Here is a 72,089-nt window from a genome sequence, read left to right on the forward strand (position 1 = left end):
TTATCCTTACTTTGAAGGAAGATACATTCCATATTTACAGCTTAACTGACTTTAAATTTTCTGTTCATATCTAGGAATGACAGTAATTTATCTTTATCTACTTCTGAGAATTTATCACAAAGACGTATTAAAAAATACTAGGCATTTCTGGTCAGCCAAGATGGGGGTATTAAGATGCTCTAGGGTGTCATTTCCTCACAAAATCTTTGAACAAGTGGCAAATACTGGCAAAGTGTCACCTTCCTCAAAACTCTTGAAAACAGTTAAAGGGTTGTAGCAACTAGGCAAGTGCCTTATGAAGAAAATTCACCTTTAAAAATGGTAGAAGAAGGTCATGGTACTCTTGCTAGCACCTCCTCCAACTTCTACCTGGTGCAGTAAGGAGACAGCCTGTGTTCCCATTATGAATTTCAGCCCCTGTTCTGGACGGAACAGAATAACCTCTATGTGTATAATGGTGTGCCACTATGTTGGTTCCAATCTATCTTGGGAAAGCCTGAATAATTGAGTTAGGAAACTCACCTTTTTCTTGTCTTTCCAGAATTTTCCCAGCATGTAGAAAAGCAAGCTGCAGACATCTAAACCAGTGTAGGAACAGTTAAGTCAAAATGGCCTGAGGTAAAGAATTGTATTGCTTTAAGATATACATTAGAGCCCCAGGTAAAGTCTATTTCATAAGGAGTAGGGGGACATTTGGATTCAGAGAATTTCCTAAGGCAACAATTAATCACAATCTCAGGCCAAGAACAAGCCAGAAAAGATAGAAGGAACTCACACTTCACTTTTGTCTCAGGCTGATCTTGATTGGAGGGCTAAACCCTGAAGGAGAGTACCAGACAGCACAGAGTCAGTTTTCAGACTATGAAAGGTGGTGTCCTTTTCTTTCTTTCTTTCTTTCTTTCTTTCTTTCTTTCTTTCTTTCTTTCTTTCTTTCTTTCTTTCTTTCTTTCTTTCTTTCTTTCTTTCTTTCTTTCTTTCTTTCTTTCTTTCTTTCTTTCTTTCTTTCTTTCTTTCTTTCTTTCTTTCTTTCTTTCTTTCTTTTCTTTCTCTCTCTTTTTTCTTTCTCTCTTTCTTTTTCTGTCTTTCTTTTTCTCTGTCTTTCTTTTTCTCTGTCTTTCTTTTTTTCTTCTCTGTCTTCTCTCTCTGTCTCTCTGTCTCTGTCTGTCTCTCTCTTTCGTCTTTCTTTCTTTCTTTCACATTAGCTGTTTTTGCTAGCTCCTGGAACTCAAGGAAATGTTTGTCACATTAAGGATACAAACTAAAGGAGCAGGCAGCTTGGGGTCTAAATCCCAGAATTAATCTTGAATAATATTAAAATTTTACAGTGGACAACACATACAAAAAATCACAAGACAAACCAAAAGACAGAAAATGATGGTACACCCAAAGGGACAGCATAAAAATTAAAACCATCAAAGAAGATGATCTGATTTTGGACATATTGTGCAAAGACTAAAGTATAATCAAGGAGTGAAAGGAAAATAAAGTAAAAGAACTAAAAGATATCAGGGAAACAATGAATGAACAATTTAAGAATCTCAATAAAGAAACTGAAAATTTTAAATGGAACCAAACAGAAATACTGGAGTTGAAGATCACAGAAACTGAAATGAAAAATTTCCTAGAAGGATTCAAAAGCAGATTGGACCTGAGAGAAGAAAGAATAAGTAAACTCAAAGACAAGACAATTGAAGTGAAGAAAGAAAAAGAGAATGATGAAAAGAGTTAACAGAGCCTAAGAGAACTGTGGGACACCATCAAGCATACTAATATATACATTATGGGAGTCATAGAAGGAGAAGAGAGACAGGCACAGAAGAAAGAGTCATAGAATAATGACAAAAAATGTAACAAATTTAAAAAAGGGCATGAATATGCTTATTTTAAAAATCAAATAAATCCCAAACAGGATAAACTTGAAGAGAACCTTTCCAAGACATATAGTAGTTAAAATATTGATGCTAAGAGCAAGGAGAGAGTTCTGAAAGCTGCAAGGGAAAAGCAATGTTTAATGTAAAAAAGAGCACGAAAAGATAAGCACCAATTTCTCATCAGAACCCATGCAGGCAAGAAAGCAGTGATAGGACATATTTAAAGCACAAAAAGAGAAAAACTTTCAGTCAAAAATTATTTATCTGGCAAAAGTTTCCTTCAAAAATGAGAGAGAGTTTAAAATATTCACAGACAAAGAGAAACTGAGAGATTTCATCAACAAGAAGACCTGTCCTACAAGAAATACTAATGTGAATTCTATAGGCTGAAAGGAAAAGACAGGAGATAGAGGCTTGGATTAGAGAATATGAATAAAAATTAGCAGTAAGTGTAACTAAAAGGGTTAAAAGCAAGGCAAAAAAGACATGACATATAAAAACTAAAGGATAAAATAGCTGAATTAAACACTGCCTTTACAGTAAAAATATTGAATGTTAATGACTCAAACTCTCCAATCAAAAGTCACAGATTGGCAGAATGGATAAAAAAAGCACAATCCAATATATGTTTTTTGCAAGTGATACACCTTAGACCCAAAGTCACAAATAGGTTGAAATCAAAAGATTGGAAAAAGATATTTTGTGCAAATTGTAAGGAAAATAGAGCTGGGTTAGTTATACTAATATCCAAGAAAAATAGACTTCAAGTAAAAAACTGTTATAAGAGACAATGAAGGACATCATTTATTAATAAAAGGACACTCCAGCAAGAAGAAATAACAATTATAACTATGCACTTAACAATGGTGACTCAAAATACATGAAGCAAATACTGGCAAAACTGAAGGCAGATTTACACAACTCTACAATAATATTTGGAGTTGTCAATGCACCACTCACATCAATAGATAGGACGTTTAGACAGAGGATCAATAAGGAAACAGAGAACTTGAATAATATGATAACTGAACTAAACCTAACAGACATAAACAGAGCATTGCACTACCAAATAGCAGGATATACATTCTTCTCAGAAAAATACACATGGATCATTTTTCAGGATAGACTATATATTGTGTAATTAAACAAACCTCTATAAATTTAAAAAGAGAAATTATACAGAGTACTTTCTTTGACCATAACGGAGAAAGGCTGGAAATCAATTACAGGCAGAAAACTGGAAAACCCACAAATATATGGAAGGTAAATAACACACTTTTGAACAATCAGAGAGTCAAAGAAAAAATGACAAGGGAAATCAGTAAATATATTGAGATGAACGAAAATGAGAACACAACACATCAAAATTTATGGGGTGCAGTGAAGACATTGCTCAGAGGAAAATTTATAGATATAAATGCATACATTAAAAAAGAAGACAGACCTAAAATTAAAGACCTAACATCACTCCTGGAGGAACTAGAAAGAGAACAGGAAATTAATCCCAAAACAAGCAGGTGGAAAGAAATAACAAAGACTAAGGAAGAAATAAATGAAATTGAGAATAAAAACAGAGTAGAGAGAATTAACAATACCAAAAGTTGGTTATTTGTGAAGATCAATAAAATGGAAAAAACCCGTCCTTAGTTGAGGAAAAAAAAAAAAGAAAGTAGATACAGATAAATAAAATTAGAAATGAGAGGAGATCCATTAATACTGACCCCAAAGAAATAAAAATAATCTTAAGAGGATACTATGGACAATTGTTTGCTTAGAAATTAAACAACCTAAATGAAGTGGAAAAATTCCTAGAAATACATAAACAACCTAAAGTCCCTCTTGAAGAACAGAAGCCTTCAATGGACCAATTACAAGTAAAGAGACTGAACCAGTGATGACCTTTTAACAAAGAAAATCCCAGGACTAGATGGCTTCACAGGTGAGTTACATCTATCATTCCAAGAAGAATTTATACCAATTGTAGTCAAAATCTTCCAAAAAATTGAACATGAGAGAACACTTCCTAACTCGTTCTATAACACCAATATCACCCTATACCAAAGCCTGACAAAGATATTATAAAAAAAGGCTTTTTTCTCTTGTGAGTATAGATGTAAAACTCAACAAATTACTTGGAAATTGAATCAAATGGCACATCAAAATAATTATTCACCACCGTCAAAGTGGGTTTTTATCCTAGGTATGTAAGGATGGATCAACCCAAGAAAATCAATTAATGTAATGCACCACATTAACAAAACAAATGGGAAAAACTATATGATGGTTGATGCAGAGAAGGAATTTGACAAAATCCAGCATCCTTTCTGGAAAAAGTCACTTAGAAAAGTAGGAATAGGAGACTTCCTCAATGTGACAAAAGTCATCTATGAAAAACCCCACAGCTCACATGATACTCAATGGTGAGAGATTGAAAACTTTTCCTCTAAGATCTCGAACTATACAGGATACCCATTGTCATCACTGTTACTCAACACTTTGCATGAATTTCTAGCTAGAGCAGTTAGGGAAGAAGGAGAAATAAAAGGCATCCAAATTGGAAAGGAAGAAGTAAAATTTCCATTGTTTGCTGGAGACTTGATCCTATGCATAGAAAGTCCTGAAAAGTACAATAAATCTACAAGATCTAATAAACGAGTTCAGCAAAGTGTCTGGGTACAAGATCAACATGAAATCAGTAGTATTTATACACAATAGTAATGAGCAATCTGAGGAGCAAAGCAAGACAAAAATTCCTATTGCAATGGCAACTAAAAGAATCAATTATCTAGGAATAAATATAACCAAGGACTGAAAGGATTGCACACAAAAAGTTACAAAACATTGCTAAAAATTCAAAGAAAACCTAGATAAATGGAAAGATATTCCATGTTCATGGATTAAAAGAATAAATCTCATTAAGATGTCAATTCTATCCCCATTGACTTAATGTTAATTTTATTTTTAAATAATTTTTATTTTTATTTTTTTATCTTTTTAAAAAGATACATAGATCACACAGGATGTTATTAAAAAATAAAAGAGGTCCCCATATACCACACTCCCTACACCCCCCACTGCTCCCACATCAACAACGTCTTTCATTAGCGTGGTATATTCATTGCACTTGATGGAGCACTGCTACACAGCATGGATTACAGTTTAAGTTGTAGTTTACACTCTCTTCCAGACCATTCAGTGTGTTATATAATGTCCTGCATCTGTCCTTGCAATATCATTCAGGACAACTCCAAGTCCCCAAAATGCCCCCATATCACACCTGTTTTTCCCTTTCCCTGCCTTCATCAACTCCCATGGCCACTGTTTTCACATCAGTGATATAATTTTTTCCATTGCTAGAGTCACGATAATTCTGTAGTGGAATACCAGCAAGTCCACTCTAATCAATATTTTATTCCTCCATCCTGAGGACCCTGGGATGGTAATGCCCACTCCACCTCTAAATTGAGAGGGGACTTAGATCCCACATGGCTGATGGACAGAATTCTTCTGCTTGCAGTTGTAGACTCTCTCGGTTCCTGGTGTGGTAGTTGACCATCCTTACCTTCTTGTTCGCTTACCTGGGTAAGTTCAACAAACTGGGGAGTAGGTGTTGCAACTCTGCTGATGCTCAGGGCCCAGCTGGCACATGGACAGTCCAGAGATTTAAGTCTTCTGTTTATATACCAACCCCAGTGCAACCACAGGTTCAGTAAGAGTTACAAAAGAGGCATGTGTGGAGAACTCCATACTTTGGAATATGTACTCCTAAGTGTGATGGAGTTGAACTCTGTGTAATTTAATATTTCAATGCAATCCCAGTCAATATCCCAACAGTCTGCTTTGCAGAAACGGGAAATCCAATTACCAAATTTATTGGGAAGTTTAAAGGGTCCCAAAAAGTTCATAACATCTGGAAAAAGAAGAATGAATTTGGAGGACTAACTCTTCCTGACTTTGAACCATTTTACAAAGCTACTGGGGTAAAAAAAAAAAAAATATATATATATATATATATATATATATATATATAATTATTATTATAATATAATAATACAGAAGAATAGATATATTGACCAATGTAACTTGTGAGCTCAGAAATCAACCCTCATATCTATGCCAATTGATTTTTGACAAGGCTGTAAAATCCAATCAACTGGGATAGAATAGTCTCTTCAAAAATTGGTGCTGGGAAAACTGGACATCCATATGCAAAAGAATGAAAGAGGACCCTTATTTCATTGTATATATAAAATTTATCTCAAAAATGGATCACGGACCTACATAAAAGAATTGGGACTATAAAACTCTTAGAAGAAAATAAAGGGAAGCACTTTCAGGATCTTGTGTCAAGCAATGCTTTCTTAGACTTTACATCTAAAGCACAAGCAATGAAAGAAAAATAGATAAATAGGATCTTCTTAATATTAAAAACTTTTATTCATCAAAGGAATGTATCAAGAAAGTGAAAAGAAAAACCTACAGAATGGAAGGAAATACTTGAATACCACGTATCTGATAAGGGTTTAATATTCAGAATATATAAAGAAATCCTACATTCAACAATAAAAAGACAACCCCAAATAAAAAATGGGAAAGAGACTTGAATAGACATTTCTCCAAAGAAGATATACAAATGGTCAATAAACACATGAAAAAAATGCTCATCATCAGCCACTAGGGAAATACAGATCAAAAAATGTAAAAAAATGTAAAAAAAATTATTTTGGGCACCTTTATTTATTAACTATGCAATTAAAACAATTTTATTAGTAAAACAAAACATAACACCACAATAAGATACCATTTTAAACCCAGTTGAATCTCTATTATTAAAGAATAAATGGAAAATAGCAAGCATTGGAGAGGATGTGGAGAAATAAGAGTGCTCATTCATTGTTGGTGGGAATATAAAATGGTGCACCTGCTGTAGAAAACAGTTTGATAATTCCACTTCTAGGTATATACTCCAAAGAATTCAATTCAGGGCCTTGAACAGATATTTGCATGCAGATGTTCATAATGGCATTATTCATAATTGCCAGAAGATGGAAGCACCCCTAATTGTCCAACAACAAATGAATGGAAAAACAAAATACATTATATACATATTATTCATATGTGAAAAAGAAGAAAAAGTGAAGTTCTAATACATGGGATAACATGCATAAACCTTGAAGACAATAGGTTGATTGAAATAAGGAAACACAAAAGGACAAATATTGTATTATCTCACTTATATGAAACAATCAGAATAAGCAAATTGATAAAAGTTTGAAATAGGTTACCAGGGGCTGAGGAGAGTGTAGGGAAGGGAAAGTTAATGCTCAGTTGGTATAGGTTACTATTTGGGATGATGGAAAAGGTTTGATAATGGATGATGGTGAAAGTAGCAGGACATTTTGAAGGTAATTAACACCACTCAATTATGAAACGTAATAGAGTTAAAAGGGTAAACATAAGTTGTATTTATATATATATATATATATATATATATATATATATATATATATATATATAATAAGAATAAAAATTATAAAAAAGGACTGACAGCCCAAATAGTGAACCCTAATGTGTATTATGGGCTATTGTTAATGTTCTAATTATATTAATATTTCATTAATTGTAGCAAAGTTACTACAGTAAGGCAAAGTATTAATATTAGAGAAAGTTATATGTGCAAGTTGGGGTATACAGGAACTCTATTTTCTTCATGATTTTCTGTAAACCTACAACTTGTTTACAAAAATTAAATTCAAAAAAAGTACTTGGAAAACTCTTTCGGAAGACACTCATTATATTGTTTTTAAGAGTGAGGTTATTGTATCAAGCTTTAGCAACTCAGAAGTGTAAGAGGTACTACGTTAAATGTCCTTTTAACATTCACATCCAATAAATCTGAGCTGCTATACTGCTTTCTCTCCCCTGAGTCCCTCTCCCAAGTTCAAGGACTCTGGGGATATTGATCTAGTCCAAAGTATTTGTTGTTATCACTTCACTGTAAAAGACATCTGTAAAATCTATTTAGCTCACTAAAGGAACTTGTTCTCTGTGGCTGTTACTGCTGTCACTGTAATATGCAATACTTCTGAAAATATGATGTCTAAAACCAGGGCCTTGGCCAATTCTGGAATCACCATGGTAAACAACAAACCTAGTGATTGCCAATTAGGCAGATACTCCTTTCCATGGAGACAGAAAACACTTTCCTCTTGCACTTGTATTACAGTAGATATGGGCTCTCAAATGTTATAATTCATCTTATATACCAGGTTAGTTCATGCAGTTCATAGACCCAGCTAATTTTCCCAATGTATATCAGAGAGGCTGTATCAGAATGGATTTCAGCATCTGAGAAAATCTGTATAACCAGGCCTTCCATATAGTATTCTACAGCTGGAGGTTAAGCCTAGGCTTCAGTTCAGAGTATTAAACTTTTTTTCCCTAGTAGTTTTGTCTTAGAGGCACCTGATCTTTTCCTATGATCTGACTTCAGGTAGATTCAGTAACCTTTAATATCATAGGGGAAAGATTCTTATTTTAGAAAGTTCCTATGCTGTATGTACATTTTTAGTATACATGGTTCTATGGGAGAGCAGAATTACCTAACACTAACAGTCTGACTTTTAAATCCCAGAAACTTCTGGGTAGATATTTTTTAATGCTGGACAAGCCTCTCTCATAATGTGCATATTGGTATATGGATTTCTTTTTAATTATTGAACTAAGTTCTTGAGGGGTTATGAAGATATGACTAAAAACTGATGTAGCAGAATTTGAACTATTCATTTAATAAATAGATTTTGAGGACACACTATACTTTAGGATAGGAGTAGGACTAAAGGGAATAGGGATTCAAAAGTGATAAAGATTTCTATACGTAAGCAATGAACACTTGGAAGAAGAAATCAAGAAAAAATTCCATTTACAATAATGAATGAAAAATAAAGTATCTGTGAATAACTTTAACCACGGATGTAAAGGGCATGTACACAGAAAACTACAAAACATTGCTAAAAGAAATTAAAGAAGACCTAAATAAATAGAGAACGCTAATCTGTGATCATGGATTGGAAGACTAAATATTGTTAAGATGTCAATACTATCCAAAGCAATTTTTAGGTTCAATACAATCCCAATCAAAATTCCAACAATCTTTGCAGAAACGGAAAGCCAATGATCAAATTTATATGGAAGGGTAAGGGGTCCCAAATAGCTAAAGCCATCTTTAAAAAAGAATGGAGTTGGAGGACTCATACTTTCTGGTCTTAAAACTTATTACCAATCACAGTAATCAAAACAGCATATTAATGTCACAAAGACAGCATACCAACCAATGGAATAGAATTGAGAGCTCAAAAATCAGCTCTCACGTTTATGGCTAACTGATTTTTGACAAGGTTGCAAAGACTACTCAATTGGGAAAGAATAGTCTCTTTAACAAATAGGGCTGGGAAAACTGGATATCCATCAGTGAAAAAAACCATGACCCCTACCTCACATCACGTATAAAAAACAGTGCAAAATGTATCAAAGACATAAGAGCTAAAACTATCATACACCTAGAAAAAAACATAGGAAGGCATATTTAGGACCTTGTGTTAGTCAATGGTTTCTTTGAATTTACACTGAAAGCTCAAGCAACAAAAGAAAAAATAGACATGGGACCTCATAAAAAAATCTTTTGTTCCTTAAAGGATTTTATCATGAATATAAAAGACAGCCTACAAAATGGATGAAATATTTTGATACCACCTATCTGATAAAGGATTAATATGTAGTATATACACAAAGATATCCTTCAATTAAATAATAAAAAGGCAACCCAATTTTAAAAATGGGCAAAATACTTGAACAGACATCCCTCCAACTAAGATATAAAAATGACCAGAAAGCACATGAAAAGATGCTCAACATCATTAGACATCAGGGAAATGCAAATCAAAACCACATTGAAAGACCATTTCACACCCTTTGGAAAGCCGGTTTTAAAAAAAAAAAAGGAAAATAGCTAGTGTTGGAAAGGTGCGGGGAAATAGGAACACTCATTTATTGTTGGTGGCAATGTAAAATGTTTCAGCCACTGTGGGAGACAGGTGGTTCCTCAGCAAACTAAGTATAGAACTACCATATGACCCAGCAATCCCACTACTATAATCCCCAAAATTGAAAAGAGGGGCTTGAAAAGATACTTACACACCAATGTTAATAGCAGCATTATTTACAATTACCAAAAGATGGAAGTAAACCAAATTACCTTGACCAAAGATTGGATAAATAAAATGTGGTATATACATACAATGGAATATTATTCAACCATAAAAAGGAATGAAAAGTCCTGATATGTATGACAATATGAATGAACCTTGAAGACAGCTTTTTGAGTAAAATAAGCCAAACATAAAAGCACAAATATTGTATATTTTAACTTATTTGAAACAGAATAATCAAACTCATAGAGTCAGAATCTAGATTTAGGTTACCAGGGAATGGTATGGGGATACGGAATGGGAAGTTATGGCTTAGAATCTATAGGGTTCCTATTTGGAATGATGGAAATGTGTTGGTAATGGATGGTGGTGATGGTAGTACAACATTGTGAACACAATTAACAACACTGAAATACATATCTGAATGTGATTAAGGGGAGAAATGTTGGATTGTATATATGATGACAGAATAAAAATGTTAAAAAATAGTGAAGACAACTTTCTCCTCTCACATCCAAAGTGGATTTATTGTGAAGATAATTTGAAGTTTAATCTTTGGGATTCCTCATTTACGTAGGTCTCTCCACAGCCCCCGCTTTAGCAGTGTGTTTGTATGCTCATATATTTTGTAGAATTCGCTATATATATATGTATATATGTACATATATATAATTTTTGCAGCTGTAATTTGTCAGTACACATTTGTCTTTGTACTCCGTCTTCCCTATTGCAGTCTTCTTTCCAAGACAAGTGGCATTTTGAAGATCCAGGTGAGCAAAGCTTGAATTGAGGAGATTAGATAGATAGACAAGCAGATAGGTCAATAGACAGATAGCTATAGAGTGAGTTTGGATTTAGTATGAAATATGTACCTGGCTCATAGGCACTTCTATGCATATTAATAATAGTATAGAAAAACTATTACCCACACTGCCAACTCACTGTGCTCCATGATTAGAGGTACAAGTCTACAAACTGTCAAACTATATAATCTTGTCCTACGGTGCTTGCTGGAATCTGAAAGAATGAAGAGGATGGAGGATAAAGTAGGTGTGAAATGGTCATACTCAGAAGTTTGTCCACAGAAAAGTTTACAGAAACATGTTAGAAAATTAATTAGTAAAACTGTAATTTTATTTTTCTGGGTATGAGCATATTTATAATATTTGTCAAATTTTAAAATTTCTAATTTCGTATGATCCCTTTTTTCACTCTAAATAAACATTTGCATGTATGCCTAATTATACATTTGTAATTTAGAATTATTTTTGTTAAAGAGCTCTCTCCCTCTAAGTTTACATATACTTGAGATTCTACAAAATTAGGATCCACCGTTGATTACACCTTAGAGTTCAATGGGGGAGATAGACCTATAAACATACTATTAATGTATAAGTTTAAAAAGACTTAAAATAAGAGCCATCCAAGTACTACAGGAGTGTACAGGACAGGCACTTAATTCTTACTTGGTAGAAAAGAGCTAGTTTTTTGGAAGAGGTGGTGTCAAGCCTAAGATGTAGGGAATGAGTAGAGTTGACCAAAGATGCGTGCATGTGCATGCATGTGTGTAAAGGCAAAAGGGTGGTTAAGGAGTTTTAACTTTACCTGTAGACAAGTAGCCCTTTAAATTAGAGTTGGTGGGGTAGAGCAGCACAAGATCAAATTTGCCTTTTGTTAAGTTATTCCTGTTTTTCCTGAGTTAGGAAGCGCCAAGACTTTAAGCAGATAGACTGCTGCAGGGCATGTAATGAAGGAGGGGCTCCTTTTGTAGTGAATTCCACTCTAAATACCAATACAATCTAGGCCACTTACCATTGCTTTCACATCCTGTCACTATTGACTTAATCAGTGTTTGGTATACTGAGATAAGTCAAAAACCACAGGCTTATGTGTACATTTCCTACTATTTTATGTGCTCTGTAAGCTCAATTCTCTAAGCCTCAGTTTCCTTACATTTAAAATGGGGGTAAAATAATTCCTTTGAAGATAGTTTCAGAATAAAAGGATCTAACAGATTTTGTAGTGTCCAGCACAAACAGCTGTTCAATAAGTTTCAATTGAATATGCATAAAAATTCTACCATTTGATAATTAGATATTGTCTATAGCTCTTCTCTGATGTTCCTAATCACGTAATCTTTGGAGAATGGCTCTCACATGACTATTCCCCCACCACCCCAATAAATGTAGACTGTCTCCTTGAATTAAGTTGCTTAATAAAAAATTAAATAATTGTAAATAAAGCAAATGTGGTATATTCTTGGGTAGATGCTTGCTGCTTTACATTGTAAACTGAAGAGTCATTCATATTGACCCTCCCCAAATCAAGATCCTTTCTAAAGTAATTTTTATCATAAAATTATAGTCTGCCTCACTGGGCTCACTGTTAACACTAATATAAAAAATGGAAACAATTCAAATGTCCAAAAATAGAATAATGACTAAGTAAATTGGTGCACTTATTCAATTGAATATAAAGTAAACATTAAAAATAATGTTATGATGACTCTAAAATGACCTTAAAAATCATTTAGTTACTAAGTGATAGAAAAAGAGGCAGGTCACAAATTTGTATATATGCCATTTGGTTAAATATAACCAATATATTGGGAAAAAAAAGTCCAACATACATATGTAACCATTTTTCTATGTCCTTAATTTTTGGAAAGGTATACAGTCCATTACTGGAATGTCTTAGATGATCAAATGCCCAAACAATTCCCAGAGGGTTGTGAAATACTTTGCTTTTCCTCCCAAGTCACTATTAGGTCCATTATGAGTCCTTTTGGATGGAGATCAAGGAGTCTTTTCTGTCTGGGCCTGCTCTCTACTTCTCCTCCTTTATTTTTTATTTATTTATTTTTTTTAAAGATTTATTTTTATTTATTTAATTTCCCTCCCCTCCCCCGGTTGTCTGTTTTCTGTGTCTTTTTGCTGCGTCTTGTTTCTCTGTCCGCTTCTGTTGTCATCAGCGGCACTGGAAGTGTGGGCGGCACCATTCCTCGGCAGGCTGCTCCCTTCTTCGCGCTGGGCGGCTCTCCCTATGGGTGCACTCCTTGTGCGTGGGGCTCCCCTACGCGGGGGACACCCCTGTGTAGCAGGGCACTCCTTGCGCGCATCAGCACTGCGCATGGGCCAGCTCCACACGGGTCAAGGAGGCCCGGGGCTTGAACCGCGGACCTCCCATGTGGTAGACAGACGTCCTAACCACTGGGCCATAGTCCGTTTCCCTACTTCTCCTCCTTTAATATCCCTTTGTCTTTACCCTTTGGCTATATCTCTAGGATTCAGCCTCTCTTTCATATTGGTTCTGGTCTTGATCCCATTCAGTTTGTTTCTTAGATTCCTTTTAGTTTGTTTCTCAAAAAACAAAAAACAAAACTGACTTCTGTGTGTGTGTTTGTGTAAATGACATTCCTTAGTCCTGTTTTGTGGACAAGCATCCATAAGACAGACAAACCGTTCAAACACTAAAGAATGTAACTGTGATCTCTGCCTCTTTTCTGGTTCTATTTTGCAATATGGTCCAAGTCCCATAATGATATGGCTATGTGTTTTTCTCCAAAAGTAAGTGAGGAGAGTAGGAAACTCAATCCTATTTTAATTATGCGAGGAAAAGAGAAAGGAATTTTTCAAAAGATTTATAGTGCTTCTATTAGAGCAGTATCTTGATTTCCTGGCTACCAAAGTGAATACTATGCAATGGGTTGGCTTAAACAATGGGAATTTATGGGCTCATCATTTTGAGGTTAGGAGAAGTTCAAAAGCAAGGCATCATCAAGGTGATGCTTTCTCCTGGAAGACTATAGCCTTCTGGGGTTGGCTGCTGGCACTCCTTGGTCTTGGCTCTTCTGTCACATTGCTGCAATGCATATGGTGGTCTCCCTTGACTTTTGCCTTCTCTTCTGGGTTCCACTGATTTTCAGCTTCTGACTGCTCCTGTGACTTTCTACCCCTTTTGTTTGAATTTAATTCTACTTATAAAGGACTCCAGTAATAGCATTAAAACCCATCTTTATTGAGTTATGTTACACCTTAACTGAAGTAGCTGCTTCAGAAGGTCCTATATACAATGTGTTTACACCCATAGCAATGGATTAAGTTTAAGAACATCTTTTTCTGGGGTACATTCTCCAAACCACCACAAGGGGTGAATTGCATTTGATTCTTTCTCTGTTCTTTTCTAATTTCCAAAGTGTATTTTTTAGGTTATATTTCTTTTATTATAAGGAAAAACATCCAATAGGAAATTATGAAAACCTAGAAGATAAAGAAATTTCTCATTTTTTTGATAAGAAAGTTGGATGAGGTGTCCAAGAACAAACAATTAATACCTTATTTTCCCAGGGGAAAATACGCTAGTGGCAGGTATGTATACATTGATGACAAACTTAAATTCTTAAGATGACCCATCATTTTCTCACTATACACAGGCATGTTTTTCCTCTGTCTGAGCCTCAGTTTCCTCATTTATAAAATGGGGATAGCTGGTGGAGTTGTGATTTCCATGTAGTTTACACATGATGGCATATGTAGTATCTACCATAGAGACTTACGTAATTGGTAATCGGAAATGTTCTTTCCTTTCCTTCCCTGTTTTTCTGTATCCTCATTGCAGAGGCTGACCAATATAGAAGCCAGCATCTTCTCTTATTACCATGACATATTTTGTTATCCTTATATGGAATACCTTCCTTCTTTAAAGAGAAGCTGTTTGAGGGGAAATACTGGGCATTGCCCTCCTTTGTATTTATTGCAGATGACCAATAATTTCTTGATGAATGTGATGATTTTTCTCAAGGATAGAAATTATGTTTTATGTTTCTTTTATGTCTCTGATGGAGGCCTGGTTATTGAGGTTACTTGCAAATATAATGTGATAATGAAGATTTTCTCTAATCTTTTTTTTTTCTTTTGCAAATAGTGACTAGAGTTATCCTTTTTATGAAATCATAGTAGTAAATGCAATTAAAGCTGAAAAGATTATTCCTCATTACTGGTTTTAGCTTGTCCAGACATAGGAAAAGAGAATTAAATTTCCAAATGCAATTTTTGAAGTTAAGATTAATGACCAGGAGTGTATGATTCCCTCATATGCTGATAACTTCATGTTGTTTGAGACTATGTGGGGCTTCTCACTATCTTTGTGTAAATGAAAATGATTGAGTTATTTTAAATGGAGTCAGGATATAAGATTAACTTGTCTGCTTTGGAAGTTTGCCTTGTATTTTTCAAAGACTCAAAAACAGGCAATCATAAAAGAGAAAGTCAAAGTGTTCTATTCTGAATATTAAAAATTGTTTTAAAAGTTGTACTTAGTTCTCATTTTCTGGATTATAGGAAATATGGGAGAAAATGAGTTATTTTAATTAATTTATGGATGAGACATGAGATTTAAAAAGTTTGCAGGGTTTTCAATATTTGCAAATCTAAGAGCTCAAAGTAGAATTTAGTGATAAATGAGAAATGCTCTGAGGAGCTAGATGTCAAGTTCATTACTGGAAAAACTGAAGAAAGTATTTAAGAAAGTGGAGTCTACATCTTTTCTAACAGCCACATTCTTTACATATATCTCTGGCACATGTATGTACACATACACACAGAATATTTTTCCAGTGTCTTGTTATTATCATAATACAATTAAACACCCTGGGTCTATAAATAAAGGGTGTTAGAGTAGATGATCTCCAGCATACTTTACAACTTCAATGTTCAATGATTCTGTTGTTTCTGGGCATAGTGAAACATGGGAGTTGAGAGCGAAGTGACCTAGGGAGGCTGTTGCTTTGGAAGTTTGCCTTGTATTCTACTAGCCTCCTAAAGGTAATCTCTATAGAAAGGGCAATGGCTGAATCTTGTGAGCTAAACCACCAAGTCTTATGCTCTAAAATTCAGAGATACTTCTCACTGCTGAATCTCCAGTGCCTGAAACATAGAAGTTATTCAATATATTTGTTGGTAAAGGAATGGATTGATGTTTTCAATGACACTTTGGTGTGAGATATACTCTGTTGTGTAATATGCTAACATTTCTCATTCAAGTACATTTTTTCTATCCCAGTATATTTAATTAAAGAAATATAATCACATGTTGGTGCTAAACTGACCAAAATAATCTCCTGAAATAATAGCAAAATTTTGAAGGCTCTTTTCTTTTTTTTCCCCCTTAATATGTATAGAAAAATGGTAAACTGTCTTTCCCTTTCTTTCTCTTATTTCATTTCCTTTCTTTTTTGTTTTCTTCTGTTTTTTTTAATCACAATATATACTGTCATTTTGGAAAAATTTGTATTGGCTGAATGTAAATCCCAAAGGACAGTGGCACTGCCAGTCTTTTTTATACATCTAGAGTATTGTATAGCAATAATTACAGTCAGTCATATTTGTTAAATGATTGAATGAATGGATACTGAAATTTATAAAAATGGGAAGGTGAAATGATATCTAGATTGCTTAAAATATATTTTTTGTTGAGATGAAGTTCATATAACAAAAAATTAATCATTTTAAACTGAAAAATTCATGCAACCACTGCCTCTACCCGGTTCCAGAAAATGATTTCATCCCTCCAAAGATAACCATTAAGCACTTACTCCTCATATCCTCCCTCTCCCAGTGTTTGGCATGACCCGTCTGTTTTCTATCTCTATGGATTTACTTTTTCTGGATATTTCCTATAAACAGAATCAGAATCATATAATATGTGACCATCTGTGTCTGGTTTCTTTCATTTAGCATTATGTTTTCTAGGTTCACCCACATTGTAGCATGGATCAGTGGATCAGCACTACATTCCTTTTAGTGGCTGATTAGTATTCTGTTATGTGTGTGTGTATGTATGTGTACTTCTTTATCCTTTCACTGGTTTATTCTTTCATTTCAGCCTGAAATATACCCTTTAGCATGTTTGTACAGAAGATATGTCTACTAGAGACAAAGTTCCTCAGCTTTTGTTTCTCTAGAAATATCTTAGTTCCTCCACCATTTTTGAAAGATATTTTTGTTGGGTATAGATCTCTTGGGTTAGAGCTTTCTTTTGGCAGTTTAAATATGTCATCCCAATGCCTTCTGGCCCCCATGGTTTCTAATGAGTACTTAGCTGTTCATCTGATTGAGGATCCCTTGTACATGAGGAGTTACTTTTCTCTTGCTTCTTTAAAGATTCTCTCTTTTTGTTTGGCTTTTAACATTTTGAATATAAGGTGTCTTAGTGTGGATCTCTTTGAGTTTATCCTACTCAGAGATTCTTGGAAGTGTATATTCATGTCTTTCATAAAATTGTGGATGTATTTGGTAATTAAAAAAAAAATTTCTTTAAATATTCTTTAGATAGTCTTTCTTCCACTTTCTATCTCTATTCTTCTGGGACTTTCATAATACCAAAGTTAGTAGGCTTAATGTTTATACTACAAGTTTCTTGGGCTCTGTTCACTTTTCTTCATTCTTTTTCTTTTTTGCTCCTTAGACTGAAAAATTTCAATTTCCCTATCTTCAAGTTTGCTGAATCTTTTTTTCTGCCTGCTCAAATCTGTTATTAAAACCCTTTAGGGAATTTTCTCTTCAGCTATTTTTCCTTTCATCTCCAGAATGGGTTGCTTTTGTTGATTATTGAGGGCTGCAGTCATTGGTTTGATTAGTGACTTTCAGAATTATTATTATTATTTTGCATAGACTGTATTCATTATCATGCATGGTTACTAAGTTCTCTGTTCCATTATCTCAGCCATCAGTCAGAAATCTGATAGAAATTTCCTTAACCCCAAATTTCACAGTCTATTTCTTCTATAAACTCTCCCCTAGTTGTTGTAAAATTTTTATTAGATTCCAGAGTTCCATACAATTGATTCTGTCAGTTTTGATAGATTGATGGTTGCTTCAGTGGAGGGACAGAATCTCGGGGCTCCCTATTTCACCATTTCTTGATAGCACTCATCTTAACTTCCTTTTCATTAGAGATGGATAAAGAAACAAGAGAGTGTGGGCAATATATTTATAATACATTAAGGGGGAATACTGGTACCTTTTGCATTATTAATGAAAAATAAAACCCTGCGTGTTTAATTATAGTTTTGGGGACATGTTCAAGATGGAATGCTTATAAGGAAAAAAGAAAAAATTAATAGTATTTAAATTTATAGTCATTCCTTGAAAAGGCTTATAGGTTTACAAAAAGAGAATAAATTCTCAATATTAGTTATATAGGAATTGAGAATTGAAGGCAACACAATTTTCATGGTTTGCCTGAAACACAAGTTTTCTAGCATGTAGCTAAGCCCTTTGTCTTTAGGCTATTATCACAACAATTATTTGCTTGTCTGAGTTTTGTGCACCCTGTACATGACTTAGAAGCCTAAGGTATCTGTCTCAATAGAGATAAAGGAAAACCAGCTGCCTAATGAAGCTCTTTTCTGCCTCCTGCCATTGTGAAAAATAGCAGCTATGTATTACATTATAGAGCCATGTGCTTTTTTTCTCAGTCTTCCTTGGTCAGGGTAGCAAAGGCCATTTCTATCAGATCTTACTCTTGGAATTCTCATCCTCTCTAATGCATTGAACTATCACCTCTGCATAGATGTCTTCCCAAATCTGTATTTCAAGTCACATTTTCCCTCATTTTTCCCAGAGTCCTTCATATCAAACTAAATAATTTTTGTTTTCAAATTTAGCTGTTTTGGCTTGCTATGTGCATATTTTCATAATCAAAATCACATTCAATATTTCTTGTTTTTATTCAAAAGTTAAATTATTAAACATTATGAATTAGACTTTTCTTCTAAACAGATATGTTTCAGGGGATTTTGGCAATTTTTTAGGCATAAGAAGTGTCAGAGAGTTTGCTGGATTCTTTTTTTTTTCCAGGTACTGGGACCAGGGAACCAACCCAGGATCTCATATGTGGGAGGGTGGTGCTCAATCACTGAGCCATATCAGCTCCCTTGTGCTGGCTCCCTCATCTGTCTGCTCATTGTGCATTTGTTTTTGTTCATTGTCTGCTCATTGTTTTTGCTCATTGTCTGTTTTTCTTTAGGAGGCAACAGGAACCAAACCTAGAACTTCCCATGTGGGAGGAGGACGTTCAACTGCTTGAGTCACATCTGTTCCCTGTTTGTTTTCTTAGCTTGTTGTCTGCTCATTATCTGTTCTTTGTTTTTGCTCATTGTCTGCTCATTGTTTGTTTGTTTTCTTTAGGATACATCAGCAACTGAACTTGGGACCTCCCATGTGGGAGGCAGGTGCCCAAACACTTGAACCACATCTGCTCCAATGCTGGATTCTTTTTTTCCCCTAAATAAAACCACTGAGTAAGAATGGAATGTATGCCATTTTAATGTTGAGACTGCATAGTCAAATTTAAGAGATTTATTATCTCTTGGAATTCGACTCTGAAATTATACATCAGGAACTTTGCATCATCTTGTACTCACATGGTTCCCACAGTTAGATTTAAGACATAGAAGTGGCTGCAATTGAAAGATTGTATTTAAAGTGCAAATGGGTAGCTCTTTTTAAAGATTTTTTAGGGAAACGGACTTTGGCCCAGTGGTTAGGGCGTCTGTCTACCACATGGGAGGTCTGTGGTTCAAGCCCCGGGCCTCATTGACCCGTGTGGAGCTGGCCCATGTGCAGTGCTGATGCGCGCAAGGAGTGCTGTGCCACACAGGGGTGTCCCCTGCGTAGGGGAGCCCCACGCGCAAGGAGTGCACCCATAAGGAGAGCCGCCCAGCTCGAAGGAGGGAGCAGCCTGCCGAGGAATGGCGCTGCCCACACTTCCTGTGCCGCTGATGACAACAGAAGTGGACAAAGAAACAAGACGCAGCAAAAAGACACAGAAAACAGACAACTGGGGGAGGGGAGGGGAATTAAATAAATTAAAAAATAAATCTTTAAAAAAAAAATTAAAGACTTTTTAGTACTACATTTAAAATTTATATCTAAACAGCATTTTCTAAATCAATTTATCTAGGCACTATATATACATCTGTCAGAAATGTTTAACTGTTATAAACTACAACTTAGCTACTTTGGTATTATACTGAAACTTACTGAGATATCCCCCTGCATTATTCAAATCATATTTGAAATAAAGGTGAAATACATATTCTATATAAAAATATTCATATATGATAGATAAAGTCTGAAATATGTATGATCCATGTTTCTGGAACTTTATTTTTGCAGGGGCAATATCCTTCTGGACAGTCATTTCTCATTTGCAAAGTGCTTTTCTCTACCACAGCTATCAATCCTCCGTTACTGTGGTAGTTTTAGACTATAAAACTGGCAAAGACAGGACATGAGTTTGTCTTTCTAGTTTTTGATATTCTAGAAGTACATTTCCTCTACTACAGCCAAGGAAAAGAGATCATCTCTTTCACTAACTTATAGTGTAAACATTCAAAACTAAATTTTTGTATTTTATCTAATTGTATTATTCCTCTCTACTTTACTATGGTTGATTACCTGTTTTATTCCTTTATGAAATGTCACTCTGACATCTCTCCATTGGGCATTTACTTTGCATGTATGGAGAATTAATCCCCATTGCGACATAGCTTGACTCTAGTAACAATAAAAATTTTGTAAAATTTGCCTATTGTTTAGCCAAAATACTTATATATTTTAACCATAAAATACATGGTTTGAAGGTATTACAGTTTGAAATGAAAATGTTTTAAATGTTTTAGAATAATTTTATGGTTTAGCCAAATACTTATGTATTTTAACCATAAAAATACATCTTTTAAAGGTATTATAGTTTGAAATAGACATATTTAAAATGTATTAAAACAGATTTTGGAATAATTTCCAGAGATGTTTGGCAAGAATGTTTGATAATATCCACAGTGTGGAACCAAAGTAAAGAATTCCTCAATATTGATTTCTTTGGAAATTTAGATTTTCTCTCAAGTTATATTTAGATATGTGGCATGTCTAACTTTCTGTTTCTGTACCTCATTATGCTTCTAGTGCTTATTGTAATCCAGTTAAAGTAACAATCCAAAGTGTGAAGAAACCCTAAGTTCTGTCCTGAGTAAACCAACTTATAGCTGAATGATGACCCTTTTTGATCAGTGCCTCTTATTCTATTCTGCTATTCATCCATGACTTCCTGACCTTGTGAATATGAATCGATCAAAAAAATTTTGTTGGTAAAAAGTTCTAAAAACTTTAGGTGTTATATTAATTCAGCAAGATTAAGTAACTAGGATTTTTATGATGTAACCTGATTACTTACCATAACAGCTGCCAATCAAATTTAATAAGTTCAGTTTAGTTTAATTCAAACCAGGTCAATTAAATTCACCTCACCTCAACACATGTCTGTTGGGCATTTATTTGCCCAAACGGATAAGTTAGATTCTAAATATACAGAGATGACTAAAATACACTCAATGTCTACCTTCTAACAATGGGATGAGCAGAAAAAAAGTAAATTAAAACGTAGTTCAATAAATAGAGTAATAGAATTATGTACACAATGTTTAAGTAAACAGCAGGGAAAGTAATTAATTTTGGGGAGAGCTATCATGAATGTGTTCTCAACAAATGCTTCCTGGAAGGAATTATACATGAAGGGCATTTTGAAGAATGTTAACTTTCAGAGTGTGGTCACGTTTAAACAGAGAGAATAACACTTTATACCCTGCTCTAGCAACTATGGTGTTTGATAAGACTCTTACACGTTCAATACTAATAGTTGTTTATTTAAAACATTTTATTTTGAAATAATTTAATACTTATAGGACAGTTGCAAAAATAATATAAACCCATACAGAGAACTACAGTATACTTCAAACCCCCCAGATAATTAGATCTACAAATTATAAAATTTTTCTGCCATTGCCATATCATTTTATCTGTCAATCTATATAATCTCTTATTTGAATATTTGAGAGCATATTGTACACATTCTACTCCTTAAACAGATAATTCTTCCATTTACATTTCCTATGAACAAGGATATTTACTTATGTAATCACCTTAAGTACAGTTATTAAGGTCAAGAAATTTCACATTGATATGACACTCATATTCTATTTTCCAATTTTTCTTGTACCCAAATTATTTTTAGATTAATATTAACATTCATACATTAAAGAATACAGTATAATACATTTTACTCTATAATATATTGTATTTATTTGTCATTATTTCTTTAGTTTCTCTTTCTTTTATTTTTAGTTGTGGAAATATATACAACTTAAATCTTCCCAAGCATACATTCATTAGGAATGATTTACAATATTGCAGTATACTTACCCCTCTCCACTACTATAACTTTCCCTACAGTCTATAACAGAAATCCTACACTCATTTTGCATTAACTCCCCATTGTCCCTGGCCCTTACCCATGGTAACCTGTACTCTACTTTCTATCTCTGTGAGTGTGCATATCCTTTAATATTTTCTCTGTGGTTATCTTGGTGCTTAAATTTAACATCCTCAATTTATAAAAAAATCTCATATGCTTTGAGAAAACTTAATTTCAATATATAAACTATATTCCTATACCTCTATCCCCCTTTCTTTGTTATTCTTATCATAAATTGCATATTTATATATTATGAGTCTGAAGGTGATTTGTCATTACATTTTATGCATTTTCCTTTTAAGTCCTGTAGGAAGGAAAAAGTGGAGTTACATGTTTAAAATACAGAAGTTCAGACATTATATATACCCTTGTCATTTCCCTCACCAGAGGTCTTCATATCTTAATGCATCTTTGATTGATTATCTACTGTCCTTTCCTTTCAACCCACAGAACTCTCTTTAGCATCTCTTGTAGAGTTGGTCTAGGAGTGATGAATTCCCTCAGATCTTTTTTTTTTTTTAATTCTATCTGGGAATGTCTTAATCTCTCCCTCATTTTTGAAAAAGAGTTTTGCTAGAGAAAAAATTATTGGTTAGCAATGTTTTGCTCTTAGCACTTTAAATATGTCTTCCCACTGCCTTCTTGGCTCCATGATTTCTAATGAGAAATCAGCTCTTAATCTTATTGAGCTTTTGGAATTATTCAGCTTTCAGAATTCTCTTTATCTTTGGCATTTGAGATTTAGATGATAATATGCTGCAGTATGGGTATTTTTGTGTTTATCCTGTTTGAAGTTCCTTGAGTGTCTTTCATGTGTATATTCATGTCTTTTGTTAAATTTGAGAGGTTTTCAGCCATTTGTTCTTTGAATATACTCTCTGGGCCTTTCTTTCTTTCTTCTTCTAGGACTCCCTCAATGTGTATTTATTGGTACATATACTTGATAGTGTCCCACAGTTTCCCCAGGATCTGTTCACTTTCATCATTTTTTTTTTTTCATGCTCCTCAGACTGATTGATTTCAATTGCCCTGTCTTTGAATTCTTTGATTCATTCTTCTGCTGGGTACAATCTGCTGTTGAACCCCTCTAGGGAATTTTCATTTCTCTTATGGTGTTCTTCAGCTCTGTTTGTTTCCTTTTTATAATTACCATCTATGTGGTGCTGTTCTCTTTGTGTTCATCTGTCATTTTTCTGATTTCCTTTAGTTCTTTGTCAATATTGTCGTTTAACTCTCAGAACATTTTTTTTCTTAAATATGTATTAATTTTAAAAAAATATATTTTTATTTTTTTAAAAGATACTTAGATTACACAAAATGTTACATGCAAAATAATATAAGGGATTCCCATATGCCCCACTCTCCATACCTTCCACCCTTCCCCACATTAGCAACTTCTTTCATTAGTGTGATACATTCATTGCAATTTATGTATACTTTTGGAGCATTGTCACCAAGCATGGATTATAGTTTATATTGTAGTTTACACTCTCTCCCACTCCCATTCTCTCCCATTCTGTATATATCATGGTCTGTATCTATCATTGCAATGCCATTGAAGACAATTCCAAGTCCCCTAAATGCCCCCACATTATACTGCTTTTCCCCCCTCCCTGCCTTCAGCACCTCCAGTGGCACTGTCTCCACATCAATGATGTAATTTCTTCCATTGCTAGATTATCAGTAGGTCTATAGTGGAATACCAATAAGTATACTCTAGTCCATATTTTATCCCTCAATACTGAGGCTTCTGAATGGTGATGCCCACCCCACCTCTAATCGACAGGGAGCCTCTATCCCATATGGCTGATCGATGGGACTTTCTTGCTTGCAGTTGTAGACTCTCATGGTTCCTTGGTATGGTAGTTGTACATCCTCACTTCCTAGTCACTGACCATGGTCAATGGTTTACATTATGGTCTAGACTCTAGACAATACACTTTTATAAATTTTTGATGAAATTCAGCATGGCCTGTATCCATCATTGCAAGATCATGCAGAACCCTTCCATTGCCCCCTAAATACCCTTCCAGCTACTCTTTTCCTCCCTCTGCCTCCCCTTAGGGTTGATGGTGACCACCAGGCTTCACTCCTTGAAGGACAAGATTCATAGTTCCTTGAAACAACACTGAGGACTTGACACACTGGTCTGTCCTCCCCTATTAGGAACCACCCATGCTCTTAAAGGACAACCATTCTTCCATTTGAGAACACATCTGGCCTCCCCAGGATGGGAATCCAATTCCTTCCCACTCATTATGTGAGTCTCCACCCACAGATACAACACACTATGACAAAATCATCACTCACACATTCTTTAGAAGACTGCCCCAGGTGTGCCCTGTCACGAATGCCCCCCCCATCCAACACACTAAACCAGTAACCCTTCCTTGTCATATTGCCAAAAGAGCCTTCCCAACATTGTAGTTTCAACCACATACCCACCAGTCTGCAGGGTTAACCTGCTCCCTCCCCTAACCCTACCCCAGTTCCATGAAATATCTAAGCCACCCTCCCCACCCTACCTCCCTGTCAAACTTGCACCACCAACCCAGTAGTATCACTACACTGCATCATATCCCTTCACTGCACAACTACTTATTTCCACCTCATAGATTTCGCCCATATGGACATTGGTTCACAACCTTTTCCCTTTCTATTTCCTGTTAACCTATCTTCCAGACTCTAGCTCTCTGAGTCTGCTTGATTTGCTTAATTCATATCAGTGAGGTCACGTGACATTTGTCCTTCAATGCCTCACTCAACATATGGTCCTCAAGATTCATACATGTTATCCCATGTGTTAGTACTCTATTCTTTCTTACAGCTGAGTAATATCCATTGTATGTATATACCACATTTTGTTTGTCCATTCATCTGTTGATGGGCATTTGGGTTGATTCCAATTTTTGGCAATAGTTAATAATGCCACAGTGAACATTAGTGTGTGTATATCTATTTGTGTCCTGCTTTCAATTCTTCAGGGTATATACCTACCAGGAGAATTGCTGGATCATATGCAGATCTATTGTTAGTATTTTGAGGAACTGCTGAACTGTCCTCCACCAATGGCTGAACCATTTTATATCCCTGCCAGCAGTGGATGAGGGTTCCCATTCCCCCACAACCTCTACAATGCATTCAGTCCTCTGTTTTTTTAATGGCTGCTACTCTAATGGGTGTAAAATGTTGTCTCATTGTAGTTTTGATTTGTATTTTCCTAATAGCTATTGATGTTGAGCATCTTTTCATGTGCTTCTAAGACATTTGTATTTCTTTTTGGAGAAGTGTCTGTTCAAATCAATTGCTTATTTTAAAAAAAGGCTTGTTTGTCTTTCTATTTTTGAGATACAGGATTTCTTTATGTATGCTGGATATTAGGCTCCTATCAGATATATGGTTACCAATTATTTTCTCCCATTGAGGAGGCTGTTTTTTCACTTTCTTGACAAACTCCTTTGGGGACAAAGGTTTTAATTTTGAGGAAGTCCTATTTCTCTACTTTTTCTTTCACTTCTCATGTTTTGGGCATGAATTTCACGAAAGCATTTCATGTTGCAAGGTCCTGTGTAGACACTTCCCTACATTATCTTCCACATTCTTTATGATCTTGGCTCTTATACTTAGATCTTTGATCCATCTTGAGTTGGTTTTTATATAAGGTGAGATATGGTTTTCCTCTCTCATTCTTTTGGATATGGATATCCAGTTCTTCAAGCACCATTTATTGAAGAAGCCATTCACTCCCAGCTGAGTGGACTTGGTAACCTTGTCAAATATCAGATAGCTGTGTATGTGAGGATCTGTTTCAGAACTCTCAGTTTGGTTCCATTGGTTGATATGTCTATCCTTGTGTCAATAATACCATGCGGTTTTCACCACTGTACCTTTGTAGTATGTTTTAAAGTCAGAAAGTGTGATTCCTCCAATTTAATTTCTCTTTTTCAATATGTCTTTGGCTATTCTGGGCCTCTTCCCTTTCAAATAAATTGCATAGTTAGTTTTCCAATTCAGTAAAAAATGCTGTGTTGATTATTATTGGGATTACATTACATCTGTAGATCAGATGTATGGGTAGGATAGACATCTTAATGAGGTTTAGTCTTCCTATCCATGAATAGGGAATATTCTTCCATTTATTTAAGTCTTCTTTGACTTCCTTTAACAGTGTTGTATAGTTTGCTGTGTATAAGTCATTTACATCTTTAGTTAAATTTATTCCTAGGTATTTGATTCTTTTAGTTGCTATTGTAAATGGGATTTTTCCCCCTTGATTTCCTCTTTAGCTTGCTCATTATTGGTGTGCAGAAATACTAGTGATTTTTGTGCATTGATCTTATAACCTGCAACTTTACTGAACTCAGTTTTAAGCTTTTGAAGCTTTGTTGTAGATTTCTCAGACCTTTCTTTGTATAGGATCATGTTGTAGCAAATAGTGAAATTTTAAATTCTTCCTTTCCAATTTGGATGCCTTTTATATCTTTTTCTTACTTAAGTGCTCAAGCAAGTACTTCTAACACAGTGTGAAGTAGGAGTGGTGATAGTGTGTATCCTTTTCTTTTTCCTGAGCTTAGAGGGAAAGGCTTAGGATTTCACCATTTTGTGTAATGTTAGCTGTGGGTCCTTCATATATAACTTTTATCATGTTGAGGAAGTTTCTTTCTATTCCTATACTTTGCAGTGTTTTTTTTTTTAATCAGGAAAGGGTGCTCTATTTTGTCAAATGCTTTTTCTGTGTTTTTAGAGATCATCATGTGATTTTTTCTATTGATCTATTTATGTGATGTATTACATGGATTGATTTTCTTAGGTTGAACCATCCCTGCATACCAGGGATGAAACCCACTTGGTATGGTGTATAATTTGTTTGATGTGTTGTTGAATATGATTAGCAAGGATTTCATTGAGGATTTTAGCATCTAGGTTCATTGGAGAGATTGGTTGTAATTTTCCTTTCTTGTGGCATCTTTACTTGACACTAGTATTAGGGTAATATTGGCATCATAGAATGAATTAGTCAATGTTCCTTCTACTTCTATTTTTTGGAATAGTTTAAACAGAATTGGTGTTTGTTATTTCCAGAATGTTTGGTAGAAGTCACTTGTGAAGCTGTCTGGTCCTGGGCACTTCTTAGTTGGGAGGTTTTTAATGACTAATTCAATCTTGTTACTTGTGATTGGTCTATTGTGTTTATCAATTTCTTCTTTCATTAATGTAGGTTGCTTTAGTGTTTCTAGGAATTTGTCCATTTCCTCTAAATTATCCTTCTTGTTGGTATATAATTTTTCAAAATATCCTCTTATGATACACTTTATTTTGTTGGGTCAGTGGTGATATCCTCTTCCTTACTTCTTATTTTGTGTATTTGCATCTTCTCTCATTTTTTCTTTGTTAGTCGAGCTAAGGGTTTGTCAATTTTATTGATCTTCTCCAAGAACCAGCTCTTGGTTTTGATTATTTTTTCTAGTGCTTTTTATTTTCTATTTCATTTAGTTCTGCTTTAGTGTTTGTTATTTCCTTCTTTCTGTTTGCTTTTGTATTTGTTTGTTGTTATTTTTCTAATTCATCTAGGTGTGCAATTAGGTCTTCATTTTTAGTTCTTCTTTTCTTGATATATTCATTTATGGCTTTGAATTTCCCTCTCAATACAGCTTCTGTTGCATCCCATAGGTTTTAATATGTTGTACTGTCATTTTCATTCATTTCAAGGTAGTTACTGATTTCTTTTGCAATTTCCTCCTTGACTCATTGTTTGTCTAAGAATGTTTTCTTAACTTGCATATCTTTGTGTCAGTCTGGTTCTTTGGCCCTTACTGATTTCTAGCTTCATTCCATTCTGGTCAGAGAAATTACTTTGTATAATTTCAGTCTTTCTGCATTTGTTGAAAGTTATTCTGTGGCCTAGCATGTGCTCTATCTTGGAGAATGATCCATATGCACTTGAGATGAATGTATAATCCACTGCATTTGGGTATAGTGTTCTGTTTATGTCTATTAGGTCCAGATCCTCTAATGTATTATTCAAAGTCTTTGTTTTTTTTTTATTGATTCTCTGTCAAGATGTTATGTCTAATTGTGATAATGGTATATGAAAGTTCACCACTATAATTTTAGAGGCATCTATTTCTCATAGTTTTTCCATTGTTTGCTTCATGTATTTTGAGGTACCCTGGTTAGATGCATAAATGTTTATAATTGTTCTTCTTAAAAGATTAACCCTTTTACTACTATATAGTGTCTGTCTTTATCGCCCAAAATAGTTTTGCATTTAAAGTCTATTTTTTTTTTTATATTAGTATAGCTACTCCCATCCATTTTTGGTTGTTGTTTGCTTGTAAAATTGTTTTCCATCCATTCACTTTCAACCTCCTTGAATCCCTGGGTCTAAGATGGGTTTCTTGTAGACAGCATATAGATGGGTCATATTTCCTTATCTGTTCTGTTAATCTGTGTCTCTTGACTAGTGAGTTGAATCCATTAACATTCAGTGTTATTACTCTCAAGGTATTACTCCCATTAGCCATATTTTCTTTGGGTTTATGTATGTCATATGTTGTTTTCATTTTTTATTTAAAATTTTTTTTATATACTCTCCTCCAACTCTCCCTCTCCTGTTTTTTCCTTTCAACCTAAAGAACTCCCATTAGTATTTCTTAAAGGGCAGGTTTCTTTTTGGCATACTCTCTTAATTTCTGCTTATTTGTGAATATTTTGAATTCTCCATCATTTTTGAATCCTAGCTTTGCTGAATAGAAAATTCTTGCCTGGAAGGTTTTTTTCTTTTTGTGTCTTAACTATGTCATACCACTGCCTTCTTGCCTCCATTGTTTCAGATAAGAGATCAGCAGTTAATCTTATTGAACTTCCTCTGTGTTTGATGGTTGTCTTTTCTGTTGTTGCTTTCAATATTCTCTCTTTGTCTTGAGCATTGGACAATTTGACAATTATATATCTTGGAGTAGGCCTGTTGGGATTTATACTGTTTGGGATGTGCTGCTTTTCCTGGATATTTACATCCATCTCCCTCAATAGGTTTGGAAAGTTTTCAGCTATTATTTCCACCAACACTTCTTCTGTCTCCTTTCCCTTCTCTTCTCCTTCTGGGATGCCTATAATGCATATATTTGAGATTTTGGTTGTTGTTGTCATTCAGACCCCTAAGTACCTGTTAGAGTTTTTCTATCTTTTTATTTATCTGTTCTATCTGTTTGATTTTAGATGTACTGTCTTCCATGTCTCTAATTCTTTTCTCTGTCTGTTCAAATTTGCCATTATGTGCTTCCAGTGAATTTTTGATTTCTTATGTTGTGCCTTTTAGCACCATCATATCCATTATCTTTTTATGTATGCTTACAATTTCTTCAGTATGTTTTCCTAATGTCTTCTTTTTCTTCAAAGATCTAATTTTTTAAAGATTTATTTTTTATTTAATTCTCCCCCCTCCCCCCAGTTGTCTGCTCTCTGTGTCCATTCACTGTGTATTCTTCTGTCTCTGCTTGTATTCTTTTCAGTGGCACTGGGAATCTGTGACTCTTATTGTTGCTTTATCTTGCTGTGTCAGCTTGAAAAAGCAGGTGTGCGGCCCGACTCCTGGGCAGGCTGCACTTTTTTCATGCAGGGTGGCTCTCCTTATGGGGTGCACTCCTTGTGCATGGGGGCCCTTACAGGGGGGACACCCCTGTATGGCACGGCATTCCTTGTGCACATCAGTACTGTGTGTGACCAGCTTCACCACACAGGAGGCCCTGGGTTTGAATCTTGGACCTCCCATGTGGTAGGCAGATACTCTATCCATTGACCTTCCCCTAGTGTCTTCTTAATATCCTTAATCTTGTCCTTCACTTCATTAATTTGTTTCATGACAATTTTGTCAGCTCTGATTGATTTTTTTCATGTTGTGTATCTCCTCCTAGTTTTTAGTTTGCTCATTGGACTGGGCCATGCTTTCCTATTTCTTTTATTGTTTATAATTTCTGTTGGTGTTTAGGCATCTCTTCATCTTTGTTGCTTTATTCAGTTGATTAGTTTCTTTCTCTACTCTAGGATTTTATTTAGCTGCTCTTTTTGTGTGTATGCTAAGTTTTCTCTTCGATACTTTGTTTCTCCTATTCTATTTCCATAGTGTTGTCTATGTTCCCATGAAAGAAAAATATTTAGCCAAAGAAAGGGAAAGAGATAAGAAGAAAAAAAGGATAATAATAATAATAGTAAAAGGTAAAAAAGGAACCATATAAGACAGAGGAATATGTATAATTAACTCATGTAAGAAATGCAGAGGAATAAGAATAAAAATGTGGGTACAAACAGTTAAATGAAAAACTGAATAGAGAAAAATATATAGAATGAATTAAAAGGCCAGAATGATAAGGAGAGTGAAAGAGAAAAGAAAATCCAATAAGAAAAAAGTTAAAAAAAAAGAGAATAGAGGTGATAGAAATAAAAACAAGAAACATTGAAGACAACAAAGAGAGGTGGAATGTAAGAACAAAAACAGAAAGCAGAAGATAGGAAGATGAAGGAAGGAAAAGAAAGAGCATAGGTAGACAAAACTGGTGTACAGAAAAAAGGGGAAACTAAGAAATGAGGAAACACGGCAAACAGGAACCAAGACAGCAGCACCTAATTTAAAAAAATAAAAAGGAGGATCAGGAAGAAAGAGGGAAGAAGAAAAAAACAAAAACAAAATTAAGCAGCAATCAAACAAAAACTTAGGAAAACCACCCTTCCCTCTTAGGCCCCTGAGGAGCTTCTCAGGCTGCCAGCGTTCATCAATCAGTTACCCTGAAACCTGCCCTCTGCAGGTTTAGAATTGTGTTTTAACGAGTAAACTAAGTTAGATTTAAAGAAAGGACCCTTTTTTTAAGAAAAGTAAGAGACCCAAGAGAAGCTAATACAAAAATACTGTCTATGTGTTCCCTGTTCTAAAGTATCAGCTGAGTGTTTGACAATCCTGCGGATCACTACTCTAAAGAGAGCTGGAAATCAAGCCAGGTGTCTCTTATGTGGAGACTCTTCCACTGAGCTAAATTTTCCAGTTGGCTTAGTTAGCTAGAGAGCTATCCAGTCACTTTCCCTAGGACTGGTTTGACTCCTTGCAGTTGGGGTGATTACTGCTTCTTAGAAGTCTGTCTGTCCCTACCCCCTTTCTATTCTTACTGCTTTCTCTCCTAGGGCAGCAGGATGCAATAGCCTGTGTGATTGGATCCCTCCTCACCTCTCCTGGTCAGGTTGAGTTCCCTTCTGAAATTCAACTGCGACCCTGGTATCTGAACCTACTGCAAAGAAATGATTCTCAACCCTTTTCCAGCCCTCCCCCTCCTCCCAGGGGACACTAAATAGGCCCTTGGAAGGTTATTAAGTGCTTCCAACTGCCTGTCTCCATTAGGGAAGTTGTGATTTTGATAGTTTTCAGCACTTGACCTGTCAAATTACCTGACTCTGCCCTCTCCAAGCCCAAGTTTCTCTCTCCCAGGTCAGCTAAGTAAATCAGGCTGCCTAAGCAGATTTGTCTCTCCGTTCTTTCTGGGGCCGCCCCTTGCCAGCTGGTCTGTTCCCTAAAGTTCAAAGGGGGTCCAGGTAACCAAACCCACAGAAAGGAAATCCCTGTCCACCCTTAGCTGGAACCCTCTTAAGCCTGGATAATGCTCACTCCTGTTTGGTGACTGAGGGGAATCAGGGGGTTCCCAGAGGCTGTTTGCCTTAAGAGTGGGGTTTAGCTGTCTGCCCTTTCCAGCCACCGGGGTGAGAAACTCATGGTTTTCCCTTGGGCTTTTTATCTCTTTGTCTTGTTCCTTGTACATCAATGCCCTGGAACCTCATGCTCTGTGTATTCCCCAAACAACTCACTCAGGCAGGATCTTGCCCTTTCTCGGCCATTTTTTTTGGTGTGTGTGTGTGAGAGAGAGGTGGTGAGTGCCCACTTAAACCAATACCATCTTGCCTCCTATCCCTAGGACAGGTTTTTAAAAACTTTTTTCTGTAGTATCTCAGGTATGATTCTTCTCATTAGTGGTTTCTAATGCTCTAATCCTTTGCCTGGGCTACTGTTTCCTGTTTCAGTATATGTTTTGTAATCTTTTGTTAAAACCTGGACATTTTGATGTTTTAACGTGTTATCACTGGAATTTAGGGCATCTGTTCTTATGCTTGTATCCAGCTAGTTTCAGAGATCCCCCTTAACGCATGAGCTCATACCAGAAAAATAAATTGAAGGTAAAAAGAAAACCCCTTTCCCAGTCTATGCTGATTGACCTGTGCAAGTGCTCTCCTTTTGAATTTATCCATAAAAGTGAGTTTAGAGAATAGTTCCAGACCTAAGTGTAGGGGCTGACTTGATCCTTTCTGTGCATGCATCTTATTTTGAGCATGCATGTGTGACCCTAGGAACTTTTCCATTTACACAGAAAAGAATGTCACCTCTTCCCTAGGAAAGAGTTTCCTCATGGTCCTGGGCACTGCGTGGGATATCCTGTAGGATATCAGCATTCCATTGCTTACAGCAAAGGAGAGTCCTCTAAGCTGCCTTCGACATGAAGAGTGTCTTCTAGGACAGCAATTCTCTTAGGCCACCACCAGACAGATTGGGCCAGACATACATATTCTCAGAATGTGCATGTGGTTTACTATGCTCCCTCCGAAACCAGGACCAGGATCCATACAGGGAGCATGAGCTGACTCCCCACTGAATGGTGTGAGAAGGGCCAGCCAATGTGCCACGGGAGCCTACCACTTTTAAGTGGCTTTTTCTTGTTTCAGCACCCACCAAGTTTCTGTAATCCTTTAGCTATTTTTCTGGAGCTTTTAGAAAGTTGTTTCTGCCAGTTCATGCTGATTGATCAAAGCTTCTGTCGAGGGATGGAGCCCTGCTGCTTCTCACTCCACTGTATTGATTGGAGTTTCAGCTGATTTTTAAAATAAAGTGAGCATTTTACAGTAACTATTTAAAAAAACAAATGCATAAACTAAACACCAAACAGTTTTGATTAGATGTTCTATGAACTGTGATATAAATGTCACACCCTAGACTGTGAAATATGAAAGACCTGGTTTTAAAAGGACAACAAGGAAACTAGTAAGAGAAAGTGAAAAGAAAATAATGAGTATGAATTAAGAGCCACAAGTGTAGTTCCTTTATCTGACACCAAGAAGTTTTTGATTTGGAGTAAGTTCTTTTTTTTGTCTTTATTTTTTAATATTACATTAAAAAAATATGAGGTCCCTGTATATCCCTCTCACCCCCCTCACCCCACTCCTCCCCCATAGCAACAGTCTCCTCCATCATCATGAGACATTCATTGCATTTGGTGAATACATCTCTGAGCACTGCTGCACATCATGGTCAATGGTCCACATCATAGCCCACACTATCCCATGTTCCACCCAGTAGGCCATGGGAGAACATACAATGTCTGGTAACTGTCCCTGCAGCACCACCTAGGACAACTCCAAGTCCTGAAAACGACTCCACATCTCATCTCTTCCTCCCATTCCCCACCCCCAGCAGCCACCATGGCCATTTTCTCAACACCAATGCCACATTTCCTTCGATTACTAATCACAATAGTTCATGAATTGATTATCAGTAAGTCCACTCTAATCCATACTCTATTCCTCCATCCTGTGGAGCTTGGAATGGTTTTGTCCACTCCACATCTATATCAAGAGGGGGCTTAGATTCTACATGGATGCTGGATGCAATCCTCCTGCTTTCAGTTGTAGGCACTCTTGGCTCCATGGTGTGGTGGTTGACCTTCAACTCCATGTTAGCTGAGTGGGGTAAGTCCAATAAACCAGAGTGTAGGAGCTGAAGTCTGTTGAGGCTCAGGGCCTGGTTATCATATGGTCAGTCCAGAGATTCAAGTCTCCTGGGTATATATTAAGCCCCAGCACCAACTACAGTTCCAGTAAAAGTAACAGGAGAGGCTTGTGAACAAAGATCACATCTGAGTCCAGCTCCATCACACAGAAACACAAACTCCAAAGAAGGGCCAACTGACATGGCACTGAACTCCATCTGCCATGTCCATAGAACCTGTGGGTCTCTGTAGCCCTCAGAAGAATGAATACCCAGGGTTGTGTCTACTTTATCTGTCTCTGAGACTCTGCTGAGGTGTGCATAAGGGCAACCCCTCTGATAACCTCCCAACCCTTTTTTGGAGACTCATAGCAATATAAATGCATGTATCCTTTCCATTTCCCCCTTTTACTCAGGTCAAAAGCATTTTTAACTCCTGGTATTATATGTAGACTGAGCTATTCTGATGGTCCAAGTTGACCCTTTATTCAAGGTCATTTTCTAGTTACAGCATCAGCTGGTACTTGGTAGTATTCCCTCGGCACCAGGGAGGCTCATCCCCGGGAGTTATGTCCCATGCTGGGGGGAAGGCAATGCATTTATATGTTGAGTTTGGCTTCAAGACTGGCCACTTTTGAACAACATGAGGGCTCTCATGAGGTAACTCTTAGGCACCCTGCAGCTCTAGGCCTTGTTTTTATTTCAGGTGCACAGGCTCACAAGCATAGTCATTAGTATCAAGGGCTCATTGTTGGACCTTCCTTCTTTTTTGGTCTTTGCCGTTGCACTTGGGGGATTGTTGCTGTTCCTTTAGGGACTATGATAGAGATCCCCTGGCTAGGAAATCAGCACTCCCTCAGTTGTTGTTTTTAATTGTATCCACTATGAAAATATCCAAACATTTTTATGTACCCTGGATATATGCCCTGGAGAACTCCCTGCCAACTCTGTGTCCCCTGTCAATAACATCCCACACCAGTATCCCTCCGCTGCCATTGTTGAGCCTTTCTGTGATCCAAAACTTCCTGGAAAGTGAAGCCCAATATATTGCCAGGTTCCATTAATAGTAAATGGAATATAGTGATGAGTTTAAAGGTTACATATCGAATACATATTAATTTGGAAAAATTATGTTAAAAATAAATTGGGGTATCAAAAAATTTAAAAATGCAAAAGCTTTGTTTTTGATGTTTTGTCTTCCATCACTGCAATAAGTGTTGCCCTGTATGAAAATTGGCAAGGCAAATACTTACGTCTTTCCCTCAGTGTCTATGTCCTATCTTTTTCTTTTCTTTTTTCTAATTTTTAAGCTTATCTTCACAAGGGTTTTAGATCACAGTAATTCATGTATACAATATACAGTACTCCCACATATCCAACATAAAACCTTTTCCCTTCCACAGCAATAATCTTTTTACATATTCATACTATATTTACTGAAACTGATGTACAGATATTGAGACAATAGCTTTCAAACAAGGTAACATTCGTGTTTACATTGTGGTTTATATTTTAGACTACACAATTTTCTAAATTTTTAGTTATCTTGTGTTTTACATTATGATTTACATTTTAGCCTATCAGCCTCTATATATTTTTGGTGTAATTTTACATGTCTTATATCCATCCTTGTGTAAACTTGTGGAACACTTCTATTGCCCACACAGTTACAATGGTTCCATCTATTCAATACCTCTTTCCCCTCCCCTTAGGGTCCACAGTGACAGTCAATCTTATTGCTTGAAGGACCATGTTCAGAGATACTTGCAACAGTGTTGAGGTTTGACATGCTCAACTGCCTTAATGCACTGGGAGCCACCATTTCTCTTGAGAGATACAATACCCTCTATTTGAGGGCATCAGTCCTCCCCAGGATGCGGGTATACCTTCACTCTCATTATATGGGTCTCTATCCAATGATATAACCCACTAAGGCAAAATGAGCATTCACATATTCTGTAGCAGCCTGTCCTGCATCAGATTATCCCCTTTAAGCATCTTAAACAGGCAACTTTCCTTATTATATTTTTGAAAAGGTTTTCTCAGCATTATACTCTCACCCAAATACCTGACAATCTCTTATGTTCATATGTTGCCCCACCCTTCCCCCAATTTCTAGGGCAATATTACCTATCCTCCCATCCATAGGACCCCTCAAGCCTGCAAAGCCCCACCCTAAGTTAACCCTATACCCCCATTTTATCCCTTCTTTGTACAAATACCTCCACCTTATCATAGATTTCACCATATAAGTGTCACCTTACATCCTTCCTCTACCCCCCAATTTCCTTTAAGCCTATCATCCAGTCTCTAGCTCTCTGAGGCAGCTTGGTTTACTTATTTCATATATTGAGGTCATGTGGTATTTGTCCTTCAATGCCTGCGTAGCTTCAATCAACATAAGGTTCTCAAGATTCATCCATGTTATCATGTGTGTTTGTAGTGTATTTGTTCTTAAAGCCAAGTAGTATTCCATTGTATGTATATACCACTTTTTATTTATCCATTCATCTGTTGATGAGCATTTGGGTTGATTCCAACTTTTGGCAATAGTGAACAATGCTGCTATGAACATTGGTGTGCATAGATCGGTTTGTGTCCTTGTTTTCACTTCTATTGGGTATATACCCAGCAGTGGAATTGCTGGGTCATATGGCAAATCTATGGCTAGTTTTTTGAGAAACTGCCAAACTGTCCTCCAGAATGGCTGGATTCTTCTGCATCCCACCAGCAGTGGATGAGTGTTGCCATTCCTCCACATCCTCTCCAGCATTTTTAGTCTTCTGTTTTTTTCATAGCTGCCAATCTTATGGGAGTAAGATGGTATCTCATTGTAGTTTTGATTTGCATTTCCCTGATAGCTAGAGATCTGGAGCATTTTTTCATGTGATTTTTAGCCATTTGTATTTCTTCTTTGGAGAAGTGTCTGATTAAATCTTTTTCCCATTTTTTAAATGGGTTGTTTATCTTTTTATTTTCAAGATATAGGAGTTCTTTATATATGCAGGTTATAAGTCTCCTATCCGATATATGGTTACCAAATATTTTCTCCCATTGTGGAGGCTCTCTTTTCACTTTCTTGACAAACTCCTTTGAGGTGTAGAAGGCTTTAATTTTGAGGAAGTCCCATTTATCTATTTGTTCTTTTGCTGCTCGTGCTTTTGGTGTGAAGTTCATGAAGCCATTTCCTATTACAAGGTCTTGTATATGCTTCCCTACACTGCTTTCCAAAGTCTTTATGGTCTTGGCTCTTATATTTAGGTCTTTGATCCATCTTGAGTTGATTTTTGTATAAGGTGTGAGATGGTAATCCTCTTTCATTATTTTACATATGGATATCCAGTTCTCCAGGCACCATTAGTTGAATAGACCATTCTCTCCCAGTTGAGAGGGTTTGGTGGCTTTATCAAATATTATATGACTATATATATGAGGATCTATATCAGAACTCTCAATTCTATTCCATTGGTCTGTGTGTCTCTCCTTATGCCAATACCATGCTGTTTTCACTACTGTAGCTTTGTAGTATGTTTTGAAGACAGGTAATGTGATTTTTCCAATTTCGTTTTTCTTTTTCAATATGTCTTTGGCTATTCAGGGCCTCTTTCATTTCCAAATAAATTTCATAGTTAGTTTTTCTAGTTCCTTAAAGAATGCTGTGTTGATTTTTATTGGGATTGCATTGAATGTGTAGATCAGTTTTGGTAGGATAGACATCTTAATTATATTTAGTCTTCCTATCCATGAACAGGGAATATTTTCCCATTTATTTAGGTCTTCTTTGATTTCCTTGAACAGTGTAGTGTAGTTCTATGTGTATAAGTTTATTACATCTTTAGTTAAATTTTTTCCGAGGTATTTGATTTTTTAATTGATTATTATTTTTTTAATTTTATTTTTTTATTGACTTTGTAATAATATTACATTAAAAATATATATGTGAGGTCCCATTCAACCCCACTCCCCCACCCCACCTCTCCCCCCCCAGCAACCCTCGTTCCCATCATCATGACACATCCATTGGATTTGGTAAGTACATCTTTGGGCACCTCTGCACCTCATAGACAATGGTTCACATCATGGCCCATACTCTCCTCCATTCAATCCAGTGGGCCCTGTGAGGATTTACAATGTCCGGTGATTACCTCTGAAGCACCATCCAGGGCAGCTCCATGTCCCAAAGACGCCTCCACCTCTCATCTCTTCCTGCCTTTCCCCATACCCATCGTCCACCATGTCCACTTTTCCCAATCCAATGCCACCTCTTCTATGTGGACATTGGATTGGTTGTGTCCATTGCACCTCTATGTCAAGAGGAGGCTCAGATTCCACATGGATGCTGGATGCAGTCCTCCCATTTTCAGTTGTAATCACTCTAGGCTCCATGGTGTGGTGGTTGTCCTTCTTCAACTCCATCTTAGCTGAGTGTGGTAAGTCCAATAAATCAGATTGTAGGTGCTGGAGTCTGTTGAGGCTCAGGACCTGGCTATCACATTGTCAGTCCAGAGATTCAAATCCCCTAAATATATCTTAAACCCCAACATTAACTGCACCTCCAGCACATTAGCATGAAAGTCTTATGAAGGAAGATCCCATCTGAGTCCAGATTCATCACACATAAACACCATTTCCAAAGAGGGGCCATCTGACCTGGTAGTTAACCCCATCGGCCATGACCATAACTCCCATGGGTCTCTTTAGCCCTCAAAGGAACCGATATCTGGGGGTTGTATCTGCTTTATCTGTCTCTCTGACTCTGCTCAGTTGTGCATGAGGGCAATCCTTCTGCCAGCCTCCAGACTCTTTTTTAGAAACTCGTAGCCATATAAACTCATTTCTCCTTTCCATTTCCCCCTTACTTTAGGTCAAACAGCATTTTAAAGTCATGTTATTTTATGTAGACAGGGATATTCTGCTGATCCGCATTGAACCTTCCATATAAGGTCATTTTCCAGTTGCATCATCAGTTGGTAGTTGATAGTGGTCCCTCGGTGCCAGGGAGGCTCATCCCCGGGTGTCATGTCCCACGCTGGGGGGAAGGCATTGCATTTACGTGCTGAGTTTGGCTTTGAGACTGGCCACATTTGAGTAACATGAAGGCTGACAGGAGGAAATTCCCAGGCACAATATTGCTCTAGGCCTTGTTCTTATTTTAGGCTTATCAGCTCACAAGCATAGTCATTAGCATCAGGGGCTCACTGTTGAACCCTCACTCCCTCCCGGTCCCTGCCGCTGCACCTGGGAGACTGTCGCTGCTCCCCTAGGTACCACGACAGAGCACCACTGGCCAGGAACCCAGTACCCCCCGTGCTGTGGTTTTTAATTGTTGCCACTATGAGTATATCCAAACATTACCATGCACCCTGGACATATGTTCTGTACAGCTCCCTGTCAGCCATATATCACCTGTCATTGGTATCCCATACCAGTATCCCTCCATTGCCATTGTTGAAACACTCTGTGATCCAGAACTCCCCGAAATTTGAAGCCCAATATAATGTCATGGTCCCTTACTAGGGAATGGCATATAGCGATGGGTTTAAAGGTTAGATAAAGAACTTGGATAAAGTTAGATAAAGAACTTAGATAAAGAATGTTGACTTGAAAAAATTCTACATCCTATCTTTTTCTTTTTTTCTTTCCCCCCCCCCCTAATTATTCAGCTTCTCTTCACAGGAGTCCTAGACCACAGCAATGCATATATATAATATACAGCACTCCCACACATCCGCCAGAAAACCTTTTCCCTTCCACAGTGATACTCTTACACACTATTCATATCATATTTACTTAAAGTGATGTACAGATTCTGAGACATTAGCTTTCTAACAAGGTGACATCTGTGCTTACATTATGGTGCATACTTTAGGATACACAGTTCTTTACATTCTTAGTTATCCTATGTTTTACATTATGGTTTACATTATCAGTCTGTCATCTCCTATATGTTATGGTGTAATATTACATGTTTTATATCCATCCTTGTGTACTCTCAAGAAACTCCTCTCTTACCCCCCATTTACCTTGGTTCCACACATTTAACGTCCATTTTCCCTTCCACCTTTGTGCCCACAGTGACAGCCAACCTCCGTTTCCTGAGGAGCCACTTCCAGAGATAGATGGAATAGTGTTCAGGGCCTAACTTGCCCAACTGCCCCAATGCCCTGGGAGCCACCCTTTCTCTCGAGGGATACAGTTCCCTCTATTTGATGGCATTAGTCCTCCCCAGGATGTGGGTCCACCCCCACTCTCACTACTTGGGTTTCTACCCCATGGTGTCACCCACTCTGGCAGAATGAGCATTTAGACATTCCCCAGGAGCCCGTCCTGCATCAGACCCTCCCCTCCGAGCATTCTAAACAGGTAACCCTCTTTATTATATTTTGATATGATTTTCTCGGCATTTTACTCTCCACCAACACCTGACCCTCTCCTGTGTTCGTATGCCACCCCTCCCTCCCCCCACTTTTGGGCAATGTTACCCATCCGTCCCTCCCCAGCCACCCTCAAACCCGCAAAGCCCCAACCAAAGGCAACACCTTGCCCCCCTTTTATCTCTTCTTTGTGTTCATACTTACCACCATCTCGTCTTAAATTCCACCCCTGCAGACATCGGCTCATATCCTTCCTCCACCCTCCGATTTCCTGTAAGCCTATCATTCAGTCTCTTGCTATCTAGGGCAGCTTGTTTATTTCATATCATTGAGGTCATGTAGTATTTGTCCTTCAATGTCTGGGTTGCTTCACTCAACATAAGGTTCTCAAGATTCATCCATGTTATCACATGTGTTTGTAGTGTGTTTGTTCTTACAGCCGAGTAGTATTCCATTGTGTGTATATACCACATTTTATTGATCCACTCATCTGTTGATGGGCATTTGGGTTGATTCCAACTTTTGGCAATAGTGAACAATGCTGCTATGAACATTGGTGTACATATATCGGTTTGTGTCCTTGTTTTCAGTTCTGCTGGGTATATACCCAGCAGTGGTATTGCTGGGCCATATGGCAAATCTATGGCTAGTTTTTTGAGAAACCGCCATACTGTCCTCCAGAATGGTTGGCTCCTTCTGCATTCCCACCAGCAGTGGATGAGTGTTCCCCTTCCTTCACATCCTCTCCAGCATTTGTATTCTTCTGTTTTTTTTCATAGCTGCCAATCTTATGGGTGTAAGATGGTATCTCATTGTAGTTTTGATTTGCATTTCCCTGATAGCTAGAGATTTGGAGCATTTTTTCATGTGCTTTCTTGCCATTTGTATTTCTTCTTCGGAGAAGTGTCTGTTTAAGTCTTTTCCCCATTTTTTTAAATGGGTTGTTTATCTTTTTATTTTCAAGATATAGGAGTTCTTTATATATGCAAGTTATAAGTTTCTTATCAGATATATGATTGCCAAATATTTTCTCCCACTGTGTGGGCTCCCTTTTTACTTTCTTTTTTTTTTTTAAGTTAGGCTAGTAGTTTATTCAGGTAGGGAGGGAAGAGAAATGGGAGGAAATAACAGAAAATAACAGAGCAGGGGTCCCAGGTAGTGAGGAACGGGATGAAAAGGGATGAAGAGGGCTAATTTACAAGCTATAATTTCCCATTATAGATTTTAAGTCCCCAGGGTTACTTGCGTGGCCATTTGGCAGAGTTAAAATGGTGAAAGCGACACAGAGAGGGCAAGATGGGTCCATAGGCAAAAAGCAAGGTGAGAGAGCACTCGGGCCTCACGGTGTGCTTTTAAATTGCTAATTATTCCACCCCTTTGCTAATGGAAGGGGCGGGGCTCCAGCTGTTTGCTGTTTTGATTGATTACCCCACCCATCAATTCCTTAGTGAGGACCCAATGATAAAGATTCTAGAGAACATCCCGGGCTTTTCCTTGTTCCCAGGAAGAAGTCTTCGTTCTGGAGCAGAATCCCAGAAGTGGGCTTCCTCCAGCACCCATCTTGGGGGTTTCTGATGTCCACGTGAACTCTGCCAGGTTCCAGATCCGTCTATTAATTCCGTATCTTATTAGCCTGGCAGGTATGTGGAGATGTGGAAAGCCATCTGATAGAGCACTGGGCAGGAATTTGGAAGTTGCCGAGCTTGAGCACATCAGCAGTCTTTTCTAGGCAAATCAACCTTGGTCTCCTTCTAGAGTCAATGAATGATGTCTACAGTTTGTGCTAGCCAAGAAGATAGGAGAAGCAAGAGGGGTTTCACCATCTCGTCTTAAATTCCACCCTTGCAGACATCGGCTCATATCCTTCCTCCACCCTCCTATTTCCTGTAAGCCTATCATTCAGTCTCTTGCTATCTAGGGCAGCTTGTTTATTTCATATCATTGAGGTCATGTAGTATTTGTCCTTCAATGTCTGGGTTGCTTCACTCAACATAAGGTTCTCAAGATTCATCCATGTTATCACATGTGTTTGTAGTGTGTTTGTTCTTACAGCCGAGTAGTATTCCATTGTGTGTATATACCACATTTTATTGATCCACTCATCTGTTGATGGGCATTTGGGTTGATTCCAACTTTTGGCAATAGTGAACAATGCTGCTATGAACATTGGTGTACATATATCGGTTTGTGTCCTTGTTTTCAGTTCTGCTGGGTATATACCCAGCAGTGGTATTGCTGGGCCATATGGCAAATCTATGGCTAGTTTTTTGAGAAACCGCCATACTGTCCTCCAGAATGGTTGGATCCTTCTGCATTCCCACCAGCAGTGGATGAGTGTTCCCCTTCCTTCACATCCTCTCCAGCACTTGTATTCTTCTGTTTTTTTCATAGCTGCCAATCTTATGGGTGTAAGATGGTATCTCATTGTAGTTTTGATTTGCATTTCCCTGATAGCTAGAGATTTGGAACATTTTTTCATGTGCTTTCTTGCCATTTGTATTTCTTCTTCAGAGAAGTGTCTGTTTAAGTCTTTTCCCCATTTTTTAAATGGGTTGTTTATCTTTTTATTTTCAAGATATAGGAGTTCTTTATATATGCAAGTTATAAGTTTCTTATCAGATATATGATTGCCAAATATTTTCTCCCACTGTGTGGGCTCCCTTTTTACTTTCTTGACAAACTCCTTTGAGGTGCAAAAGGCTTTAATTTTGAGGAAGTCCCATTTATCTATTAGTTCTTTTGCTGCTCGTGCTTTTGGTGAGATATTCATAAATCCATTTCCTATTACAAGGTCCTGTAGATGTTTCCCTACACTGCTTTCTAAGGTTTTTATGGTCTTGGCTCTTATATTTAGGTCTTTGATCCATCTTGAGTTGATCTTTGTATAAGGTGTGAGATGGTAATCCTCTTTCATTCTTCTACATATGGCTATCCAGTTCTCCAGACACCATTTGTTGAATAGGCCACTCTCTCCCAGTTGAGAGGGTTTGGTGGCTTTATTGAATATTATGTGGCTGTATACGTGAGGTTCTATATCAGAGCTTTCAATTCGATTCCATTGGTCTATGTGTCTCTCCTTATGCCAATACCAAGCTCTTTTCACCACCGTAGCTTTGTAGTATGTTTTGAAGTCAGGTAGTGTGATTCCTCCAATTTCGTTTTTCTTTTTCAGTATGTCTTTGGCTATCCGGGGTCTCTTTCCTTTCCAAATAAATTTCATAGTTAGTTTTTCTAGTTCCTTAAAGAAGGCTGCGTTGATTTTTATTGGGATTGCATTGAATGTGTAGATCAGTTTTGGTAGGATAGACATCTTAATAATGTTCAGTCTTCCTATCCATGAACAAGGAATAGTCTTCCATTTATTCAGGTCTTCTTTGATTTCCTTGAACAATCTTGTATAGTTCTTGGTGTATAAGTTCTTTACCTCTTTAGTTAAATTTATTCCTAAGTATTTGATTTTTTTATTTACTATTGTGAATGGTATTTGTTTCTTGATTTCCTCCTGATCTTGCTCATTATTGGTGTACAGAAATGCTACTGATTTTTGCACATTGATCTTATAACCTGCGACTTTACTAAACTCATTTATGAGTTCTAGAATCTTCGTTGTAGATCTCTCAGGGTTTTCTATGTATAGGATCATGTCATCTGCAAATAATGAAATTTTGACTTCTTCCTTTCCAATTTGAATGCCTTTTATTTCTGGTTCTTGCCTCAGTGCTCGAGCAAGTACTTCTAAGACAATGTTAAATAGGAGCGGAGACAGTGGGCATCCTTGTCTTGTTCCTGAGTTTAGAGGGAAGGAGTCTAGGATTTCTCCATTGTAAACAATATTGGCTTTAGGTTTTTCATATATACTCTTTATCATGTTCAAAAAATTTCCTTGTATTCCAATCTTTTGGAGTGTTTTTATCAAGAAAGGGTGCTGTATTTTGTCAAATGCTTTTTCTGCATCAATAGATATAATCATGTGATTTTTTTCCTTCAATCTGTTTATATGGTGTTATTACGTTGATTGATTTTCTTATGTTGAACCATCCTTGCATACCTGGGATGAATCCCACTTGGTCGTGGTGTATAATACGTTTAATGTGTTGTTGAATACGATTAGCAAGTATTTTGTTAAGTATTTTTGCGTCTAGGTTCATTAGAGAAATTGGTCTGTAGTTTTCCTTTCTTGTGATGTCTTTGTTTGGCTTTGGTACTAGGGTAATGTTGGCATCATAGAAGGAGTTGGGTAATGTTCTTTCTGTTTCGATTTTTTGGAATAGTTTCAGCAGGATTGGTGTCAGTTCTTTCCGGAATGTTTTGTAGAATTCACCTGTGAAGCCATATGGCCCTGGGCTCTTCTTAGTTGGGAGATTTTTAATAACTGATTCTATCTCTCTGCTTGTGATTGGTTTGTTCAGATCATCAATTTCTTCTTTTGTCAATATGGGCTGCTTATGTGTTTCTAGGAATTTGTCCATTTCCTCTAGACTGTCATTTTTGTTGGAATATAGTTTTTCAAAATATCCTCTTATGATAGTCTTTATTTCTGTGGGGTCAGTGGTGATATCGCCTTTCTCATTTCTTATTTTGTGTATTTGCATCTTCTCTCTTTTTTTCTTTGTTAGTGTTGCTAAAGGTTTGTCAATTTTGTTAATCTTCTCAAAAAATCAGCTCTTGGTCTTGTTTATCTGTTCAAGTGCTTTCTTATTTTCTATTTCATTTAGTTCTGCTCTTATCTTTGTTATTTCCTTCCTTCTTCTTCCTGTTGGGTTACTTTGTTGTTGTTTTTCTAATTCCTTCAAATGTGCAGTTAGTTCTTCAATTTTTGCTCTTTCTTCTTTTTTGATATATGAATTTATGGCTATAAACTTCCCTCTCAGTACTGCTTTTGCTGCATCCCATAAATTTTGGTATGTTGTGTTATCATTATCATTTGTTTCAAGGTAGTCATTGATTTCTTTTGAGATTTCCTCTTTGACCCACTGTTTTTCTAAGAGTGTGCTGTTTAATTTCCAAATCGTGGTGTGAAATCTGGGCTTCTGTCCCTTGCAAATCTCCAGCTTGACTCCACTGTGGTCAGAGATAATGTTTTGTATGATTTCAATCTTTCTGAATTCGTTCAGCCTTTCTTTGTGGCCTAGCATATGATCTATCTTGGAGAATGATCCATGTGCGCTTGAGAAAAATGTACATCCTGCTGTGTTTGGGTGTAGCGATCTATATATGTCTATTAGATCCAGCTCCTCTAATATACTATTCAGATGTTTTGTTTCTTTGGTGATTCTCTTTTGAGATGTTCTGTCCAGAGTTGATAGTGGTGTATTAAAATCCCCCACTATAATTGTAGATGTATCTATTCTTTCACTTAGTTTTTCCAGCGTTTGCCTGACGTATTTAGAGGCACCCTTGTTAGGGGCATAGATATTTATGATTGTTCGATCTTCTTGACAGATTTTCCCTTTCACTAAAATGTAGTATCCTTCTTTGTCTCTCACAATTGTTTCACATTTAAAGTCTATTTTGTCTGATATTAATATAGCTACTCCTGCCTTTTTTTGGTTATTGTTACCTTGTATGATTGTTTTCCAGCCATTCACGTTCAATGTCCATGCGTCTCTGGGTCTAAGATGTGTCTCTTGTAGACAGCATAAGGATGGGTCATATTTCCTTATCCAATGTCCCAGTCTGAATCTTTTGATAGGTGAGTTTAATCCGTTGACATTCAGTGTTATTACTATCAAGGAATTATTTGTGTTAGCCATATTTTGATTGGATTTGTGTTTGTCATATTTTGTTTGTATATATTTTTTGTCTTTTTTGTTGTTGTTGTTGGTCTTATACTCTCCTCCAACTCTGCCTTTCCTGTTTTTTCCTTTCTTCCTGCAGAACTCCCTTTAGAATTTCTTGAAGGGGAGGTTTCTTGTTGGTATACTCTTTCAGTTTCTGTTTGTCTGCGAATATTTTGAACTCTCCATCATGTTTGAATGCTAGTTTAGCTGGATAGAGTATTCTTGGTTTGAAATTTTTTTTCCTTTAGTACCTTGACTATATCATACCACTGCCTTCTTGCCTCCATGGTTTCAGAAGAGAAATCAGCACTTAATCTAATTGAGCTTCCCTTGTATGTGATGGTTTTCTTTTCTCTTGCTGCTTTTAGGATTTTCTCTTTGTCTTGAGCATTGGATAATTTGACAAGTATATGTCTTGGGGTGGGCCTGTTGGGGTTTATGACTAGTGGAGTGCGCTGTGCTTCTTGGATATGTACATCTGTCTCTTTCAGTAGATTTGGGAAGTTTTCAGCCATTATTTCCTGCAACACTCCTTCTGACCCCTTTCCCTTCTCTTCACCTTCTGGAATGCCTATAATACGTATGTTTGAGCGTTTTGCATTGTCATTCAGGTCCCTAAATCCTAATTGGATTTTTTCTATCTTCTTATTGACCCCTTCTACTATCTGTTTGATTTCTGATGTACTGTCTTCCACATCACTAATTCTCTGCTCTGTCTCTTCTAGTCTGCTGATATTTGCTGCAAGTGTATTTTTGATTTCTTGAACTGTGGTGTTCATTCCCATCATATCTGTTATGTTTTTGCGTATGTCTGCAATTTCCCCTCCAAGTGATGTCTTCATGTTGTTAACCTCTTTCATTACTGCATCAAATTTGTCGGTGATAAATGTTCTGAGATCTTTCATTGCTTGTGCCAAGTTTTGCTCCCCTTCGTGATTATTGGTTTGTTGATTGGATTCAGCCATGTTTTTCTGATTACTGGTTTGGTTTGTAGATTTTTGTTGCTTTCTGGTCATCTCTTTATTTTGATGGATTTAATCAGTTCCTTAGCTTCTTTGTCTGCTCTTGGAGGTTAATTAGCTGTTATTTTTGCATAGGTGTTATATCTTCTCTTTGTCACTTTTTTCTTCTTATTCTAGTTACTTGTTGTTGGTTAAGTTCACTTTAAAAGAAAGTATTAGTGTTGGGGAAAGGCACTTGTGTAAGCAAGGGAAAAGTGTAAAGTAGTATTGGTGATGTATGTTAACAAAGCAAGAATATGAGATCTGGGAGGATGGAGGTTAGATTCATGTAAATTGTGTAGAGTTATAGCAGTAGGTAGAGTACCTATTATTAGGTAGATGATTGAATATGGGAGGAATATGGTATGAGCTAAAAAGCTATTGATTTCATGAGAGAGGGAAAGAGAAAAGAAAGGTAATAGTGTCAAGAGTGGATAACAGACAGAAAACAAAACATAGGTATTAGAAATTAAGACTTAGACCCTTCGTGGATCAAAGAAAGGGAGGTGGGAGGTGGAATATAGGAGAGCCAGTAGATGGTGGCGGATATCAAGATGTAGGGGAAAGAGGATAATGTAGGTAGCCTAAATCAGTTCACACAGAAATGAGGCAGTGAAGGATGAGAAAACCCAGCGAATGTGAGGTGTTTCCTGCCACACCTATTGTATAATTGAGTTAAAATAAACTAAGTAGAATATGGGGGACAAGAGGGAGAGAGACAACAGAAAAAAAAGGGGAAAAAAAAGGGGGGAGGAAGGGACAAGAGGAAGAAAGGAAAAGAGGGTGGGCAAGGGGTGGGGAACAGGTAGGGGAAAGAAAAAAAACCCAAAAAAACAGATATACATGAACCAGAGTTAAAACACCCACTACACAGCACCTATCCCCAAAAAAAAACCCTTAAATAACTGAGTAAAAAAAGACTTTGGGGTATACGCTGTGAGAGAAGACTAGGGGATAATGCGGTGTTAGCAATCAGGAAATTGAAAAAAGTAAAGAATAAGTCAAAATGAAAATAAAAACAAAACAAAATGAAATGATAAAGAAAAAACGCCAACATTGAAGGCTAGGGCATTTAAGGACCTCAGATGGACCTCAGCTCGTGATCGATTCAGGGATGGAAAGTCTGAGATATTGAGGACTCAAGAGGTGTGAGTCTCTGTAGTGTGGGTCACCAGAATTTAGGGAATTCAGACCTGGCAGCCTCCAATCTGGTCAACAGGAAGCCTGGGAGCCCCACAGTGTAACACAGCCCTCAGGGATCCCCACAGCTGGGTGCCAACCCTATGGGGGAAGTCAGATCCGCAAACTCTATATTGTGACTGAACCCTGCAATTCACTTTGCTGGGCTCATTAGTACGTTATCCTTCACTTCAGCTTTTGGACAGCTCCCGTCCTGTGATTCCAAACCACTGCCACTAGAGGGTGCCTCTACACCGCAGCCACTTTACTAGTACAGATCCGAAGCCCGGCCAGTGACGCGGAAAACAGATTCCATTACCAGAATTCTCAAGCTTCGCAGAATATTCCCTAATCGGCTTCCAGACGTGTCCCCCCCCCCTTGCCGCAGCCTAGAACAATTTTCCAATTACTTCTCTTTATTGCCTACAGCCTATTTGGGTTGGAGAACGGTTGCCGGGCTTTTGGGGGCGGGGCTTCAGGCGGAAGCGCTATTGTTTATATTCTCACTCAAAAGTTTCTCCCGCTTCACAACAAAACACCGTCTATCTTCCGAAATTGATCCACAAAGGCGATCTGTCACATCAACCTGTCAACAGCTCACCCAGAGCTCCCGATCTCCTTAGCCCTTCAGAGCCATCCAAAAGCAGAACCCCAGGACAGGACCGTCGTTCCCCCCACCCCCAACAGGGAGGAGCCCTTGCGCGGATCTCACCTGCGGGCAATAGAACCCAAATTATATCTACTAGACCAATCCTCTCCGTTACCTTTCCACCCAATCGATGTCCCAACACTTCTGCCCTGCAAAAATGCCGAAAAAGCCTCGCCTTGGAGAACCTGCCGCCGCGCCCAGCTGTCTCTTCCCGGGACAGACCACAAAGGCAAGGTCACTCAGCGATCATCTTGTCTCCCCTCTGCCTTTAATTGATTATTGTAAATTGTATTTATTTCTTCATTTCCTCCTGAGCTTGCTCATTATTGGTGTACAGAAATGCTACTGATTTTTGTGCATTGATCTTATAACCTGCAACTTTACTAAACTCATTTCTGAGTTCTGGAAGCTTTGTTGTAGACCTCTCAGTGTTTTCTATGTATAGGATCATGTCATCTGCAAAAAATGAAATTTTGACTTCTTCCTTTCCAATGTGAATGCCTTTTATATCTGGTTCTTGCCTCAGTGCTCGAGCAAGTAATTCTAATACAATGTTAAATAGAAGAGGTGAGAGTGGGCATCCTTGTCTTGTTCCTGATCTTAGAGGGAAGGATTTTAGGATTTCACCATTGTAGACAATGTTGGCTATGGGTCTTTCATATATACTCTTTATCATGTTCAAAAAATTTCTTTGCATTCCAATCTTTTGCAGTGTTTTTATCAAGAAAGGGTACTGTATTTTGTCAAATGCTTTTCCTGCATCTATAGATATAATCTTGTGACTTTTTTCCTTCAGTCTGTTTATATGGTGTATTACATTGATTGATTTTCTTATGTTGAACCATCCTTGCATACCCAGATGAATCCCACTTGGTCATGGTGTATAATTCATTTAATGTGTTGTTGAATATGGTTAGCAAGTATTTTGTTGAGGATTTTTGCAATTTTCCTTTCTTGTGGTGTCTTTGTTTGGCTTTGGTACTAGGGTAATGTTGGCATCATAGAATGAGTTAGGTAATGTTCCTTCTGTTTCGATTTTTTGGAAGAATTTCAGCAGAATTAGTGTTAGTTCTTTCTGGAATGTTTTGTACAATTCACCTGTGAAGCCATCTGGCCCTGCGCCCTGGGGTCTGCTTAGTCGGGAGGTTTTTAATGACTGATTCTATCTCTTTACTTGAGATTTGTTTGTTGAGATCATCAATTTCTTCTTTCATCAATATAGGCTGCTTATGTGTTTCTAGGAATTGGTCCATTTCCTCAGAATTGTCATTATTTTGGAATATAGTATAGTATCCTCTTATGATAGTCTTTATTTCTGTGGGGTCAGTGGTGATATCTCCTCACTCATTTCTTATTTTGTGTATTTGCATCTTCTCTCTTTTTTTCTTTGTTAGTCTTGCTAAGGGTTTGTCAATTTTATTGATCTTCTCAAAGAACCACCTCTTGCTTTTGTTTATCTTTTCAAGTGCTTTCTTATTTTTTATTTCATTTAGTTTTGCTCTTATCTTTGTTCTTTCTTTCTTTCTTCTTCCTGTGGGGTTATTTTGTTATTTTTTTATTAATTCCTCCATATGTGCAGTTCTTCAATTTTTACTCTTTCTTCTTTTTTGATGTATGAATTTATGGCTATAAATTCCCTCTTGGTACTGCTTTTGCTGCATCCCATAAGTTTTGGTATGTTGTGTTATCACTTTCATTAGTTTCAAGGTAGTCATTGATTTTTTTTTGAGATTTCCTCTTTGACCCACTGTTTTCCTAAGAGTGTGCTGTTTAATTTCCATATCTTGGTGTGAAATCTGTGCCTCTGGCCCTTGCAGATTTCCAGCTTCACCCCACTGTGGTCAGAGATATTATTTTGTATGATTTCAATCTTTCTGAATTCATTGAGCCTTTCTTTGTTGCCTAGCATATGGTCTATTTTGGAGAATGATCCATGTGCACTTGAGAAAAATGTTTATCCTGCTGTATTTGGGTGTAACAATCTGTATATGTCTATTAGATCCAGTTCCTCCAATATACTGTTCAAAGTTTTTGTTTATTGATTCTCTTTTGAGATGTTCTGTCCAAAGTTGATAGGGGTGTATTAAAATCTCCCACTATAATTGTAGAGGCATCTATTCTTCCACTTAGTTTTTCCAGTGTTTGCCTCATGTATTTGGAGGAGCCCTTGTTAGGAACATAAATATTTATCATAATTTGTTCTTCTTGAGAGATTGTCCCTTTCACTAATATGTTGCATCCTTCTTTGTCTCTCACGATTGTTTCGCATTTAAAGTCTATTTTGGTGGTGGACTTGGCCCAGTGGTTAGGGCGTCAGTCTACCACATGGGAGGCCCATGGTTCAAATCCCGGGCCTCCTTGACCTGTATGGAGCTGGCCCATGTACAGTGCTGATGCGTGCAAGGAGTGCTGTGCTACGCAGGGGTGTCCCCCATGTAGGGGAGCCTCATGTGCAAGGAGTGCGTCCCATAAGGAGAGCCACCCAGTGCAAGAGAAAGTGCAGCCTGCCTAAGAATGGCACCACCCACATGGAGAAATGACACAACAAGATGACCACAGCATAAAGAAACACAGATTCCCATGCCACTGACAAGAACAGAAGTGGACAGGACAAAAGAAGACACAGAAAATAGACACAGAGAACAGACAACCGGGGTGGGGGTGGAAGGGGAGAGAAATAAATAAAAATAAATAAATCTTAAAAAAAAAAGTCTATTTTGTCTGATATTAATATAGCTACTCCTGCCTTTTTTTGGTTATTTTTTTCTTGTAATATTGTTTTCCAACCATTCCCTTTCAACCTCCATGAATCCCTAGGTCTAAGATGTGTTTCTTGTAGACAGCATACAGATGGGTCATATTTCCTTATCCAATCTCCCAGTCTGAATCTTTTGATTTGACATTCAGTGTTATTACCTTCAAGGAATTATTTATATTAGCCATATATTGTTTGGACTTGTGTTTGTCATATTTTGTTTGTTTTTTTCCTTCTCTTTTTGTCTTTTTTGTTGCTTTTACACTCTCCTCCAACTCTGCCTCTCCTGTTTTTTCCTTTCTTCCTGCAGAACTCCCTTTAGTATTTCTTGAAGGGCAGGGTTCTCGTTGGCATACTCTTTCAATTTCTGTTTATCTGTGAATATTTTGAACTCTCCATCATTTTTGAATGCTAGTTTAGCTGGGTAGAGTATTCTTGGTTGGAAATTTTTTTCTTTTAGTACCTTGTCTATATCATACCACTGCCTTCTTGCCTCCATGGTTTCAGATGAGAAATTAGCACTTAATCTTAAGGAGCCTCCCTTGTATGTGATGGTTTTCTTTTCTCTTGCTGCTTTTAGAATTTTCTCTTTGTCTTGAGCATTGGATAATTTGACAAGTATTTATCTGGGGGTGGGCCTGTTGGGGTTTATGGTGTTTGGGGTGTGTTGTGCTTCCTCTACATGTACATCCATCTCTCTCAGTAGATTTGGGAAGTTTTCAGTCATTATTTCCTCCAAAACCCCTTTTGTCCCCTTTCCCTTCTCTTCTCCTTCTGGGATGCCTATAATACATATGTTTGTGCATTTTGCATTGTCATTCAGGTCCCTAAGTCCTAGCTGCAGTTTTTTCTATCATTTATTGATCAGTTCTACTATCTATTTGATTTCAGATGTACTGTCTTCCACGTCGCTAATTCTCTCCTCTGCCTCTTCTAATCTGCTGCTATTTGCTGAGAGTGTATTTTTGATTTCTTGAACTGTGGTGTTTATCCCCATAATATCTGTTATCTTTTTGCATATGTCTGCAATTTCCTCTCCAAGTGTTTTCTTCATATTGTTAATCTCTTCCTTTACTTCATTAAGTTGGTCTCTAATATATGTTTTGAGATCTTTAATTACTTGTCCGATGTTCTGCTCCCCTTCCTGGTTTTTAGTTTGCTCATTGGTCTCAGTCATGTTTTCCTGATTATTGGTTTGGTTTATAGTTTTTTGTTGCTGTCTGGTCATCATTTTATCTTGATTGGCTTAATCAGTTCCTTAGCTTCTTTGTCTAGTCTTGGAGATTAATTAGTTGTTGCTTGTGTGTAAGTGTTATGTCTTCTCTTGGTCACTTTGTTCTTCATACTCTATTTTCTTGTTGCTGGCTAAGTTCACTTTGAAGGCAAATATTAGGGCCAGGAAAAGCAAAATGAGTAAGAAAAGAAAATGTATAAGGTAGTATTGGTAATAAATGTTAACACAGCAGCAATGTGAGATCTGGGAGAATGGATATTAGATTCATGTAAGTTGTGTAGAGTTATAGCAGTAAGTAGAGTACCTATTATGAGACAGTCAACTGAATATGGGGAGGAATACAGTATGAATTAAAAAGCCAGCATTTTCATGAGAGAGGGAAAGAGAAAAGAAAGACAATAATTATCAAGAGTGGATAAAAAACAGAAAACAGAACAAAGGTATTAGAAATAAAAAGTCAGACAATTTGGGGGCCAAAGAAAGGGCGGTGGAATGTAAGAGAAACAGTAGATGGTGGAGGATAGCAAGATGTGGGGGAAAGGGGATAGTGTAGGTAACAAAAATCAATTCATACAGCACAGAGGAAATGGAGGATGAGGAAACACAGCATATGTGAAGTGCTCCCTGCAGCAACTATTATATAAAGAAAATAAAATAAAATAAGAAGAAAGAGAGAGAAAAGAAAAAAAGAAGAGAAAAAGGGGGTGGCAAAGAAAAGGGAGGGAAACATGCAAGTAAAAGAAAAGGAGAAAAAAAACCTAAATAAATGAAAAAGGACCTTGGGGAATAAAATGGGAGAAAAGACCAGGAGACAATGCAATATTAGCAACCAAGAAAAAAAAAGAAAAGAAAAACCCACAAATGCCAAGGGCTAGGATAATGAAGGACCTCAGATGGACCTCAGGGCATGGTGGATTCAGGGATGGGAAGTCCATGATATTGCAGACTCAAGGTGTGTGAGTTTCTGGAGCATGGGCCACCAGAGTTTAGGGGACACAGACCTGGGAAACACGCATCCAGTTAACAGGGGGCCTGGGAGCACTGCAGTACAACACAGCCTTCAGGGATCCCCGTAGCTGGGCACCAGTCCTAGGTAGAGGGGTCCCACCCACAACCTCTGACCTCCATATCAGAATCTCTTCTGTCACTGTCTCACCAAATTGACTTCCAGAAACCTCCCGCCCTGCAAACTCCTGAAACAGCCCGCTCAGGGCTTGGGAACTCCCCAGCACAGTAAAGCCTTTAGGAATCACTGCCGCCGGGCCACTGGCCCCAGAACGAAGGATCCCATCCACAACCCTGACCTCCATGAAAGAGACCCCAAAATCTACCTTTTACAAGAATCTCCTCTGTCACTGTCTCACCAAATCGACATACAGACACCTCCTGCCCTGCAAACACCCGAAACAGCCTGGTCCAGCAGGACTTCAACCCTACTCAGCCGCTTATTTGCTGGAGAGATTATGCGGTGTACTCACTCAGACGCCATCTTTCTGGAGTAAGTTCTTAATCCTCTGAGGGTCCAAATTGCCTCACATTTAAACTAAAGGGTTATCTAGGAGACCTGTAAGGACTCCTGTAGCTCTTAAGGCCTTCTCTGATATCTTTGTAATGATTTAGTCAGTGAAAATAACAAAAGGGAGGCAGATTGGATAGTGGAATGAGCAGTCTTTGGAGTCAGTGAATCTCAGTTTGACTCTGGCTCATCCATACATGGATTGAGAGATCTTGAGAGCAAGGCCATCTTTCCATTAATGATTTCATTTGCAAAGCATCTCTTTTATGGAGTTGTATGGATTAATGGAATAACATGGTCAAAATACTTGCAGAGTTAGTGGCCCATAGTTGGGTCTTTTCTTTTTTAAAAAAATTATTTTATTTATTTCTCTACTCTTCCCCCCATTGTCTGCTCTCTGTGTCCATTCACTATGTGTTCTTCTGCATCTGCTTGCATTATCCAGCAGCACTGGGAAACTGCATTTCTTTTTCATTGTGTCATCTTGCTGCATCAGCTCTCCATGTGTGCAGCGACACTCTTGGGTGGGCTGTGCTTTTTCACACGGGGCAGCTCTCCTTGTGTGTGAGGCTCCCCTATGCAGGGGTGCCCCTGCATGGCAGGGCACTCCTTGCATGCGGCAGTACTGCATGTGGGCCAGCTTACCACATGGGTCAGGAGGTCCTGGGTATGGAACCCTGGGCCCTCCATATAGTAGATGGATGCTCTATCAGTTGAGCCACATAGGGCCTTAGTAAGTGTTTATTTCTCTTTCCTTCTCCTTTTATTCAGAGAGCAGAAGCTAGTCAAACTCTTTTATGGGGATCCTCAAATATTCTGGTTTTAAAGGCTGATTATTTTCAGACTCATAGATTGTGTTTTCCCTATGTCACCAACTCTGCCAAATTGAAAGAAGCAGAGAAATGTATTAAGGCATTACATAAGCAAAATATTTGATATTTAATAACACACTTTTTTTTTCAAAGATAAAGATATTTTAACCAACTTGTCCTTGTGGCCTCAGCTGTTTTTCTATCTCTTGTGAACTTTCAGTTCTGCCTAATTACTAATACTGATGCCATCACCATACAAAATGACTAGTCAGCACATTTTCTGATAAAAGTGTGCTTCTTACATAATAATTTTCCTGCATTTCACTTCACAGCCAAGATTTATTCACTGGGGTCAGTAGGAAGGATACCTCATGTGAAGACTTCAAAGCTTTTATAAGGACTTAGTGTGCGACATTTATGAAAAGATAATACCAATCATTAGAGGTGGTTCTATTTGCTCTAAAATAAGCTGAGCACAGAGTCCAAAATCTAACCTGTATGTTGTAATACCACACTCAGTGCAATCACTTTATCTATAAATTCAGACTTAGTTTCACAGAAGCTTAAATCCTTTGTTTTAGGTAAAAGATGTGAGGAGGGGCACCTCTGGATGGGTTGATTAAGACCCTTTCCATTTCTTTGATAACATGTGGATATTACTTTATAAAGGGGTTGCTAGAAACAATGATAAGAATGCCAGATTGATATCCTGGGTAGATCAAAGACTTAAGAAATCAGACATATGTAGGTCCAAAGCTCAGCTTGTCACTTAATAACTGAGACTTTGGGCCATAAGCTTACTTTCTCTGAGATTTGATTTCCTCATTTGTAAGATGAGGTTAATACTAATCTCCTTATAGAATATTGTGAGTTTAAATGAGACAAAAAAGTGCTGAGCAGTATCTCTTGAACAAAGTAAGTACTCATCAAATGAAGGCCATTAAGAAAATGTCAGTTACATCACTGTTGGTTCCATTTTCCAAGCAACTGAATGTAGAATGGGAGCAATACTGGGAGCTAAATTCCTTTTTTTCCAGTGGGTGTTTCATATCTGTCAATTTTGTTTGTTAATTAGACAAAGAATAAGTAAAACAAAACTAAACTTTTTATTAAAAAAAGAGATGCTGTGAAAGAATTTATTTATTTTTTAGTAAAATAGAATTTGGCAAAAGTTTTTTGGTCATTATATGAGAGGTAACTACTGAGAGAATGCAAGGAGATTTATGGGACATAAATAACAATCTTTCAGTGCAGTAATAGTATGTTACAAACAAAAATAAGAGAAGCCATTATAAAAATTGAAAAGGATGTTATTTTTCATGTCTAGGGTATGTTTTCAGGGGAACATGTTGGTATGAGTAGCTAGCATGAATATCTGTGATTATATGAATATGCTGTGATTACCTGACTGATAGCCAGCCTGCTAATGTGAGTGGTTGGAGAGGAGACTGCAGGTGTGGAAAGGTGGGGATAAAATTGCTGTCACTGAGATAATATGTTTTTATCCTGCTGCACATTCCCCACAATGTGAAATAACTGGTGATGTTTGCCTTTAGAAAATAGCCAGTAAGTTTCTATGGTAATAGCACAAACTCCAAGCCAACAAAATTGTTACTTATGTTCCTTAGAACACTACTCAAAGGAAATCCATGGGAAAAAGAGAAGTGATTCCATTGTTAAAGAAGTTTGGAAATGCTGAAATGGCATATTAAAAGTTTTGACAAGTCCTGCAATAAAGAAAGATGATTAATAGCCCACTGATTCCCTAATTTGATCATTGGAACCCTTCATCAAAAGATTTTGATAAAGATCCTGTTCTTCTATTGATCTGGAAAATACACTTTGGGAAATCCCATGATTCACAATTAGGGAAGGATAGAAAACATATATGGTAATATGAAGGAGTAAGTTGTTTAGGAGAAATGGACATTTACAATTTCTTATCTCCTGAAATGTACACCTTGTGCTTATTTGGTGTTGATAGTTTAGAATCATCTTTGAAGAATCTCTTGGAATCTTTTGATTCTGGCTTGTGACTAGCTGAAAAATTTTCTTGTACTATAGCATTGAACAAATTATTTTATAGTTTTATTTTGCAGAGTAAGGTACCAGAGCTATGTCTTATTGTTTGATGAATCCTTTTCAGGTTTTATGCTACAGTTTTCAAGTCCTGATGCAGCTTTCTTTTTAACTAAAACTATTTTCTTAATTTTAGCAATTCACCAGGTTGAAGAAAACTTGTAAGTGCTGTTAGTACTTGTCAGGACTGAATGGGACTCTAGAGAGTTCTTTGAAATAGGAAACATTTGAACAGAATATCATCTTGCTTTCAGCTGTTTGTGTAGATGCAATTTCTGCAATTCTATACCTCACAGCTCTAATTTCTCTTCATCTGTGTCTCAGGCTTCCATCAATAATCCTGCTGAAACACACTTGACAAGAGAGGTAGAATAGATGCCCTTGCAATAGCTTCTGAATGTCACTCTCCAGTGATTTGTAATCGGGTTTATAAATTTTAGGAAGAAAAATGTAAAACTAAATAGGAAATTCAATCCATATGAATCCAGATTGGACAAGGGTACTGTTAGTAACATTTCATAAAATTGCCTTTTGATTAGACAGTGTATGTTTTATAATTTAAAAAAAAAATCATATTTTGGATTCCTAAAACCATATATTGTACATGTTGAGGTATTTTACAGTAAAATAACTCAATGTATGAATTGACTATTTTCTGGATTCCATTAAAACCTCCTTACCTACTGTGAGCCCTAAAACATCTTTCTAACATAGAAATTCTCTAATACATTTCTCTAATACGTTTGCTATCCCATCCTAGAATATGAGCGTTAGAAAAAAGATCATAGTCTTGTGTATGGACTGTATGTAAAGAATTAGACTACTGCTGCCTTTCCAAAGTAAGGGTGTATCTGTATTAGAACTTACTATTATTAATTATTAAAGAGTTATTAAGTAAACGATAACAAAAGACACTTTTTTTTGGTCTGTGAAGAATTTTAATTTTATTGATTTGGATCTTTCCATGTTTACTTCGTAAAAGCTAGTAAAAACTCTTCTAATTATCTTTGAACTAAAGTTCTTAAAAAGTTAAATATATTTTTGAGGACCTGTGGTATATTTTCCATGCGATGTTAGGAACCGTGTGGTCATATTTGCTCTCATTCTTTATTTATGGAATAGTATTAGAACTTTATGGGAACTACATGGCATATTTTTTTTTTGTCATGGAATGCTTTTTCCTTGTCTCCAATATGCTTATGTACCATCAAAGAATAGTGTATTATTAACATTATAGTGTTAGTGTATTAACATATACTTCTTCCAAGCATTTTTTGGAAGAAGGAATGGTGAATTTATAGTAGTATCCTTTGTCTAAATATTAAGGATTGGACAAATTGAGAAGTAAGACAAACTTTCTTTAGAGGAAATTTCACTGTTTGAGGAATGCCTATAAGCTCATACTTATCGCAGATAAGCATTATGGAGTTTCACATGAAGGTCTGAATTGACTAATTTGAAAGAATTCTGCTTGAACAGGGGTGAAAGTGATAAGGTCTAAATGCCAGTTTAACATGAACTCTAATTTCACCCTGTTGAATTTGCAGTCATTCTTCTTTCATTGAACTCTTCAAGGATTAGAGAACTCCAGCCTGTTCTGGATGAAGCCACTGTTGAATGGGAAAAGCCACTTTGCTCTCTGTGTCCATTTACCCTTTGGCCTACCCCGAAGGGCCTGCCAAGTGCCAATCTGTGCTGAATGGACACCTGTGCCCAGGGAACTGGACACAGACCAAGTCACCTCACCCAGGTCATCAAACCATCTCCAGATGGCAAAGAACTTCTGACTTTAAGAACTATCTTGCTTATTATGCAAATTAGTGACCTGGGGTGAAAAGCTTCACTAATGCTTTCTCTCCCCTGAGCCACCAAGGTGTCAGAAGTTGGACTACTTACTCTCACTTTTTTCTCTCTATAATATATGTCAACAACCATTTTTTCTCATAGAAGTGGTCCAATCAATTCCTTGAGGATTGTTTATAAGCTACCTAAGCAGAAATGAAAATTTAGATGCCATTTAGAAGAAAACAATATTTAGTTTTTCCCCTGGAAATGAAAGAAAAGCTTTTGGAAATTCTGTTATCTTCTGAGGTCTCAGAAGAGACTGCGATTGAAAATAATAAAAAAGGAAAAATATGAATTCCTATCCAGATCACTATGTTAGTTTTTATCCAAGTGATGAGAAAAATTATGCAAGCCCATGCATTTGCCCAGAGTTATGATTGCATTATGTAAATCTTAAAATATCCCATACTGACATTGGCTCACTGAAAATTCTGCCTCTTGGGTATAAACATACATCTAAAATGGCTCATTTCTTTCTTGCTGGGGTCACTTTACCAGTTACTCCCAACTATGGAATTTATTTTATATTGTCTTTTTTTGCCAATATTACATTCTCACATTTTTTGGCACCTGGGAATTTCCCTCTGTGTTACTTTTATTATTGAATTCAAGGTTTATAATTATGATCAGCTCTTATTGCTAATAAGATGTAATGAAGGAGCTAATAGGATTTGCTCCATTTTTTACTTAATTATTAATGGAATGCTCTTGTTTAGAGTATACTTGCCCAGGCATCTGTCAGTAATGTTGGGTCCATGAAGAATGGGTTGTCTTATTTGTAAACTATTTCAGCGTGGAATAAATAACTGTCCATCAAAAAACTATGGCTATGACCTTTGGATCCAGATAGCGCAGATAGAAAAGGAAGAAGTAATGATATTAACAAGGCCTGGAAAATGTTTCCCAAGTTTGACCACTAAACAGAGCAGGTGCTCATAATAAATAAATAAAAATAGTAAATATTTATGTATCTAATATTTGTCCAATGTGACATGGATCGTTTGTTCAGTTGTATTTGCTTTTCAGTAGAATATATTGGGTCATTTTGTGCTAGATTGTGAAACTTGGTGTCTTCTATTTTAAAAAAAGGGGGGAAGTGGATTTGGCTCAACTGATAGAGCATCCACCTACCACATGGGAGGTCCAGGGTTCAAACCCATGGGCCTCCTGTCCCATCTGGTGAGCTGGCCCGTGCACAGTGTTGATACATGCAAGGAGTGCCATGCCATGCAAGGGTGTCCCCATCATAGGGGAGCCCCACGCTCAAGGAGTGTGCCCTGTAAGGAGAATCGCCCCACTTGAAAAAAGTGCAGCCTGTCCAGGAGTGGCGCCGCACACACGGAGAGCTGATGCCGCAAGATGATGCAACAAAAAGAGACACAGATTCCCAGTGTCGCTGACAAGAATACAAGCGGACACAGAAGAACACACAGCGAATGGACACAAAGAGCAGTCAACTGGGGCAGAGGAAGGAGGAGAAATAAAAAAATAAATCTTTAAAAACAAAACAAAACACAACAAAAGCAAAAAGGGAAGTCTCATGTTTTGCTCAAATTGATTGAATAAGCTGTGGTCAGAAGATATTAGAGTCCTGTGAAATTATCCTTTATTGTGAATCAGGTGAACAGAATAAAGGATTCAGAGAGAAGAGGTATAAGTCATTATGTTAGCTTTTGGGAAGTATGTATGCTGTCTGCTTCTTTATTATAGTTATAAGCAGTACTTTAAAAGATTAACTTAAGACTAATCCTCTTCAAAATTCATGCTGGTAGAGACTTTGAATGGACTCTATAAACAAAAAATCATTTTTGTATAATTGTAGAAATTATCAATTTACAGTATATAAATTATGAAAATAGCAGTTTAACTTGAATCCGTAAATGAATTAAAAATGTTATTAACTGGACTTAGTAATCATGAGAAGGGTGTTGTCTAATTTTGTTATGGGATGAACTACCAGTGTATGATACTGATACAATTTCTATAATTAATTTGATCAAATTGATATTTCAAAATAAGTACCATTACAGGTATCTTGAAATGTTTAACATTATTATCAGATATTTGGATATTAAAATGTACTTATTATGACTTGAATACTTAGTTCATAAGCTTTCTATTTAGCATGGAGGGTTATGAGTGTCAGGTTTTTCTGATGTCTATACCACTGAGAGTGTTTTTTTTTTTTTTAAGGAGGTACCAGGGATCAAGTCTGGGACCTCATACATGGGAAGCAGGAACTCTAACCCCTGAGCTACACCTGCTTCCCTTGATGTCTATAAAGGTAGGTGAAAACTTGATATAATTCTGGATTATTACAGTTGAAGAAACACTTTTACTAGAAGCATAGCAATAATCTGAGTTTTTAAAATTTGATTTAAATATATAGATAATCTGAGTTTTTGTTAACTTTAAATTGATTTAGTGTATATATCTTCTGAGAAATTTCCTCAAGCATGTTTTTAATTTGGAAAAATTTAGCCTCCCTTTAAGACAAAAAAATGTCAACTTTTAGGAATAAAAATCTGTTACTTCAGTTATAACTGCCGTTTTAGGGCATAGTATACCTTTCATAGGAAACACTTGGTTGTAATATTGAAGTTACTACATCAGTGTTCAAGATTCTAGCAACTATATTAAAGGGAAAAGTGTGATGCAATTAAATACGGGAATATGTCTGCACAGGATACCCTCTAAGGCAGTTCAGATTTTTGAAAGCTGTGATGGAAGGCAGGAAACATAACTGGTAATGAACTTGGAAAAATAGTGCTATGGACCAATGACAGTTGACCAAGGATAAGGATAAAAAGAACATGAAAATTATTTTTAGTCAGTTGACTCAGAAAAATTACTTTCTGGGGAAAGCAAATGCAGTAGGGTGGAGGGGAAATGGACTCATAATAGTGATTCTGTTTTAGGATTGAAGGTTTAAGTCTGTTCTCTCATTTAATCTTCAGAGCAAGATATATAAAGTGGATATTTCATATAGTTGAGATGGCAGAGATTCAGAAAGATACAAAATTTGCCTCAGTTAATAGAGTGAGGGTATAATAGTGATGAATTAGAATCCATGTTTGCTATAAGTCCATATTCTTATTCATGATGCATAAAATTAGATGCATGATCAAAAACTATCACTACTAAATTTTTGTTTTACTGAAATTAGACTCTTTATATTATTAATCTTTTCCCTAAGGATTATTTCTGAATTTTGGAGTTCACTATAAGTTTAATAACTTTTTAGGTAACATTATTGGTTTAAATAGGATTGGAATTTACTCCAGTAAATTGAGTAATTTCATTTGAATCTGGGTCAGGTAATTGGTCCCTGGTAAGTGTTCCAATAAAAGTACTTGCATAATATATTTTCTGAGTCTTTGCATAGTTAATAATATCTTTCTGTTGTCTTCCCACACAGATAACAGCTCTATGGGAAGAGATTCCCTGGGACATACTCACCTGCCTACTCTCCCTAAGTATGTAGCCATTGTCCTTTTGCCTTTAGTATTGCCAAGAAATCTGAGACTAACTTGATTTGTGTTCCTTATAGGCAATCTTTTAATTTTTCTTATCTGCCAGAATATTTAGAGGATTGTTTTTTTTCTCTGAATGCTATAACTTGGAAAATGTTAGTAGGTGTTTTAATTATTACCTCTTTTTTTCCCCCCTAAAATGTGGTGACCCATCAAGGGTCATCCTGAAGACCCTGATTTTCCTTTATTATTTTTTAAAAATCTGGACATTTTTTCCAATTGTATTTTCAGTTATTGCTTTTTCTTGTTGTAGTTTATTCTCCTATATTTAAAAAATCAAAATATTGGGTCTTTTCTTTTAATTGTCATTAATCTTTGAGAAATTATTAACACTGAAAGAGACATCAGAAAAACTGCATATGATTTCCAAAAAGGCAAGAAAGGTGGACTGTAGAAATTATGAATTTGTAAGCTGAATGTTGATCACTCTTTCCCAGATTGGGTTTAGGAAATAAACTGATTATTAAGTAGATATTTCATATGCTTTTAAGAAGAATAGATTATTAGAACCAGCATGAGCTTACTTAAACATGAGTTCTAAAATTACTTCATTCAAAAATCAGTTTATCAGAATAGTTTATTAGATTTTAAAATAGGGATTTTGGTAGTGGATGTAGCTTGAATGGTTGAGTGTCTGCTTCTCACATTAGAGGTCTCGAGTTCAGTTCCTGGTGCCTTCTGAAAAAAGCAACAAAAACAAACAGCAAGTAAAACAAATGAAAAAATCAACTCAGGGGAGCTGATGTGACTTAGTGGTTGAGTGCCAGTTTCTTACATACTAGGTCCTGGACTCAATCCCTGACTCCAGTGCCTAAAAAAAAAAAAAAAAAAAAAGGATTTTAATATACATTTTAATTGCCCATGTAGAAAAGTACAATAATATAAACCATTGAATTATCACAAATGTAACCCCTCAGGACCAGAAAGAGAACATTGGTAATGACCCCTCCTAGTCATTACCTCTACATTCCTCTCCCAAATTAACTACTCTTCTGACTTTTAACATATAGATTTGTTTTGCTTGCTTTTGATCTCTTTAGAAATGTGTGCATTTCTTTGTGGCTGGTTTCCTTCATTCAACATTATGTTTGTAGGATTCTTCTATGTTATTATATGTAGCAAAAGCTTATTGATTTTCATTGCTGTATACATTATTCCATTGTATGGCTCTGTTGCAATTTATTTATGTGTTGATAAATTTTTGGGTCCTTCTAGTTTGGAATTATAATGAATAATGACAGCATGAACATTCTTATACATAACTTTTGGTTCATATACCTTTGTATATGCCTTCTTTTAGTATGTATGTGGCTACCTAACTTCAACTTTAGTGTATAATGACAGTCTAGTGTGTGAAAGTTCTAGTTACTTCATTTCCTTTCAAACATGTGTGATTGTCCATCTTTTGATTTTAACAAATCAGGTGGAGATATAATGTTATCTTCTTGTGAATTTAATTTGCATTGCCTTAATAAGTAATGTGATTAGCAACTTTTGAAATGATTTTTGGCCATTTGAATATTCTCTTTTGTAAGTACTTGTTGAAATATTTAAAAATTTTGGTCATTTAAAAATTGGATTGGGGGAGCAGATGTGGCTCAAGGGATTGAGCTCCCACTTCCCATGTGGGATGTTTGAAGTTCAGTTCCTAGTGCTTCTGGAAAAAACAAAAATGGGCAACAAGCATAGCAAGTGAAGAAACCAACTTAGGGAAGCTGACGTGGCTGAGTGGTTGAGTGCCAGCTTCCCATATACAAGGTCCTGGGTTCTATATTTGGCCACTAGTACCTCAAAAAACCATTGAACTGGGACTTCTAGGAAGATGTCATCAGAGTAGGTAGGCAGGGCTCAACATTCTCACAAAAACAATGGAGGAAGGGCAAAAAGCTATGTGAGGTCACTGCTTTGGGGATCAGAAGACCAGGAGAGTGCTGTGCATCATCCAGAAGGGAGAGGGACAGAGAGAAAAAGAAGTCAAATGAAGACTATGTGTTACCTTCTCCTGTGACTGGGAATAGCACATGCACACCACCCTCAAGACACATAGCCTTGGTAAAACCCCTTGCTCACAGCAGCCAACTGAGAAGGTCCTCATCTCTGGGAGTAAGGGGAGTTTGGCAGAGGGTGGAAAACGGTTTCTTTTCAGTAAGTTTGGCCAGCTGAACCCCTCTTGAATCTCAGCTGTAGGCAACCCAGCTAGTGGAGGTTGAAAAGAGACCAACCCATGGGGAAGCTGAAGGGCAAATAAATGTGGAACCAGGACCCAGAAAACTCAGAGAGTGAGAGAGAAAGAGAGAGAGAGAGAGAGAGAGAGAGAGAGAGAGAGAGAGAGAGAGAGAGAGAGAGAGACAGAGAGAGAGAGAGAGACAGAGACAGAGAGAGACAGAGAGAGACAGAGAGAGACAGAGAGAGACAGAGAGAGACAGAGAGAGACAGAGAGGTGTTAGGGTGAGGGGAGATAGGGAAGGTAGAACAGAGGCAGGTGGGGGGAAGACCCTAGTGAGCACTGAAGTGGCTCCAGAGAGAGGGGAGGGGGATCTGATCTGTTAGGCTATCAAAATCCCCCACCCTGGGAGAAAGAGGAACTAGGTCAATGAGGGGGTGAGCAAACAGGCACCTAATAGTCCAAGAGAGAAGGAAGCCAAGAGAGATTTCCAGCAAACTATTAGGAGCCCAATACACCTGAGGGGAAAAAGGGTGGGAGAGCCAGATAAACTTTCAGAAGCCTATCTAACCTGTGGAGTGGATATAGTCCAGTGTAGGAACACCTGCCTTACATATACAATAAGTCCCTCATTCAACCTTAACCTGTTAGGAGAAGGGATGCAGAGAGTGGTTTAGCAGGTTGTCAGGCACCCAGATGGTGCCACATGACAGGGAATTTATAGACTGTGAGTTTTTGTTTAGGTTTCTTGATTTGTTATTTTATATTTTAAAAATTTTTAATACTTCTTAAAATTCCTTATTTTATTCTTTAAAACAGGTCTCTTGAGTGTGGAGGGTGGGCTGCAAGGTGATTGATTGATGAGAATTGGCAGCCTGAGAGGGTTCCTAGGTTCTAAGAGGGAAACCTGGTTTTCCTGGATTATTTGTTTGCTTGTTTTTTCTCTTTCTTTGTTTCCTTTTTTCTTTTATTTCTTTTTCTTCCTTAGTTTATTTATTTTCTTCCTTTCATTTTCCCTCTTCTGTTGCTTTTTCTTTCACTCTACCTTCTGTTGTTTAGAATTCTTTTTTTTCCACTCTTTTTCTTCTAGTATCATCTTTTCAATCTTTTATTTTATTCTTTTTCTCTTGTTTCTTTTTAAAATTCCACTTTTTAGTCTTATTCCTTAGTAAGTTTTATGATTTTTCACTCATTTTTTTTTCTTGGCTCTTTTATGGTTCCTTTTCTATCATTTAAAAATTATTACTATTTTTCCTTTTCTTTTCTCTCTTTCCTTTTCTATGGTCTTAAAATTTTTTTCAAGGGAACCCAGCCTACTGAAAGGATCTAGAATAACTGGAACCAAGTGTCAAAGAGGAAACAACACAAAACAAATACTAGAGTAGAAAGATAAAGCTAACCATATGAATAATCCCATCAAGATAAGCAGATGCCTAGACACCAGTAACAAAGTTACAAGCCATACTAAGAAATAGGAAGATATGGCCAGGTCTAATGAACAAACTAAAAAACAGGAGGAGATGCAGAACATGGAACAACTGATCAAGGATGTCTAAACAGATATCATGTATCAACTTAATGAAGTGAAGGAAGAGATAAAGGCTATCAAGAAGATTCTAGGGAAACATACGGAAGAAATAATAAATATAAATAAAAAGATAACAGATCTGATGGTGATGAATGGCACAATGCAAGAAATAAAATATATGCTGGAGCAACATAACAGATTTCAACATGTAGAAGAAAGAATTAGTGACATTGAAGATAGTACATCTGAAATTGCACAAATTATAGAATGGATAGAAAAAAAGGAAAAATTCAGCAAGAATTCAGGGAATTGAATGACAACAAGAAATACACAAACATACACATTTTAGGCATCCCAGAGAGAGAAGAGAAGGGAAAAGGGGCAGAAGGAGTGTTGGAGGAAATGACTGAAAATTTCCCAACTCTTTTGAGGGACATGAATTACATGTCTAGAAAGTGCAGCACACTCAAAACAGTATAAATCTTAAGAGGCCTACCCTGACACATATACTTATCAAATTGTTAAACACTCAAGACAAAGAAAGAATACTAAAAGCAACAAGAGGAAAGAGATCCATTACATAAAAGGGAAGCTTGATAAACTTAAATGCTGATTTCTCATCTGAAACCATGGAGACAAGAAGACAGTAGTACAACATAGGTAAAGTGCTAAAAGAAGAAAACCACAAGGCAAGAATTCTGTATCCAGCAAAGATTGCATTTAAAAATGAAGGAGAATTCAAAATATTCACAGATAAACAGAAATTAAGAGAGTTTGTCAACAAGACATCTGCCTAAGTAATACTAAAGGGAATTCTGCATGTTGAAAGAAAAAAAAGAAAACATGAGAGAAAGAGAGTTAGAGGAAATTGTAGAAAGGAAGATTATTAAAAAGAAAAATAAGAACAAAATATGACATGTAAATCTGAAGAAAATTTGGCTAATGTAAGTACCGTCATGACATAATAACGTTGAATTTAATAGACTAAACTCTCCAATCAAAAGATGAAGATTGGCAGACTGTATAAGGAAATATGACCCATCTATATGCTGTCTACAAGAAACTCACCTTAGACCCAGAGACAGAAGGAGGTTGAAAGTGAATGATTGGAAAATGATTTTACATGCAAATAATAATGAAAAAAGGGTAAGAATAGCTATACAAATGTCAAGCAAATGGACTTTAAATGCAAAACATTTAAAGAGACAAGAAGTACACTATATATTCATAAAAGGGTATTCTATCAAGAAGAAAGATCAATAATAAGCATTTATGCACCTAACCACGGTACCCCAAAATATATGAGGCAAACATTGGAAAAACTAAATGGATAAATAGATGCCTCTACAATAATAATGAGGACTTTCATACACCATCATCACCATTAGGCAGAATATCTCAACAGAGGGATAATCAAGAAACAGAATACTTGAATAATATGTTAGAGAATCTAGAGTTAATTGACATGTACAGAACATCACACCCAAATACAGTGGTTCAATCTACAGGACATACCAAAAGCTAGGTAACAGAATAACTCAGTGAATTCAGAAAGAATGAAATTATACAAAATAATTTCTTTGATCACAATGGAATGAAGCTGGAAATCAGTAAGGAGCAGAGAACCAGAATAGGCACAAAGATATATAAGGTAAACAATACACTCTTAGACAAAGAGTGGGACAAGGAGTAAATTGCAAAAGAAATCAGTAACTATCTTGAAACAAATGAAAATGAGAACACAATGTATCAAAACTGATAGGATGCAGCAAAAGTAGTGCTGAGAGGGAAATTTATAGCCATAAATGCCTATATTGAAAAAAAAGAAAGAGCTAAAATCAAAGGCCTAATCTCACACCTGGAGGAATTAGAAAAAGAACAACAAACTAATACAAAAACAGACAGAAAGAAGGAAATAACAAAGATTAGAGCAGAGCTAAATGAAATTAAGAATTAAAAAAAACTAGAAAAGATTAATGAAACTGAAGTCTGGTTCTTTGAGAAGATTAATGAAATTGACAAAACTCTTAGCTAGAGTAACAAAGCAAAAAGAGAGAAGATGCAAATACATAAAATGAAAAATGAGGGAGGGTATATCACCACTGATCCCACAGAAACAAAGAGTATCATAAGAGGATACCTTGAAAAACTGTATGCCAACAAGATGGATAGTTTAGGCAAAATGGACAAATTTCTAAAAACAAACAAGCAGCCTACATTGATGAAAGAAGAAATTGATGAACCCAACAGATGAACGACAAATAACAGGATTGAATTAGTCATCAATAACCTCACAACTTGAAAAACCCAGGACCAGATGGCTTCACAGGTGACTTATTATCAATCATTCTAAAAAGAACTTACATGAATCCTGCTTAAATCTTCAAAAAAAAAAAAAAAAGTGGAGGGAACCTTGCCTAACTCATTCTATGATGCCAACATCTTCCTAATACCAAAGTACATACATAAAGATGCCACAAGAAAAGAGAACTACAGACCAATCTCTTTAATGAAATTGGATGGTAAAATACTCAACAAAATACTTGCTAATCGTAGTCAACAACACATCAAATGAATTATAAACCATGATTGAGTGGGTTTCATCCCTGGCATGCAAGGATGGTTCAACATAAGAAAACCAATCAATGTATTAATAATATACCACATTAACAGATTGGGAGAAAAACATCACTTGATCATCTCTATTAATGCAGAAAAAGCATTTGACAAAATGGAGCATCTTTTTTTTTTTTGATAAATACTGTTCGAAAGATAGGAATACAAGGAAACTTCCTCAACATGATAAATGGTACATAAGGAAAACCTACAGGTAACATAATATTCAATGGTGAGATGCTAAAGGCTTTCCCTTTAATATCTGGAACAAGATAAGGATGCTCACTGTCATGACTCTTATTTAACATTATGTTAGAAGTACTGGCTTAGACATTTAGGAAAGAAAAAGAAATAAAAGTCATCCAGATTGGAAAGGAAGAAGTGAAAATTTCTCAATTTGCAAGTGACATGATCCTATACATAGAAAGCCCTGAAAAAATCTACAATAAAGCGTCTGGAGCTGATAATCAAGTTCAGTAAAGTGGCAGGGTTTAAGATCAATGTGCAAAAATCTGTAGCATTTCTGTATAACAATAATGAGCAATCTGAGAAGGAAATGAAGAAAAAGATTCCATTAACAATATCAACTTAAAGAATCAAATATTTAGTAAGATGTAAAGGGCTTGTACATAGAAAACTACACAGCATTGTTACAGGAAGTCAAAGAACACCTAAATATATGTAAGAATATTCCATGTTCATGGATTGGAAGACTAAACATCATTAACATGCCTTTCCTACACAAACTGATTTACAGATTTAACACAACCCCAATAAATTACAACATTTTTTACTTAATTGGAAAAGCTAATTATGAAATTTATTTGTAAGGGCAAGGAGCCCTAAGTATTCAAAAATGTATTGAAAAAGAAAAGTTGAACTGGAAGAACAACACTACCTGAACTTAAAGCATACTACAAAGCCACAGTGGTCAAAACTCCATGGTATTCACACAAGATAGTCATACTAAACAATGGAACTGAATTGAGAGTTCTGATATATACCATCAAATGATATTCAACAAGGCAACTAAGTCTACTCAACCAGGACAGAATGGCCTCTTCAACAAATATCCAAATCCAAAAGAATGAGATAGGATCACCATCTTCTGTCCTATACAAAAATTTACTCAGGTGTCACAAAGAAGTAAATATAACAGCCAAGACCATAAAGCTAATAAAAGATAATGTAGAGAAGAATCTATGAGATTCTGTAATAAAAAATGGTTTCATAAACTTTATACCCAAAGTGCAAGCAACAAGAGAAAAAAATAGATAAGTGGGACCTCTTCAAATTAAAAAACGTCACCTCAAGGAGTTTGTCAAGAAAGTAAAAAGGCAGCCTACTCAATGGAAAAACTATTTGGTAATCCTTTATCTAATAAGGACGTCATACCCTGCATATATAAAGAAAACCTACATCTTGAAGAGAAAAAAACCCACAAACATCCCATTTTAAAAATGGACAAGTGATTTGAATAGACAATTTTGCAAAGAGGAAATACAAATAACTGAAAAAGCACATGAAAATGTGCTCAACATCAGTTGCTACTAGGGAAATGCAAATTAAAACTGCAATGAGATATCATCTTCCACCTCCTAGACTGATGGCTATTTAAAAAACAAAAAACAACAACCAGAGAACTACAAAGTGTTGGAGAGGATGTGGAGGAATGGTAATCCTCATCCACTGCTGGTGGGAATGTAGAATGGTGTGGCCATGGTGGAAGGTGATTTGGCAATTCCTCAGGAAACTAAGTATAGAACTGCCATATGGTCCAATAATCCCTTTACTGGGCATATACCCAGATTTCAAAGCAGGGACATGAACAGATATATTCAAACCAATGTTCATAGTAGCATTATTCACTATTGCCAAAAGTTAGAAGTAACGTAAGTGTGCATCAGCAGATTAATAGAAATGCAAATTGTGGTATATGCATATAATGGAATACCACTCAGCTGTAAGAATGAATGAAGTATTGAAGGATGGGACTACATAAATCTTGCAGACCTTATGTTGAATGAAGCAAGCCAGTTGTCCTAACTGATAGGACGTAAGGAAATTGAGTAGTCTCACAGAGTTAGAGTCTGGAAGATAGGTTATCAAGAGAGAAAAAGGGAGTAGAGTGTGGTGAGCTAATGCTCAATATGGGCAAAACCTAGGATAAGGTGGAAGGGTGGTGGTTTGGCAGCGGATGGGGGTAATAGTGATGCTGGTGTGTGAGTGGAGTTGAGGGTCAGCAGGTCGGAGTTTTGGATTGGGCTATCCATGGAACTGGGGAGAGGGCTGGAGGAAGGAACAGGTGAACTCACAGGATTTGTAGGTCTGTAGTTAAAATCACAGTGGTGAAAAAGTTCTTTTAACAAATATGGCAGGGAATGGTTATTGGTGCAGGGCTTTGGGGCAGGGATATATTGGAAAGGGTGCATCTGGGGCATGCCTCTTCTGAATATGAAAGTGTTTATCTTGTCATAGGGTGTTTTTACAGTGGGTGGATACCTACATAATATACAAAAAAAAATTAAACTCCCATTTTAGGGTGTCCTGCTATGTTCTCAAATAGGAAAGCATGAGTCTCTTGAGAACATAGGCAGTGCCTAATAAAGGAAGATGAAGCAATATGACAAGTCCCCAATATTAATAGATGCTACTATGAACCTTATTCTTCAAAATTGCAACCATTGCAAACATGGGTTCCAAGGAGAAGGGGGAAGGAAGAATGGATGGAGCATGGGACATTTTTAGGGCATTGGAATTGTCCCACATGATCTTGCAATAAGGATAGAGGCCATTATGTTAGAACCTGTAAAAGGGTATGGGGTTATGGTACAGAATGT

The sequence above is a fragment of the Dasypus novemcinctus genome, chromosome 8 (genome assembly GCF_030445035.2).
Source record: "Dasypus novemcinctus isolate mDasNov1 chromosome 8, mDasNov1.1.hap2, whole genome shotgun sequence".
NCBI classification, from domain to species: Eukaryota; Metazoa; Chordata; class Mammalia; order Cingulata; family Dasypodidae; genus Dasypus; species Dasypus novemcinctus.